At 42.7% G+C, this 59,045-nt stretch overlaps 1 protein-coding gene across 2 annotated transcripts; it reads right to left on the reverse strand.

The window, feature by feature from the left end:
* Nucleotides 1-1,811: 1,811 nt before the first annotated feature.
* Nucleotides 1,812-34,751, reverse strand: shisa6a (shisa family member 6a). Of its 2 annotated transcripts, XM_089018568.1 has the most exons (9): nt 34,669-34,751; nt 31,397-32,131; nt 26,315-26,475; nt 24,793-24,882; nt 22,340-22,408; nt 6,233-6,298; nt 4,211-4,231; nt 3,730-3,858; nt 1,812-3,647 (listed from the first exon to the last, which is right to left on the reverse strand). In XM_089018568.1, exons 2-9 carry the CDS (start codon nt 31,963-31,965, stop codon nt 3,022-3,024), a joined length of 1,731 nt encoding a protein of 576 aa, XP_088874694.1. In that variant the 5' UTR covers nt 31,966-32,131; nt 34,669-34,751; the 3' UTR covers nt 1,812-3,021. The 2 variants fall into 2 exon arrangements, with proteins under 2 accessions (XP_088874694.1, XP_088874695.1); XM_089018569.1 differs by lacking the exon at nt 4,211-4,231.
* Nucleotides 34,752-59,045: the final 24,294 nt, after the last annotated feature.

The raw sequence follows: 59,045 nt of genomic DNA on the forward strand, positions 1-59,045 counted from the left end.
ATTAGCTAGCTAGCTAGCTTTCTATCTATCTATTTGAGTTATTTCTGGGTTGAGTGAAGGCTGGTGCGTGTGGCTGCTGCTGCTCACCCACTGAAAAACTCCTGTGACTGTGAAGTGACCTTGGGAGTTTTGAAAGGCGCTTGGAAATTAAATGTATTATTATTATTATTATTATGTATGATTGGGGAGTTGATCTGGTTTCCATGGCAACTAGGCTACACAGCCTCGGGCTAATTTGTTAGCACATCACCGCCATCGAATTGACAGAAAAACATCCCCTTGATTAACTTCAAATGCTAATTCCTTGGCTAGCAATCAAAGCTATTGATCACTCGGGTTGCAGTGCACTTACATCACCATGGCAACAAAGGTCACCTTGGCATCTTTGAAAGCTAACTGTACCTTCCGGCTGCTTCGATCACAGTTTGAAAAAAATGAAGTGCTATTGAATTGAATTTGCGGAAATGGGCCAATAAAGGCCTAGCTTGAGCCGCTGCACGTGATTTTTTTTTTCTTCACTTTTTATAACAGGAGCAAAAAAACGTTTTAATGTCGCCATTATGGAACTTGTGCATGCGCGTGTGTGTGTGTTAAATTTTGTGGGGGGGAGGGAAATATTTTTGTTCATTTTGAAATGAGTGTTGACATGTGAGTTCTCACCTCATGCTCGTTTCGCAAAACACTCCAAAGTGAAAACAGGAATTCTAAATATGCAAGATAATTCTCAGATACCTTGTGTCGAGTTATAATAATAATAATAATAATAATAATAATAATAATAATAATAATAATAATAATAATAATAATAATAAACATCATTTAAAAGCGCCTTTCAAAACTCTCAATGACACTTTACAGTCACAGGATATTTTCTTCTGCGGTTGAGCAGCAGCAGCCAGTTTTGGAATAGCCTGAAGAATTTTAGTTGATTTCTGCCAAGTGAAGAATTTCCGATGATGTTAGCATTTTGCGCCGTTGTGGATCATGAACAAGGCTGATTGGATTTGTTCCAAAGCAAAGCAGCTCCTCTCCTCTTTTAAATGTCGCTGGTGGAGGAAGTGCAAGCAGACAGGTCGATGATGTCAAGTTGGCCAGGAAGATACCAGATGTATGAGGAAGGCGTTTGGAGCCTTCTGACTTGATCAGGAGGGTCTGGGTGACAGGTTCCCACCTGGGTCCAAATTAAGCGTCAAATGATTCCGTGAGACATCACACAACAATTCGTCTGAACTGGCGAATGTGAACGTGCACAATATTCATTCTGTATGATTGCTGCGCATGTGCTACATCCCCACGAGGAATATAATTGCTGCAGAGAAGTGTAGTTGGACCTCACTAATAACAGTTGCTCTATAAATTTAGGGAATGATACAAATAAATAGTGAGTAAATCCATATTCAACATCACTTTCAAGTTTGACCACATCATAAAAACCAACAAACGTGGATGTGACAGCTGTCAGTCAATTAACTTAAAACTCATCAAACGTAATAAGTGGAATTTATTTAAGTTTGTTCGAGAAGAATTAAGATCAAGCTAACAGCAACATGGAAACAGAAGACTTTCTGCCTGCTGATTGGCTGGAAACAAAAGGAAGAAACGTAACTTAATAAAAGATTCTTCTCACACTCACACACACGCACACACACACACACACACACACACACACACACACACACACACACACACACACACACACACGCACGCACGCACGCACGCACACACACACACACACACACACACACACACACACACACACACACACACACACACACACACACACACACACACGCACACACACGCACACGCACACACACACACACACACACACACACACACACACACACACACACACACACACGCACTATAAGTATAAAATCAGCAAATGTTCTTAACACACATATGGAGCTCCCATCGAATTAGATGCAGAAAACAGCGGACATTGGGAAGGAGCCTATTTGGCTGCCATTTCTTGGACTTTTTACGCAAACTCTGACGTGAACTGAACCAATCATAGCGAGGTCAATAAACGATGGCTGTGATGCAATCACAAATCCTATTTATGTATTTATTCAAAAGTCCGCGGAAGAGAAAGGAAAAAAAGTTAAAGCCAAAAAACATTGACAAGAGACTTATTTACAATATTGGAGCAGAACTGCGTGTATGCTAATGATGATGTCATCTGCCATGTGGATCTTATCGGCAATGTCAGTACAAGTCTTTTTAGCATGAACATTACTAGCATCATTCTACGAGGCAATGATAATGACATCACTGGGTTCTGGAGTGTTGCTAATGTGATTTATTTATTTATGGTGGCTAACAATAATGTCCCTAAAATTGGATTATTGTATCATTTGGCATTTTACCTAATAATGATATCATTTGCCTAAGAGAGAGAATGCTAATAATCCCCAAAACCTTCCCTTTAGAGAAACATTTTTTTTGCTAATGCTAGTGCTGTCTCTAGCATACGCACGCTGCAGGAATGGTGGGAACAATGTTGTTCACCGTAGATGATTATCAGCAAATAGTGACGTCATGGCTAGCAAATGTGTGCTTTGGAGTAAAAATAACATCAAAATTGTGGCTTAGTAGCTTAGATAATAATGACAATATCACTCGCATTAGCATGAGCGCAAAAGCTTACGATCACTTTGCCAAGTGAGTGGTATTTTAGCATTCTTGTGAATGATGACATCGCTACTATCAAGCGTAGAATTTTAGAATGAGCATTTTTTGCAAACGAGGACATCATCATTAGCATTTTTCTGACCACAGAAATGCGAAGAATGAAGGAGTAAAGGAGACTTTATTCTAGCATTTAGCATTAGCAGTTTAGCTTATGATGACATCATCACTAGCTTTTCGTGGCTGCGTGAACTCTCGGACACGTCGTCTTTGTGCAACGGTGTGAATGTTCCAAAATGGCGGATCGTTTGCCACGGCGAAAGCCCTTGTAGTGCTGTTTGCTGCCAGGAGAGGAGGCGACTGGAAGTGGACGAGCGAGGGTCCCCCGAGTCAAACGGTGACCTCGTTGGTCCCGTGATGATGACCCCCACCGAACTGTAGGTGGTCCACAGTGTGCGTCCGGCGCGAGGCAAAGGCCTGCCTCTTGGCGGCGCTAACATGCGTGTTTACGCCGAGCGTGTTGTAAGCATCGCCGGGCTCGGATAGCATTTTGCCCATCCGGTGGCGCTCGTGGACCGGCGTGACGGGCATCAGCATGTCGGCGTGGGACATGGCGCGGGCCATGGCTTTCTGCCGGAACTTGTCACGGCGCACGGCGGGAGATAGCAAAAGATCCTGGGAGCGCAGGCGCTCGGCCGACAGCAGCAGTTCCTCCGATGGATGGCGACCGCTCCCGTGGGAGGTTGCGGCGGAGCCGTACAAAGGAAGTCCGCGGTCCCCGCGGCGAGGTGTCCTCGGCGGGGAGAGGACGTGGTCCTGTGACATAGCGCGCTGGACGCGGCGAGGTCGCTGACGCTGATGTTGTTGTTGATGATGATGGTGATGATGATGCTGATGATGATGATGATGATGCGATGGCGGTTCGGCGTTCAGTTTGGCCATGTGGGCGTGGCCTCGGCCGCCCAAATCCGCATGGTGGCGCTTCCGGCTGTAAAAGTCGTCCACTTCCTTGTCACCTGACGCACAAAAACAAATAAAACAGGGGGAGCGGGTAGTGTCGGCATTGGGAATCTATGATTTGTGTGTTTCTGTGTTTACTCAAGTCAGAAGAGACGGCGAACTCGTAGGAGGGCGGGAGGTGGCTCAGATTCTGGAAAGATCTGGACAGCGACAGGTCGTATGGTTCAGTCGCCGCTGTCAGGATGTTGTTGCTCCGCGGCGCCCGTTCTGCCGAGCAGACAGAGAATAAACATTTCAAGACAGAAACAATCAGTGTTTTCGGAATGGTTAAAATCCCGTGGCAAAACATTGATCGACAGCAGGGCAGCTTTAAGCACAACCTGCTGTCTCATCACATAGTCGAGTGAAGTACACAAAAATTCATTGCATCCTCATAAATAAATAAAAAAAATGGTCATAGAGGTGACACTTTACTTTGCGTTTCTTTGCTGTGATCTCACAGGACCGGGAAAAACAAAGTAGAAATCAAGCATGCGATTTGTTGACTGACTGTAGGCGGAGTCTGTGAATAAGAAAGACACACATAGACAAAATGGCGGCAGCGGCGAGGAGGACTCACCGTATCGCATGTGTCTGTTTGCTAACAAAAGCCAAAGAAGAAGTGTCAAGGGACACATCACACATCGGAGCAAGCAGATGGTAACAGATAAGTCGAGAGCAGTTTCTTTGGATGCTAAGCTAAGTGCTATGATCATTTGATGATGCCGTGACATCACACTTCTTTTTTTTCATAGCACATTTTAGCAAACAGAAAACACAAGTTGTGCCCCAGAAGTGATGAACTCAAAGCAATTTGATTGGATGCCAATTTTGCCCAAAAAATATATAATCCATCCAAATTGACATCTAAAATCATCCAGCTATACTGTACAATTATTGCCAATATCTATAAAGAAAGACGTTTTGGATGAATTCTCGTCCATTTAACTCATTCACTACCAGACATGCAAAAATGTGTCCACTGCAGTGCCAGGGTTTTTGTCATTGTAACTCGAATTCCAGGACCCACAGAATACTGTGTTTTAGGACTATATAAACATTCAAGACAGCGTTAGAACCTTAGACTCTCTTCTGTCATCAAAAAAAAAAGTTAATTCCTAAATGACATTGGTCTGGAGTTATATGAGCTTGAAATGAGGGCGGCAGTCCAAAATACAATGCAATACAGACATATTGGTTTATATAGCGCTTTAACAACAGCTGAAGCGCGAACAAAACGCTAAAATGGGGAAAAGGGAAATGCTGCCCCTTGTGGAAGGGAAAAACACTGCCAGAGGCCAAGGCCAGCGCTTTATCGGCACCGAAGCATGAAAAGACTGCCTTTGAACTAACAAAGTTGAGTCCAAATTTCACTGTTTTCTAACCACTATCCTCTATTTTCCACTCTCTCTCACTCTGTCGTGTGCCTGTCTCTTTAATTTTTAACCCACCTCCCCTCACTGCTGCGTTCTTGACCAATCACGTGGCTTCAACCGAAGACTGGGGGCGGGGAATAGAGGACAAAAAAAAACATGTCGGCAGCCATTTTCTGTTTTGGAGAATGGCGTCACTCTATATCTGTCTGTAAACCCCCCCGAAAAATAGTTTGTATGCCAAGGTAAAATTTTCATACATTTAACGTTCGAAAAACCAAAAAGTTCGTAAGCTGAGGGGTTCATAAACCGAGGTATCACTGTATCACTTTTCAATCCCCAAATAAATTTGTGAATGACAGTGAATGAGTTCAGCATTCAGAGTGCAGACAAAAAAAGTATCTTCTTCTTTTCCTTTCAGCTTTTCCCCTCAGGGGTCGCCACAGCGAATCAGTGTCCTCCATCTATCCCGGTTTTGTGCATCCTCTTCTCTTACACCAGCTACCTTCATGTCCTCTTTGACAACATCCATAAACCTCCTCTTCGGTCTTCCTCTCGGTCTCCTGCCTGGCATTTCAAGACTCAGCATCCTTCTCCCGATATAGTCACTCTCTCTCCTCTGGACATGTCCAAACCATCTCAGTCTGGCCTCTCTGACTTTCTCTCCAACGCCTCTAGTATGAGTTGTCCCTCTAATGTACTCATTCCTGATCCTATCCAACCTGGTCACTCCCAAAGAAAACCTCAACATCTTCAGCTCTGCTACCTCCAGCTCTGCTTCCTGTCTTTTCTTCAGTGGCACTGTCTCCAGTCCAAACATCATGGCTGGTCTGACCACGGTTTTATACACTTTTCCTTTCATCCTAGCTGAAACCCTTCTATCACACATCACACCTAACATTTTTCTCCAGCCGCTCCAGCCTGCCTGGACACGCTGCTCTTTTCCTCACTCTCCATTGCTCTGGACAGTTGACCCCAAGTACTTAAAATCCTCCACCTTCTTTATCTCTTCTCCCTGTAGCATCACGCTTGCACTTGGATCGCTCTCATTCACACACATATATTCCGTCTTGCTGCGACTGATCTTCATTCCTCTCCTTTCCAGGGCATATCTCCACATCTCTAGTTTCTCCGCAACCTGTTCCCTGTTCTCGCTACAGATCACAATGTCATCTGCAAACATCATGGTGCAGACAAAAAAAGTATAGTATATATGTTTTTGATCATACCCAGCTTTGGCGTGAGAACAGTAAGGTCCACGTGGCTGTGCTGGTAGTCACGGTGATGGTGGTTTCCTGCGGACGCAAAATACACACACCCATAAAATTAAGATGATACAAAAGATAGCATTTTTTTATTGTTATATTTCGTTCTTTGGACAAGAGAAAGAAGTTATCAGTAGCGGCGGAGTGTCCGGCGAGAATAATCACAGATTTATCTGATGTCTTCTTTCTTATGTTAGAAGGAACATCACACAAAGCTGCCACTATCCTCGCCGAGGGTCCTCAAGTCCATCGACGATGCTGATTACAGCGAGTTGGCCAAAAATTGCTGCAAGCAATCGAGTTTGACGATGAAAGGGGGAAAACAACATAATTGCGTAACAATGTCATCGCTGGACAGCTCTGGGGCGATTATGCTTATTTTTGCGCCTGAAATGGGAAGCATTTTCACAGCCCCTCTTTGTTCAGCGGAAAGGTCGGTGCTGTTGGACAGTCTGCGGCTGGATGGATGCATGGCTTGAGGAGCCCGCCATGACAAGAAAGGAGCATCAGCGCAGAGAGCCGATGAGTATGTGGAACTGTCGCGGCTTGGAATTGAAGCGGATTTACGTGGGACAGGAGATGTGAGACAATCTCTTTTTGTCAATGGATGCTACAGCTTTGTGTTTGTTTTCAACATTTTGCTTGTAGCAGACGTGCACATTCCACCATGACGTCCCTGATTAACTGGTAAAAAGGACACTTTGATCCTCTCCTCTTTCATCTCGAACTGCTTCATACAACAAAGGGGGCGAAAGTACTTACGATTGAATGACTGTCTGTGTCTTTTGTGTTGTGTCACATTATTTTGTTTTTGTTGTTGTTTTGACTTCAAGATGGCAACGCGAGAGTAGCTGCCTTGACAGCAGCTCCTGCATTTTGTTTTTCTACTTCTTCTTTCCTTCCCTCTTTCTTTTATCACTTTGCTGCTTTGAAATGTAAATTTCTCTAGTGTGAGACTCTTCTAATCTAATCTAATCTAATCTAATCTAATCTAATCTAATCTCGTCAAAGTAAAAGTCAAAGTCAGCTCTATTGTCAAATATGCTAATATGCATGACATACAGCATTGATGAAATTACTGTCCTCTCGGACCCAGCATGCAAGGCACTTAGAATGACATGTAATCATGTAATCTAATCTGTTGTTTTGCTCGCAATGTAAAGTGGAAAGACGATGCAGGGAGGTGATGTGCATGTGATTTGAATGCAACAGGAAGTGGAAAGGTGCAACAGGAAGTGGAAAGGTTCCTATTTACACGCTACTATCCTTGGCGGCCGCTCGGTTCATTAAAAGATGAACCGAAAAGATGAACCACTATTATTATTACTATTATTAAATAATTACTATTATTAATACTATTATTAGTATTAAGATAATATTTTTTTACAAATGGGCGCAGAGGTCGGATGCATGAACAACTTTGGCCCAAACGATACAGCAAATCGGCCATCTTGGGAAACTTTTCATGAGAATCATGACAGGACAGATAAAGGTCTGCAGGATGCACGCCAGAAAAAGAGAACCTCAAATGACATAATGGGCCAATTGGTTTGATGACGTAACGTGGTACGCCATCCTTTATGAGCCCAATTAATGCCAAGAATCACTTGCTGCACCAGCCTCAACGTACACATTACAATTACAGGACGTGGAGGCACAAAATGTCTGAATGTCATGTTCGAAATGGAAAAAAAAAGGTATGACTTTGATGCTGAGACTCCTGCTGTCATTGAACATCCACTTTGCACTTTCATGTTGTTCCCGTTTGTCCATCTTGCCGCTAATTAGACCATCGCTCACTAGCCAGCTTGCGAGCTCTTCATTTTTTTTTTCATGTAAAATACATCATGGAGCCTGAGAGGGAGGCCAGACACGCACACACAACAGGGAATCTAAGGTGCAACGGAGTTAATGGGCCAAGTGATGAGCTAATGAGCCCTCGGTGCCAAACGGCTTCCACTCATGTTCCAGATCAAACGTTATTATTAACTAAAGTATCAATAAAATGTGCGACACAATCTGACTCGAAACATTCATCATTGTAAATATGTAAAAAGACTTTGTTATTCGCTTCCAACACGCAGGAAGTAGCAACACTGGCTGTAAAATTAGACTATCGGCTTGGAATATTCATCAAAGACATCTTCATAGCGTGGAACAATCCATTACATTCATGACCCGGTGAGTCTGGCTTTTGCATGTGTGACAACAGCAGAGAGTTACAGACACTCCAAAAAGGAAAACAAAAAATGAAAAAAATGACACTGCAAGAACAAGACCAAGAAAAAGTCATATTGACATCAAAGTTCGGTCCGAAAAATGAGCGTGTGTTCAAGTACAGACACTCCCCGACTTCCGAATGATACATTCCTAACGGTCGTTCGTAAGGTGAATTTGTTCGGAAGTTGCTTCATCCTTGTATGGAATTTATGTTTAGGGTTTGTATGTTTGTATGTTTGGGGTTTATATAAATATGTTTAAAGGACAACCGACGTCTCCGGACAAGTTGTGTCTATAATTTGTAAAATGGCTTCAAATGACTTCTACTGAGAATATTTTAATAAGATTCCACCGCATATAGCTATAGTTTACGTTTTAAGACTCGCGCTGAATATTCAGGACATCTTGTTTTTGAGTTGGTGACGAGTCCGTACGTGACATCACGAAAGGAAGGCCCCTGCGCATTGTAGCGGTCCTTCCACCACGTCAATGTATTTTGCTGTACTTATTTGGTCTGGGGACCTCATGTTGCACCCAAAAGCCGCCAGAAGAGGGTGTCCAAGCTCCATATCAGGAATTTATTAGCCTGTGGAAATAGAGGTGGCCACAGGAGGTCGCCATTTTATGCGTCTTTTCTGGTGATTCGTTTCTCCCCAATGTTGCCTCAAAATGGCATGGAATACATTCTTTACTCAATTGCAAACATGTATGCTTTCCTCTTCAGAACTATTTGAATCATATTCATAACTGGGGGTGTAACAAGAAAGTATATTCTACGAATCTGAAGCCATTGTTTTGATCCTCCTGAATAGCAAGACGTCTTGGCATGACGTCACGAACTGGGGGCGGGACTTTCTGAAAATGCCCAATTTGCAGCTCATTTTTTTTCAGATTTTGGACACTTTAAGTCATTTTTATTGGTGTTTTGCATTTGAATAAAAATATCATACTGCGTGTTTTGGGTATTTTAGATGCTATAAAACGTTTTTCTGATGTCAGTTGTCCTTTAAGGCTTGTATAAGTAACCTGTACTGGTTTGTACTGAAAAATAAACTTCTTATCTTTCGGCTTTCCCCTTCAAGGGTTCGCCACAGCGAATCAGTGTCCTCCGTCTTCAGAGGTTTGATTCGCACGTTTGTTTTGGCCAAGCTTTTACGTCAGATGCCCTTCCTGACACAACCCTCTGCATTATTCCGGGCTTGGCGCCGGCACAAGAAGACACTGGCTTGTGTCCCATTGTGGCTACGGAACAAGCAACTCTATGTTGGACTGAAAAATAAACAATTAAAGGTGCGTACATGTACAACTGGAGAGAATACTACATATGTTACTCCAAAAATGTTCGTATGTACCATTGTTCGTAACTCGAATGTTTGTAAGCAGGGGAGCGTCTGTATCCTGCTGAAGCTGGGGAAACACCAGAAAAGGGATTGCGCTCGGGAAAAAAAGATCGAAGAAGAAAAAAAAAGGAAGGAGGCAAAACAGGAAGTGGTTAAGACAATGCAGGAAGTAGACATAAGAAAATAGAAAGGAAATGGAAAACAAGTTAAATTGATGAAGATGAAGTGAAAAAGAGGTCAAAATATCTTGGGACGTCTTCAAATATAAGTGCCGTACACGTGGATGTGCACGTTGCAGCATTTAACGAATTTACTGCCAAACGTGCAAAAATGTGTCCACCACTCTAGTGCCAGGGTTTTTGTCATTTTCACTCACATTGCTGGACCCACAGCATATTGAGTCTTAGGACGACATAAACATTCCATGCAGCATAAGAAACTAGAAACTCTCTTCTTTCATAAGAAAAAAAGTTAATTCCTAAATTATATGGGTCTGGAGTAATATGAGGTGCAAATGGGGGCGGCTCTACAAAAGGCAAATGCTGCCCCCTCGTGGAAGGGAAAAAACATTGCCAGAAGTTTCACCAGCCATTCCCAAATAAATTGGGGGATGGCAGTGAATGATCTAAAAAGAATAAGTCAACTAACATCAGCGCCTACCACTCATCTGCACTACAATCCCCCCGCCCCGTTGGCTGGTTTAAGGCCAACAAACATGAGGTCCTCTTGAGATCGGTGGGCAGATTTGGGAAGTCACAGAATCCAAGTACTTTGTTGCTGGATGAAAGTAGATTTTTCACATATTTGTAAATAAAATGCATGACGAAAAAAAATGGTCGAATTGAGTAGCCATAATTTTTTTCCATGACTCCTACGAGACATGGGGGGCGGGGTGCAAAAAAGATAATTGGGCCCAGTGTGGACCTTTACACTTCGGGGTGTTTTTGCTTTGGATGTCAGCATTTTAGACATTAACGTTTCGTCCAGGGGGGAATGAATATGCGGTTGGACAAGGTCCACTGACTCCATCCTATTGTAGCAAGTCTTTTTTTTCCACTTCGGTACCTGGTGTGAGTGCTGTCGCCACCTGTGTCTGTTTGTAATATCCTCACATTAAGTGTCAGCATCCACCAATGCAAGGGCAAAGTAAGTAAAGCACACGAGGAGCCGCTTAAGTGCTGAAAAGCCCCCCCCAAATGAAAGAGGACCGAGTTCGACAGAAGTGGAGCACATTCACTTTATTCTGCAGTGAGGACGCAACGACCCAAATAGTGTGCACCCAATCACCTTTTTTTTTCTAGCGTGCAACTTGTCTCTGGTGAATCAATGTGGAAGATACTGAGATCGTTGCAGTTTTCAAATTATGTAGACATCTTCCTTTTCTTGATGCTTACAAGCACCTGAACTCAAACAGAACACTAATGCTTACAACTTGATGTCGGCTACTGAGACATCAGGAAATGACGCTGAATATCATGGCTCCCTTAAAGGACAACCGACGTCACTTTTTTGTTTTTTAACTGACACCAGAAAACCGTCTTATAGCATATAAAATACCCAAAACATGCAGTACGATATTTTTATTGAAATGCAAAACACCAATAAAAATGACTTAAAGTGTCCAAAATCTGCAAAAAATTGAGCTGCGAATTGGGCATTTTCAGAAAGTCCCGCCCCCAGTTCGTGACATCACACCAAGAGGTCTTGCATTGATTCGGAGAATATGCTTTCTTGTTACACATCCAGTTATGAATATGATTCAAATAGTTCTGAAGAGGAAAGCATAAATGTTTGCAATCGATTAAAGAATTTTTGAGGCAACATTGGGGAAAAATCTCTCACCCAAAAAAAGAGGCACAAAATGGCGACATCCTGTGGCCACCTCCGTTTACACAGGCTGCTAAATTCCTTATATGCCGCTTGGACGCCCTCTTCTGGCCTTCTGGCGGCTTTTGGGTGCAACACGAGGTCCCCAGACCAAACAAGTACAGCAAAATACATTGACGTGATGGAAGGACCGCTACAATGTGTCTCTTTTACGGTCAAGGGGGGTCCTTTAGTGACGTCACGTACGGACTCGTCACCAACTCAAAAACAAGACTTCCTGAATATTCAGCGCGAGTCTTAAAACGTAAAATATAGCTATATGCGGTGGAATCTTTGTAAAATACGCTCAGTAGAAGTCATTTGAAGCTATTTTACAAATTATGGACACAACTTGTCTGGAGACGTCGGTTGTCCTTTAAAATCACATTTCCGGAACAACTGTTAGCATAACACTAACATTACCGCTTGATGCAGGAACAGTAACATACGTAGCGTAGCGACGGAAAGCTAAAATGTTCAAATAAAGAAATACATATGCCAAACACAGGAAATTGAGCCTCGCAATGGAGGAAGTAGACACATTCAGCACAGGAAGTAATAATGGGAAACACAACAAGTACACAAGGGCAAACCAGGCAGTAGAGATGGGCAGAAGTGGAAGAATAAGTAAAATTTGGTACGGCAAAGTGGGCCAGGAGACGATGAGTGGCAAAGATAGTGTTTTATGGCTGCCAAAGGCACCGCCCCCCTCCAGGAAGGAGGTCAAGTGCTCTTACGGGGAATTTAATTTGCTTCGCTTTCTCCCTGCAGCGTGCCCTCTTCCTCACGTTTCACTTTTTCTTTGTGTGACATTTTTACCGACAGAATAAAGAAGAGAAGAATGACACCATTCAGCGAGTGTCACACTTCCTGTGTCAAAGTCCACTTTTTTTTCTCAACGGAACAAATGCAACAGAAAACAAAGACGTTTATTGAATAGATTTATTACACTCAAATTGGCACCCCACCCAAAACATACACATTTCCAGGTAAATTAAAGGACAACCGACACCATTTTTTTGTTTAATAACTGACATCAGAAAAACGTTTTATAGCATCTAAAATACCCCAAACACGCAGGCTGATATTTTTAGTCAAATGCAAAACACCAATAAAAATGACTTAAAGTGTCTAAAAAGTACTTCAATTTGAAACCGGAAGTGGCCAGTTTTAGAAGGTCCTGCCCCCATGTTCGTGGTGTAGTTCTTAAGAGGAAAGCATAAATGTTTGCAATCGATTAAAGACGTCCTCCCATATCAATTCGAGCCATCAATGACACCAATGTAGCTCCCTGAAAATGCACGAGATGGCACACAGGCTCCGATGGAAATGGGATGATTCGTTTGCTGGAAATTTGTGTCAACTAGTATCAAATAGTAGTCTTGGTGCAACACACAACGATTCACCATCACGTTATTGATGTGTTTTACTTCTAATTTCGCCATCAACACGATGTTTTCAGACCAAACTAAGTACCAAAAATGCATTGTGTGTCGCTTTCTCGGTCAGGGGCATTCCTGACGTGACGTCACGTCTGGAATCGACACCCACTCGAAAACAAGACTTGCTGAATATTCAGCGCGAGTCTTAAAACGTAAAATATAGCTATATGCAGTGGAATCTTTGTAAAATACGCCAATAGAAGTCATTTGAAGTGATTTTAAAAATTATGGACACAATTTGTCAGGAAGCGTCAGTTGTATTTTAAGGTCCATCTATATTGAACATCATAAAATCAAGATTGATGGATTAATGACCCGGATTGTGACGTTTGGAGATATTAAATTTTGTTGTTTAAAAACAAGATAAAATTACTTTGTTTTGATTGAATTATGACCTTCGAGGGGTGGCCCGATCCTACAATTTTGGCACAAATCAGATGTTTCCAAACAGCTCGATGAACAATAATGTAAAAGGTATGCATTTTTGTTTTGCAAAATTAGTTGATGTATGACCCCTCCCCCCAAAAAAAGCCATAAAACTAATTTCCAAGCAGTACGTTACCAACAGCAAGTGAATGTGACCAAGTGTTTGGATTAACTCATTCGCTGCCAGATGTGCAAAATGTGTCCACTCCAGTGCCAGGGTTTTTGCCAGAAAGAAATTCCTAAATTATATGGGTCTGGGGTTATATGAGCTTCAAATCAGGGCTGCTGTCCAAAATACAACACAATACAATACATACACATTAGTTTATATAGCACTTTAACAACAACTAAAACTGGAAAAATGCACTAACATGGGAAAAAGTGAAATGCTGCTCCTCGGGGAAGGGAAAAAACATTGCCTGGGGTCTGGCCAGCGCTTTATCGGCACAAGAGCACGAAAAAACAACAATTCGAACTAATCCGTGGATGGCGCTCTATGTCATATTTTCAATTACCGAATACATTCGTGAATGGCAGTGATTTAGTTAAAGCAGCCCTTAGTATACATTTTGTAGTCACGTGTCGCTTTTCGCACGCTTGTCATGATGCCGGTCGCCTCTTCACAGGGACACCTTTGACAGATTTTGGCACCAAACACAGAAGAAGGGAGAAAAGAGCTTGTTTCAAGGTGTGCCTTTATGTGAGACCGTGTGAGAAGCAAATGTGTTGGCCTTTTAGAAGAAGCAACTTTTCCGTGTGTTCAATAAAGCTCAAACCAAACAAAGTGAAAGCGCCAAACAAATGCAAAAAGAAAAAAGAAAAGAAAAGGAATGCACTGTGCTCAGAGGATGATAGTAACGACTCACAAACTCTAAAACGAGTGACGGGCCATGGATTTCATCGAGAGGCCTTCAGTAGTGCGTTTGAATCAATCCAGACTGAAAAAAGTGTGGTGTGATTTACTACAAGTCCACTAGAGGGTACTATTAGCCAGGAAATAACTTTTGATGTTCATTTTTTTCTTCAAAAGCCCATCTTGAAAATAGCTTTAACAGTAAATCTCCAACCAAATCAATTTCTTGTCTGTCCCCTTTCAGCCATTGGTGTTTGACCAAACTGCTATTAAATCAACACAACATACAGGTAACATCCGATGTACGACCGGTGCGAGTGACGACCACCTGCACTTACGACCGCGACCGCCAGAGCCTTTTTTTTTTATTCTACAGCTGGGACTGCCACGGTGAGATCTGCAAAGGACCATATGTAGTGTTGAGGCTGCGTTGCCAGATGCGCTCAACATTCGTTTATATATATATATACACACAAAAACAAGGCAACTAATAAAATAAAACATAAACACTTGAATTTTTTTGTCTTTTGTAAAAACAAAATATAGCATACATGAGGTGCGCATTCGGTTTCACGAGTGCCTAGTCTAACGCTAATTAGCTTGTTCGCATGCGTCTCACAGACGTGAAGAGCTTAAAAGCCTTTGAATTGAATTGATTCCCAAGGTCACATTAAGCTCACAGCCTGATGGATTGGGTGTTTATTGAATATTACAGTTCGGAATGCATGACGGACGAGTCGACTCGTTTGTTTTACGTGAGCGAGCGCTCACAGCCTTGTGATTAATCCGTTAACATCGCTTGATATTTTCAAATCAGCTTTGGCTTACGTTGCTAAAGAATATCAGTAAACGGCAACTTGAGACTCGAGTTCACGTTTTGATTCTGTCTCAACTTGACACAATTGCAGCCGATTGGCCGAGTGTTGTGACACACGAGAAGCGATGAATCTGATGAGTCTGAATCATGTCGCCCATGTATCCTTTCGAAGAGATTCTAGGGTTATTTATGCTGCACTAAATGTTTATGTAGTCCTAAAACTCAATATTCTGTGGATCCTGGAATTTGTGTAAAAATGACAAAAACCACGGCAATGGAGTGGACACATTTTTGCGTCTGGTAGTGAATAAGTTTAAATAAATAAAAAATGGCCCTTGCCCACAGCCACTCAACCTAGTTCAAGGGCTGAGCCATTTCAAGGGCAGACACTCAACGTGAGCTCACAACAGACAACTAAAGTAACCCTGTGACATAGTCACAGATACTACAGTGTACTAGACACAGTTGCGGACTGTTGCGTTTTTTTTTAATTGCTATTCTGCATAAAAAAATTATAACAAAATAACTGTGTGATGGCTATGTTGCAAAATGTGTATCGTAGGGGGATTTGGGAACATAAGCACCATGATAAATGAGGGACTGCTGCGCCAGTTACAGTAGAATGCTGTACTGTATACAGTACACATTAACACAGGTACGCTTCATAGTGCTGGCCCAAAAAAGTATAGTGCGTGATAGTGCGTGACCCAAAAAAGGTAGCAACAGCGGGAAAGTGAAGAGAAAGAGAAAGGAAAGAAAAGTGTCCTCATGTGGGCCGGCACAGATTGTGTGCTTCAGGGACACCACAGGCTCAAATAAAGCTTCGCTGCATGGGAGACCAACATATCCCGGAAAAAAAAGTTTTTGGGGAAAAGCAGGCTCAGGAATGCATCTTTCCAAGCACCACAAGCTGAATGTCAATAATAACAGCACCAAAATGAATTGGATCAAGCTTGACAATAAAAAACTGGTGAGGACAAAAAAAAAAAAGCAAAATTCAAATTGCTAATCGGCGAGTTTTCTTTGCATTCAGTCAAGCCGCTCTAAATGCAATCAGTGCTGTTTGTTGTTATTCTTGTTGTCGTCGGTTCATCTGGCTCGTCTCCTCGGGCTGACGGGTGATGATGTTGATGATACTCTGCAGCCCCCAGATCACAACTTCAATTAATTTCACAGTCGGCGGCACCAGCACTGATTCATTGTGGATTCTTTGTGTGTGTGTGTGTGTGTTGTTCTTGCGTGCTTCTGGACAGAAACAAGTGACTTGAAGGCCAGCACAAATTTAATTTTGGAAAAAAAATCCGCCCTCAGAGCCAGTTTGACTGAGCGACGTGGATTTGAGGTCAGACTATCAGGATTAGACCCACAAGAAATATACACGCCACTATTCTAGGAAAGACACAGGGCTGTGTGTGCTGAGTTAGTTATTTTGGTTCATTTTGGTCATTGAAAGATATCATTTGATTGTTTTTAAACACACACAATACATGATGTATATAGCTGAAGCTGTAACAAAGTACTTAACATGGACAGCTATCATATAAAGGAAATAAAGCAGTCACAAAGATAGTAGAAAGCACCAGGGAGTAAAACCATGATAAAATCGGAATAATACTGAGCAGAATGCCAAAGAGTACAAGTGAATTTTGAGACGGGTTTTAAGTGTTCAATGGGAGGTCATTCTGTAATGATGCCCAAGGTTATCTTTGTATGGGGGCGGGGTCCCTGAAAATTAAGCACGATGACATTTGGTAAATACGTTTTTCACAAGTATATCCACAAACAAAAAACTAAGAAGGCACGCATGCCAAGAACAGAAAGTGTATACTTTTGCTGCCACTTAGGGCCAGTTTGGTCCTTTCTAGGCGTTACTTCCATTCACTGTAAAATTCAGCTCTTGAGGACATTGAGCACCAGACAACCCACAAAAAATGTGAAAGCCAAGCCTGAAAAGACACAAAGAGTCTACCATTTTCACCAGAAGTGGCAATTCAAAGGACAACTGACGGCTCTGGACAAGTTCTGTCCATAATTTGTAAAAGCACTTCAAATGTCTTCGACTGAGCGTATTTTACAAAGATTCCACCGCATATAGCTATATTTTATGTTTTAAGACTCGCGCTGAATATTAAGGAAGTCTTGCTTTCGAGTTGATGACGATCCCCATGTGACGTCACGTTTGGACGGCCCCTGACCGAGAAAGTGACACACAATGCATTTTGGGTACTTTTGTTTGTTCTGAAAACTTCGTGTTGATCTGTGTTGATGGCAAAATTAGAAGGAAAAAACATAAATAATGCGGTGGCGAATTGTTGTGTGTTGCATCAAGACTATTTTTGATACTAGTTGACACAAATTCCCATCAGACAAATCAGCCCATTTCCAACGGACCTTGGGCGCCATCTTCTGCATTTTCTGGGACACTACATTGCTGTCATTGACAGCTCGAATTGATATGGGAGGACTCCTTTAATCGATTGCTAACATGTATGCTTTCCTCTTCAGAACTATTTGAAACATATTCATAACTGGATGAGTAACAAGAATCAGAATCAGAATCAGAAAACCTTTATTCGTCCCACAATGGGGAAATTTGCAAAGCATCTTCTGCGAATCTGAAGCCATTGTTTTGATTCTCGAGCAAGGCAAGACGTCTTGGCGTCACGTCACGAACTGGGGGCGGGACTTTCTGATAATCCACAATTCACAGCTCAATTTATTGCGGTTTTAGCACACTTTAAGTCATTTTTATTGGTGTTTTGAATTTGACAAAAAATATCAGCCTGTGTGTTTTAGGTATTTTAAATGCTATAAAACGTTTTTCTGATGTCAGTCAATCAAATTCAATCAAATTATTTTGAAAATTCTACTCCTGCAACCAGTTGCACTTGGCGACCTACATTTTTGCAGATATCTCTGTCTACAGTTGAACCCAGAGAAAAGCCGACAAAAGCCAGGAAGTCCACTGTGACTGTTTAACTCATTCGCTGTTATTCTCGAATTTATTCTGAAATTGAAAAGTGTGACATGGAGCGTCATTTTGTTTTTTTTTTTTTTTTTTTTGCGGGGTCTGCCGATAAAGCGCTGGTCAGACCTCTAGCAATGATTTTCCCTTCCAGCATTTGCCTTTTTTCCATGTTAGTGCTTTGTTACAGCTAAAGCTGATAAAGCGCTATATAAATCAATATGTATTGTATTGTATTTTGTCCAGCCAGCCCCATTTCAAGCATAAATAACTCCAGACCCATATAACTAAGGAATTAACTCTTTTTTTCTGATGAAAGAATTGTAAGGTTTCTAACGCTGTAGTGAATGTTTATGTAGTAAAAAAACCTCAATATTCTGTGGGTCCTGCAATTTGAGTGAAGATGCCAAAAACTCTGGCACTGGAGTGGACACATTTGTGCACATCGTCCGGCAGTGAATGAGTTAAAGTAGCCACATGAGGCTAATTTGGACTATTTGCAGGGGACCTTCAAAGACACACCAGATCTTAAAATGTCAGATTGCTACCAAATTCAAAGCAGGCACAAGAGACAGATGAATCACTCACTGAATTGTAAAAATAATGCGGGGTTCGATATAGACAGTCCATTCCACCATCCAAGGCATTCCTCATGTTTTTTTCATTACTCATTAAAAAACATGATTGTGAAAAAAAGGAGCAGAGTATGGAACATGTATACGGTCATGTTCCTTCTCGTTCTGCGGAGATGAAGCGTGTTATGTGTGTGCGTGGTGATGTGGGATTGAAGGGTCACAGGAAGCGAGTGGGCAGCGGCTTCATTCACAGCAAACATGACTAATGACGCCAACCTGCTGGTGACTTTAACTTGGGGCGCAATCATCAGCATCCTTTGTGTGCACATTTCTCGTGCATACAGGTGTGTGTTTATGTGTGTGAGGGGTTTGATTGCAGTCGTAGTACACCCACTGACGATAGCCCCTTTGTGCAAAATTGGAACATCAAAGACAGAAGAGAAAGACATTTATTGGCCTTTGCTTTTCAGCCTCTTCAGATAATAATGTGATAAACCAAACTTCACAGTCCCGTTTGGGCATTTCCTTCCTTTCTGGATCTTTTACGGCAGCAAGTTTGATGCCCGTATGACTCCAAATAGCTTTGTCCAAACTCCAAACGATTGAATCCTACATCTTTTTTCTCTAAACTTGGATTGGATTCGATTAGGCTTTATTCGTCCTGCAGTGGAAAATTTGACATTGCACAGCAGCAAAGTGATGGAAAGAAGAGGAAAGGAAGAAGTAGAAAAACAAAATACAAGAGCTGCTGTAAAGGCAGCCACTCTCATAGCGCCACCTTGAAGTCAAAAGAAAAAAAATGACATCACAAAGACACATCATTCAATCTTAAGCACTTTCTGCACCCTCTTTGTAATATGAAACAGTTCTAGATAAAAGAGGAGAGGATGAAAGCGTCCCTTTCACCAATGGATCAGGGACGTCATGGTGACATATGCACGTCTGCTACAAGATAAATGTCGAAAGCAAACACGAATCTGAAGCGTCCATTGACGAAAGAGATTGTCTTATATCTCCTGTCTCACGTAAATTCGCTTCAATTCCAAGCTGCGACAGTTCCACATACTTACTTACTTTTGCTTGTTCCAAATACCACATTTCCTCAAGATATCCCGAACTTTAGTGACATCCCATCGGTGTGGGAATACTTTTGCCTTTCCGTCTCAAAATGACCAATAGTGGAGCTGACAACATATAAGCATGTGGTTGCACATACATGTCCTTGCATCGCAGTCTCTCATCACATAACTTGACGTGCCGCAGGACTCAAAAGGCGCCAAACGTGACATTGGGGCATCGCTTCGCTTTTGGATCGTAATGGTGACCATTCCATGCCACACTTAAATCCGACCTGAAATATACGAGATGACTGCACATACATGTTTCTGTGTTGCCATGGCAACGTCTTTACACTCTGGCTCCCGGCTCATCACGTGCCGCTTATGATTTTGCTGCTTGACATTCATGTGGTCCATTTGTATGCCACGCAGGCACGCAAACAACATACACACACACACACACACACACGCATGCACACACACACACACACACACACACACACGCACACACGCACACACACGCACACACACGCACGCACACACACAATTTAGAAACTTTTGCATGACAACATCTACGACTGCTTATACTGCATGCCAAACACAAAACACCACCATCATAATAAAATATGATCAAATTCAGTAAAGACCTGATTTTGATGCGATCTAAAAATGATCCCAAGTTATGATCTGGTCACTACGTGGGTGACTTGGCATTTCTTAATTGCATATATTTCGAGAAAAAAAGGATTTGTCAAAAACTTGGCCAAGAAACATGATTCTGAGCAAGAACGTCCGGTGGAAGAGGGCAACCAGCCAGCAACATTGTGCTTACTCCAAACATGGACTTCATTTATTAAAAGTGAGTTAATTGTTTTAAAATGTCACATGAGTTACACTCTCTATGGAGCAGCTTTGACATTTTCAGACATACATGTGTGTGTTGTGTGTGTGTGTGTGTGTGTGTGTGTGTGTGTGTGTGTGTGTGTGTGTGTGTGTGTGTGTGTGTGTGTGTGGCCATTACAAATGCTAATTTCATTTGTTACTTGAGTCAAAGTCATGGCGCAGCACTGCTTATTGATGGCAACTAACTTGTATTGTTTAGAAGGCAGATTGTGTTTTGGGCTATGAGATGATTATTTGTGTGCAAATTAGAAAATACAGTGATACCTCATCTTACGAACGCTTTAGCCAATGAACTTTTCGGCTTACGAACATTAAATTTATGAGATTAAAATCTTGGCATACGAACAATTTATCAGGAAATACACGGAGCGCCACAAAGAGCTGGTTCTTGTAGCTACTAAGAAGGTTCTGGAAACGGCTTTTTTTTCCCCTCCATTCCCGGCCCCCAGTCTTCGGTTAAAGCCACATGTGATTGGTCAAAATCAGTGGTAGAGGAGGGAGGGGAGACACGCAGCAGGAAACACGCAACAGTGAGCAGGGGGAAGTGTTACAGAAACGGAAACACACGCGCACACACACACACACACACACACACACACACACACACACACACACACACACACACACACACACACACACACACACACACACACACACACACACACACACACACACAAGGGAGACGACAGAGCTTGAAACAAAAAAACAAAACAAAAGTGAAAACTTAAACATAAAACAAAAGTGAAATGGTGAGAAAATGGATAGAAAACGCAGTTAAATTTAGACCCGTTTCAACTTTATTGATAGTTCAAAGGCCGAGTGTAGACTGCAAGGTTAAAATATCCCATCAATCAGGCGCCACAAACAACCCGCACGAGCCATCTGTACAATTTGAAAAGAATATACAAGCAAGGGAACCAGCTATTAATGAAGTTTCTAGTGTGTCTGCCTGCATCTGTTGATGGTGCAATATTACAACCCAGAGCTCCTTGAGACACTTTATGCAAAAAGCTATCCATTCCATCATGCCATCAACGACCATCACAAAGGTAAATAAAAAGACTTTATTATACAGTACAGTACATTTGTTTGATTACAATACCATAGCACATTTATTATACATAAAATAAGGTATATTGTGTGTAGTTTTAAGGCTTATTTAGTTGAAAGTTATGTTTTATGGGGACCTGGGAACGGGTTATTCTAATTTTAATGGTTTCCTATGGGAAATTTATGTTTGGAATACACACTTTTCACCGTACACACACATTCAGGGAACCAATTAAGTTCGTAAGCCAAGGTATCACTGTATTCGGATGGAGAGAGTGGACACAATTCAGTAAGATGCTATAATATGAGTTGTTCTTTTGCAGAGGATAGAAAATGACATGCCTGTGAGGCTTGTTCGATGCATCCCTGTTGGTGTTAAAAAATACACAGCTTGAAGAATCTCAATTGTCGCTTGTTTAGCCTGTTTATGGTGCTTTGCATTGTTTGTTAGCATTAAGCTCGGTGGACTTTCCAAAAGAAAAAGAGGGGTTTGGAATACAGGTGTAATTCGGTTTCATGATTCATGATCATTTGCAGAAATAATACTTGTACGTACCGTATGAAACGGGGAGGTCCAGCTCGTTCTGCCAAGACATCTGCGCCGATTCGTCGATGGAGTGCTGCGCTGTAACGACACAAACACAATGAACAAGAAGAAAACGAAACGATGGCGTGTGGATGAGAAGCTGATGAATCAGAGTGGAGAACAATGGCTGCCCGCCGTGACGCATTCACACGCCGCTGAGGGAGTGTCACATTGTCACGCGCAAAATGCCACTTCAAGTTTCCTCGTGAACCAGCTGGCGACAGAAATGCCACCAACGGCAACAGCATTCAAACGGACAAACACCAGAAGGAGGCACCTACGGTGGGTGTCGCCATCACTACTTTTCATATCCTCCGCCTGGCAATACTTGACTGCTCTGATTGCTTTAGTTCGAGCATCTGTTCTGGTCACCAAAATCAAAAATTAAGTATCCTAGACACCTAGACAGTTGCCCAAGCCACACAGCTTGGACCGTGTGGACACAAGTATTGGGACATGGACAATAAGCCATATTTAACTCATTCACTGCCAGACGATATGCAAAAAATGTGTCCACTCCACTGTCAGCGTTTTTGTCATTTTCACTCAAATTCCAGGACCCACAGAATATTGGTAACACCCAATACAGCTAAAATATGACTTACAACTGAGTTCCGTTCCGACCAAACGGTCGTAATTCAAAATGGTCGTAAGTCGAAATCCATTCAAAATGTTGAATAGAGACTCGGAGGCTAAATGACTCGCAAACTCCCCCGTTCTGGTGCCATCATATGGTTGATTGCTGTGCGAGAGTGAGATACTGGCTGGCTGGCCAAAATTGTCATACATGTTGCCGGCCTGCAACCGCGGTGCGGTGCCAGGCGTTGAATTAAATTTTTAAAAATCGAGTCTTCAGGTCGTGGTCGTAAGTACAGGTGCTCGTAAGTCGAGCTGGTCGGATGTTACCTGTACAGCGTTAGAAACCTTATACTTCTTTCATCAGAAAAAAAGTTTTAATTCCTAAGTTATATGGGTCTGAAGTTATCTGATCTCGAAATGGGGACGGCTGTACAAAATACAATACAATACATACAGTGTGTGAAATAACGTGCTGTTGAGCGTTTGTTTTGCAATTTGCATACTCGGTACGGCAGCCAATCAGAAGCCTGTTTTGTGCTTCGGACTATACCGTGACTAAAGTGTACTTGAGAGTCTTGAAAGGCGCTTAGAAAGAGCAGTCCATGTGGCTTTGAGCAGACAACGCAACGCAAAAATTGCATTGTGCACCATGACGAGAAACAACAACTGGAACAAAATCTTCAGCAAGTGATATTTACCATAAATTAAGCAAGGGAGCATTTGTGGTAGGTACTTCCTTAATTTTAAAAAAACCTTTATACTTCGCAACAATGTTTTTTTTGCGATTAGTTGTTTTATTGTGTTTCAAGTTGTGAAAAATGGGGCAGGCAACTTTATGGCCAGGCAGGCAATTTTTCAGAATTGTCTGCCCGGGTGTCCGCTAACTTTTTGTCATGAGTTTCAGACACTGACATACATATTGATTTATATAGCGCTTTAACAATAGATGAAGCTGTAACAAAGCGCTAACATGGACAAAAGGCAAATGCTGCCCCCTCGTGGAAGGGAAAAAACATTGCCAGTGTCACGTTTAAGTTTGTGACCTGTCGGGCCCCACCTTCAGCTGCACCGGTGGTGTTGTTTTTCATCAGTGGCAGTTAAAAGGACTCCCGGCACGACCATTCAGTGTCGGGATATTGTTTGTTTCATCCTGTCATGTTTTACTCATGGTTTTGTTTGCTACTTTGGACTTTTCTGTTCTGATGACTTTTTTGTTTGAGCTTTTGTCCCTGCTGACTTTTTTTAAATACCATTAGTCAAATACATCCTGCTCCTCCGTCCTGCCTGCTTTTTTGTGGTCCACCTTGCAGACCGTCAAAGCCAGAGGTCTGACCAGTGCTTTTTCGCCAACCATTGCAAGAAAAACCAAAAGCGGAACAAATTCGGGAATGGCGCCCCCCATCGCACTTTCACTTCCCGAATAAATTCTGGAATGGCACCGAACGAGTTAATTACACCATTCAATGTTGGCACAACATTGATTGAAGTTTGAGTGTTATATTTCAGATCCTCCTAAAACAATAATTACTAAATATTTTACTGGTTAGCATGTCGGCTTGACAGTGAAGAAGTAGAGAATCCGACTTCAGCCTTCCTGTGTGGAGTTTACATGTTCTCCCCGTGTCTGCGTGGGTTTTCTCCGGAGAGTCCGTTTTTCTCCCACATTCCCGAAACATGCATGGCAGGCTTCTTGAAGATTCCTAAACGTCGTGAGGTGTAAATGTGAGCGCTAATGTTTGTTCGCCTATGCAATTGGCAACCAATTGACGGTATACCCCATCAACTGCCGGACAATGGCTGGGATCGGCGAGATTGGAAAATGGATGGATGATGTAATCGATTACCTTTGAGGTGTCCTCGTCCGAGTGTCACAAAACCTGACGAGATGAGCATGTCATTGCCTGCGCTGTGAATTGTCTCCATCCCATAATGCTCTGTTGACACACATAAAGATCTTATTAATGGGACCTGCCCCGATCCAGATTATTCTTACATGATATATCTTACTTATATTATATAAGTGTTGTTTTCACGTACATAAGCGAAGTCATCAAGCCAATCAGATGGGTTAGCATTTTAGCTGGCACGTGGTTACCCAAGTGTCACGTTCCAGGGAGGTGACACCATCGAATCTGGGACGCGCTTTTAGGGCACTCAGCAAGCGGCCGAGAGAGCTGATCCCCAGAGCGCCGGCGCAAAAAAAGTAGTTTTCGGTGATGAGGAAGAGTGTACGCACCCCAGTTTGAGGGTTCACAACGAGCGCGATACACAGTCGGACGCAAAACTCGTGTTTAAAGGACAACCAACACCATTTTTTTGTTTCCTAACTGACATCAGAAAAATGTTTTATAGCATCGAAAATACCCAAAACACGCAGGCTGATATTTTTAGTCAAATGCAAAACACCAATAAAAATGACTTAAAGTGTCCCAAAACTGCCACAAATGAGCGCGAAACTGGGGAGATTCAGAAAGTCCCGCCTCCTTGTTCGTGATGTCACTAGGGGCCACACACTGCCTTGCTCCAGAATCAAAGCAATGGCTTCAGAGAGTTCAGATTCGGAGAAGATGCTTTCTTTTTACTCATCCAGTTAGGAATATGATTCAAATAGTTCTGAAGAGGAACGCATAAATGTTTGCAATCGATTAAAGAAGTCCTTCTGTATCAATTCGAGTCGTCTGCAAGCGATGAAATCGGTGAAGATCTGGACTCCGATGTAGCGGCCATAAAATCAACAAGATGGCGCACAAGCTGCGTATTGTCCAGTATATGAAATGGGCTGATTTATCCGCTGGGAATTTGTGTACACCTTCTTTATGCATGTCACCGCAATTGGCTGCGACACAACGTTTCACCATCATGTTATTTTTGTAGTATTGCTTCTAATTTCGTGATCAACGCAGTGTTTTCAGGCGAATACAAGTGCCCAAAATGAATTGTGTGTCGCTTTCTCAGTCAGGGGCGTTCCGAATGTGACGTCACGTCGGGCATCGTCATCAATTCCAAAACAAGACTTTCTGAATATTCAGCGCGAGTCTTAAAACGTAAAATATAGCTATATGCGGTGGAATATTTGTCAAATGTGCTCAGTAGAAGTCATTTGAAGTGATTTTACAAATTATGGACGCAACTTGTCCGTAGGTGTCGGTTGTCCTTTAAATCGTCGTATGCCCCCACGGGGCGGAGTTAGTTCATGGATGTCAATCAAACAATGTCATGGAAAGCATATTCTCAAGATACAATTTATTGGCCTGCTCGTTCAACTTGAAGGTTGTTTCTTCCGATTCTTGATATTGATTGATGACAAAAAGTGTACTAGTAGACTAGCACGGACAAACAGATGAGGAAACAAGCAGTTCAAGTTACCGTGGTTAGAGGACTTGGCGTGCACGGGTGTATAGTTGTTCTTGATAGTCCGGACAGGTGTATCGTCTTTGGGTGACCCATCCATCATGGCATCCATGTTGTCGTGCTCATATTGGGAAATGGGAACTGGGCCCTGCTGTCTTAAAATGTCCGCCAGGGCTCTGAAATCAAAGACGGATGGCGATTGAAAAATGATTTCATTTTAAATGGAAACCGGACCTAAAATGATAATTTATGCTCAAAATAAATCCATGCAGTAGTAATACCCTTCATTTGCAGACGATAACGATGTCGCTGTCTGTCTATGTGCGTTGATGTATCGTTTTTGCCTAAGAGGTCCAGATGATGTACTGTGTTTTTCTTTCATTTCACACACTGTTTAAAACATGACAGTACTGGTATAAAGAAGTGGATTAAGTCAGCGAAAACCCTGCTGAAAACACACGGCCTGCCACGCTGCATTATTTTAATGACAAATATGCGTCTTGTCTTAATAACCGAAGTGAAACACTGCACTAATGTGTTGACACGATTCTCCAGGTAGAAAGTCCTGGGAGTTGATGAAGTGTAAGTCATCACCGCCATGTTTTTGCTAAAGTGTGTCAATGAGGACCTAAAGCCAGCGCGTACTCCACTTTCCCATCAGCGTGTGTGACTTTGGGAGCCTCTGTGAGTATTAATAGCGTTTCACTTCCAGGAGGAGAACACTTTAGCTCAGTCGGCCATCGCCAACGCGAGCAGCCTGATTCGCCGCGTCCCATTTGGGGGGCAATATTGAGTGAGGTGGGAAATTGGCAAAAGGTCTTCAGAATCGGATTTTTTGGCCAAGTGCAGCGCTGTAAAAAAGTCTTTGCCGACTTCTAGATTTATGCATTGTTTGCATATTTATCACACACAAAGGTTTCGGTTCATCAAAATAATTTTAATATCACGCGCAGGCAACCCAAGGAAATCCAAAATGCCGTTTCTAAATGCCAATGTAATTTATTTTGACACACACACACACACACACACACACACACACACACACACACACACACACACACACACACACACACACACACACACACACACACACACACACACACACACACACACACACACGCATCTCGCGGTTGCATATAATTGGTGATGAGTTTTTCACCTCACTGAGGAGGAATTTTGGTCCACATTTCTTTGCAGAATTGCTTCAACTCTGCCATATCGGGGTCTTTTCTGGCATTCAATGCCCGTTTAAGGTCACACCGCAGCATCTCAATTAAATTCAAAGTCCCAGACTATTATTTGGGTACTCAAAAATCTCAATTAGTCGTGAGCACTCCTGTGAATGTGTGTCACTGTTCCCAGTTTGACCCATTTGAGGATAACGGCTCTGACAATGACTCGCTCAATCCCCGGAGTTTTGGAAATGGCTTTCTAACCTTTTCCAGGTTTGCTGAACTGAAACCTTTGTATGTGATGAATTGGCAAAGAACGCGGAAATCAGGAAGGGGGGGAGGGAATACAATTTCACAGCGACCTTCGACATTTCTGAGCAAAGAATGATAGGATATATTATTTTTTCCATTGACCGTTGACTACTTTGAGACTCATCATGGGATACATCGCATACATTGAACAATGGATCGAGAAGGAGTCTTTTTTTTTTGATTGAATGTCAATAGATGATGTACCGAATCAAGTGGCCGATAGACACGTGATCACATTTTGTTCCTCTCCTGCTTCTATTTTGGCCAAATTGGGCACATCTAGTCCGTGACGCGAGTGCAACATGAGAAGGCGCACACAGACATACACTCACACCGACACGCACAAACACACACAGCCAGGCAATGTATCCAACCCCCTCTTTCTCTCTCTGTTGGATACAAAAAGCTAATCAATAAGGAGAGAATTCAGCGGTTTAGTTGTGCATTGAAGGTCACACAAAGCAAAAGGTCTGCCAGCACCTCAACATTCTGCTCAGCCGCTCGCCGCTCACACAATCAGTCACTAAGAGGACAGAACACAATTAAAGACATTTGCTTTGGTGGCAGCCGCTAGCAGCAAAGTCACCTTTTTGGGTATGGATTTGAGGAGGGATTTTGGTGAAAACGGTCAAAGTCTCTGAAAGTCAAGCATTGGGAATACTTTATGGAACCACAGTGTATATTTTTTAACAATAGGGATCAATTGTAATTCCTTCATTTAACATTTTTAAAGGAATATGGACACACAAATATCCGTGCCATGTGAGGATGTTGTGTGCAGCATTTCTGTACTGTTGTGCAATTCTGCAAACAACAAAGCAGAATGGCCTTATTTTTTTTCATTAATAATAAAAAAAATGGATTGGATTCTTTTCCCAGAAAACATTTTCACAGAATTTCAATTTCAAACTAAGACATTGCAATAAACACATTTTGTGAAGGATGTTGTAATTAACGCTGTAAAAATTAGAACTGAATATTATTCACAGTAATTTCTTGTTTATTTTAGTTGTATATATTATGCAGTAAATAAATAAACAAGTGATCAAATAAATAAATAAATAAATAAATAAATAAATAAATAAATAAATAAATAAATAAATGCACACACAACAGTCAAGAACTCATTCCCTGCCATTCCCGAATTTATTCGGGAATTGAAAAGTGTGATGTGGAGCGCCATTCCCGAATTTGTTCAGGTTTTGTTTTTTCTGGCGGGGGGGGGGGGGGGGGGGGGGGGGGGGGGGGGGGGGGGGGGGGGGGGGGGGTATGTTGATAAAGCGCTAATCAGATCTCTGGTAATGTTTTTCCCTTCCACGAGGGGGCAGTATTGCCTTTTGTCCATTTTAGTGCTTTGTTACACTTCCCGCTCTTGTTAAAGCGGGAAGTGTATATTTCAAGCTCACATAACTCCCGACCCATGTAACTTAGGAATTACTTCTTTTCCTGATGAAAGAAGAGAGTATAACGTTTCTAATGCGGTATTGAATGTTTATGTAGTCATTAAACTCAATACTCTGCGGGTCCTGGAATTTGAGTGAAAATGACAAAAACCCTGGCACTGGAGTGGACACATTGTCTGGCAGTTAATGAGTTAAATGCGGCTTATTATCCATGTCCCAATACTTGTGTCCAGACCATCCAAGCTGCGTGTGCGCAGCTCTTTTTCAGCGCCTCTGATGTGTGGTCAAAGCGAGTGACTCAGCTGAATTTAAATTAGTGAATCATTTCGCAGGGATGAATGACGAGAGGCCAATCAGGTGTCGATGTATTTGCTGCTCAACTTTGTGACTGCGCTCGAGTCATCATTGACTCGTTTAAGTCCTTTATTACAAAACAGGACGTTCCCCTCCCAACAACAATGACAACAATGAGCGGAAATGAAAGCAAACCCAAGTTGTATTCATGTTTACACGTTAACACTAAATCAGTTCCATAGTTCTCTTTGCAGTAACAATGAAACTAAACTTTTAAAGCACCAATAGGCCACAAATGGAACAGCAGGCAATATTCCGACTGCTGATCGAAAAATGTAACAGGGGCGCTGCAAATGCTTCATTAAATACACTTTATAACTACAAACATGATTATTCTCCTTTTGAGACGCAATAAAGCATATCTGTGGTTATCTTAGAACATTTTTGTCCCTGCACAAACAACAATCAAAACTAAACAAATCATCAATTGGGCCTTTTCTTCCTCAACAACAATGAAACAAATTCTGTCTACAAGAACCATCTTCACTGAAATGAAGCAAGACGAGTCATTTTTTTCACCACGTTTGACTAAAATGATTTGGTTGGCTGATAACACTGAAACAAAGCAAGCAAAGTGTTTGCTATTCTTCCTCAACACAAAACAAATAGTACAAATGCATCTTAGTGTGCAAGTGTGTGAGGCGATGTCATCAATGCTTTTTCGATTGTTGTTGTGTTTGCGCTGGCCTCAGGACTCTAAACGGCGTCGTTCTACAAACATCTTCAGCAGCAAGACTATCACTTTTTTATGGTTTCTCGACACGCACGTTCGCGCGGTCTGTGGTTGTTGGAGACCCGGGCCTCATCGCATTCTGACACACTCGTTTCTGTGATGCGTATGTTAAGTCTTCAGATTGTGGCTGATAGGGAATTTCGAAATCGCGGATTGGTAATCAGAGTAGATATAGGAACCGACGAGGATATGAGGCCGTTTAATATGTTGTCTATCTTCATATTGCATCAAGGTATTATTTTTTGATATTGGATTGGATGAGCCTGTATTAGTCTCACAGTGGAGAAATTTACATTTCACCGAAATGAAAGGAAGAAGTAGAAAAAACAAAATACAGGAGCTGCTTTAAATACAGCCACTTTCACGGCGCCATCCTGAAGTGAAAATGACAACAAAAAAACAAATAATGTGACACAACACAAAAGACACAGTCATTCAATCTTAAGCACTTTCCGCACCCTCTTTGTTGTACGAAGTAGTAGTTCTAGATGAAAGAGGAGAGGAGCCAAGCATCTTTTTCACCATTGGATAATAATAATAACAATAATAATAATCATAATCATACATTTCATTTTAAGCACCTTTCAAAGCTCTCAAGGACACTCAGGACACTCAGGGACATCATGGTGAAATGTCTGCTACGAGCTAAATGTTGAAAGCAAACACAAAGCTGTAGCATCCAAGAGACTGTCTCATATCTCCTGTTCCATATAAATCCGCTTCAATTCCAAGCCGCGACATTTGTACAGATGCTTCGGCGCTCTGCGCTGACGCTTCCTTTGGTAGTTTAATGCTTTCTCATAAGCCGAGCTGTCATCACTTAATGAAAAGCTGTCGAAAACACAACATTCATCTGCCTTGATTTTTTTGTCTGATTTATTTTAGGATCTGAATCTTGACTTGTCATTTTCATGACGTGATTTGATGGGAAATTTGCCCTACAAAGTCACGTCACAGTTGGCCATAACAGTGATTTATTAATGTGCCAATTTGCTTTTTATATGTGATTAACGTGTCTCATGCTCTATAATCGTGTCAAGCTTGACATTTCGGTTATATTCTAGTTAATTCTGATTCCTGCTAGTCCTCGAAAGTTGCTGCGTGCGCATGCGCGTTGGCCCACCTGTGCACGTTCATCTCCTGGGGGGTCTTGGTGGCTTTGTCATAGGCCACCTTGGCAGAGATCCCCACGGCGACCACCAGGGCGACCACGCCACAGCTGATGTAGACGGTGGTGTTGGTCCGATCCAGCTCAGGGTCGTAGGCATCGCCGGTGGGCGCCGGCGAGGGCGGCTGCGTTTTGATCCAATCGGGCGTGTTGTAGTTGGTGCAGACGGTCTGCTCCAGGCGCTTTCCACGGTCGGCGCAGCAGAAGCGCAGGAAGCAACTGCCGCAGCAGAAGCGGTGGTCTGTGTTGTTGCAGCCAAACTCGTAGTCAAACTGCCCGCTCACGTCGTAGTAGCCCAGGCACGTGTCGTGTTGGAGGGTGGGGGCCCGCAGCTGCGTGACCGCACCCCACGCCGGCACGGCCGTGCTCCCGCCGGCCCACTTGGGCCTGACGGAGGTTCGGGCTCCCAACGGGCCGGCGCCGGCTTTGGGGAGCCGCTTGTTGGCTGGGGCGCAGCCAGCGTCCGGAGCGAGCAGTAGCAGGAGCAGAGGCAGGGGTGGCAGGAATGGCAGGAGGGGCTTCATGCTGCTCCAATGCCCCCCTGCGATCTCCCTGGTGTGGACTCACTTCCGGGAGATCCTTGCGGGCATCTTGAACCCGGGTCGGAGCATGAGCACCACACCGGAAAATTCATATGTACGGCGCCACATCCTTTGACATGTACGTGCGCTGGCGTTCGGGCTCCTGACTCTGAGACACAGAAGAACACAAACATTTGAATCAATCATCTCCGTGCCCCAATTGTTTTACCTGTACACCCTACAGACCAGAAACGTCATCCAGTACTTGGAAAAAAAACATCACGAATAAGGCGAAACGGTAGTTGCAAACACCCTCACATGTAAAATATTTGCGCGACTCGTACACCATGGTCTGTCTAAGAGGGCACAAAATTGGAAGACCGTAGGAAATCAACTCTTTCGTCATCATAATTCTATCAGAATCAGCATCCGAAAGCCTTTAACTGATTCACTGTGTCATGATCTGGTTGGCGACCAACGGGTGGCGCTGTCGGCCCCGCCTGCACCTGCACAGGTGCTGGTCGTCCCGATCAGTGGCGGACTGCCACGTTCGGATTGGCGACCAACGGGTAGCGCTGTCAGCCCTGCCTGCTGCCTCGCAGGTGCTGGTCGTTCCCAATCAGTGACACTCAAAAGGACTCCCGACACGACGATTCGCTGTCGGGTCATTGTTGCTTTGTATGCAATCGTCTGCATTGTATGCTGTGCATGTGTTTGTTTAACCGTGGCAGACTTTTACTCTTGATTTTGTTTTGATACTTTGTATTTTTCTGTTCAAATGGTTTAAACGTTTTAGATTTTGTTCCTGTTGACTTTATTTTAATACAATTTGTCAAACACAACCTCTTGCTCCCTCCTGCCTGCTTTTGGGGATCCACATCTGCCATCACCACCCTGCAAACCATGACACATTGCCAGACGTGCAAAAATATGTCCTCTCCAGTGACAGGGTTTTTGTCATTTTCACTCAAATTGCAGGACCCACAGAATATTGAGTTTTCAGACTACATTCATTCATAAACATTCAATCCAGCATAACAAACCTGATACTCTATTATTTCATCTGAAAAAAAATGTTCTTTCCTAATCGATGAAAAGGTTTCTTCAGCCGTCATCTGTACTTCTTTGAAGGTGTCGGACGTTTTGCTTCTTATACAAGAAATAGCCTGTTTAGGCAACATAGGATTAGTATTACTGATGAGATGATACCGGTCAAAGTGGGGGAATCAGGCCAGTTGTTAGTCGGAATGACCGGAACTATCAGTGGAGCAGCTGAAGGGAGTAGTCCTCTGCTCCCCCGAACCTGAGAGCAGGGACCTATCATAGCAGAGTCCGGCACCGCCATGTCTGGACAGTAGGGATATATATAGGGCCTGAACTACCAGTAGACTTTAGTTTGCTGACGAAGTTTCTTGGATAAGAAGCAAAACGTCCGACACCTTCAAAGAAGTACAGATGACGGCTGAAGAATCCTTTTCATCGATGGACCACTCCTGTACGACCGAGAGCTTACACAGACGTAGATCTTTCCTAAGTTACATGGGTCTGGAGTTATCTGAGCTTGAAATGGGGGCGGCTGTACAAAGTACAATACAATACAATAGATACATATTGATTTATATAGCGCTTTAACAACAGCTGAAGCTGTAACAAAGCGCTAACATGGACAACAAGGCCAATCCTGCTCCCTCGTGGAAAGGAAAAACATTGCCAGAGGTCTGACCTGCGCTTTATCGGCACCCATCGCAAGAAAAAACAAAATCCGAACATATTCAGGAATGGCGCTCCACGTCACACTTTTAAAGTCCGGAATAAATTTGTGAATGACAGCAAATGAGTTAATAGTCCCATAATGGGGACATTTTCAATCTATTTGTCAGATTGAAAATGGTTTGGATGGAGCTCGGGGTCGAAAGGAGGATGTATGTACATAAAAAATACTACTACAAAAGAAATATCATAAAGTAGTGGATAAAATGGCAGCCGTTTCATCATTGCATGATACAGTGGTGGGAGGCTGTGGTGTTTACAGTATTAAAAAAAGACACTCATAAGACAATCGTTCTATTTGTGTGCCCCAATTGTTGGACGAGTGTGCAGAAAGGTCGTACAATTGAGGGGAAAACATTTACTACTGATGTCGTTCTACGTGCTGATCATACAGCAGTGGTCAAAATGTCATGAGTATGACGACGTAGCTCTTCTACTATCTGATGTTCTTCTTCAGTGCAGAAATGTGACATAGTAATAAGACACAGCGGTGTAAGAGGCTAAACAAAAATAACCGCTGTAAAATATTTGACTCGTGTGGTAAAATGACACTAGGAAAATAAAATAGTTGTTTTGCACTGCAATGTTGGACAGGTGTAATTATCGTAGAAGCCCAAGGCAGCACGAGTAAGACGATTGTAGTTAGTCTACTAGTGGAGCAGAAATGCCACACGTAGTCATGGAGAAAAGGCGGTGTGGAGGAAAAAAATGACACTTGTAAGAAGCTGGTGTGGTTCTACAAGAGGAGGGCTGAAGTCGAAAATAAGATCGCTCACGCATCTCTCACTCGACGAATGCGTTGGATTGTCTCTCTCGTGCAAACAAGTTGGTGGTAAGAAAATCAGATGTAACTTTTTGCCATCTTTAAACATCTACAAGGAACCTGAAGAGAAGAAGAACGCAAACAGACGACAATGAAGAAGAAGAAGAACTTACCAGCGGCTCCGCTGTTCTGATGAGCAAACTGAAAGAGGAGGGAAGGAGAGACCTGACCCCTCCCTTACTCCCTCCTTCCCTCTTGCGCTCGTTCTCTCTCTCCCCGACGTCATCTTCAGGTGGTGCCTCTTCCCTCTCTCCATCCATTTTACAATCCGTTTATCCTCACGAGGGTCGTGGGCTTGCAGCAGCCTATCCAAGCTGTGCTCGGGTAGTAGGCAGGGTACACCCTGAATTGGTTGACAGCCATCACAGTCTCCCCTCACGCCCTTCTCCTCCCTTGGTAGCGCACCCGCTGCTCATCTTGCCTCCACACTTCCACAAACGGAGATGCTGCCAACGTCCAATCCTGTTTGTGCGCACACACAGACACAGAAACACACAAACACACATCGAGGAATACACAGCTGTGAGTGATGTTAAGATTTGTCGACTTATAGTTTGTGATGTCACGAGTCGGTTCAGGATCGTTCATGATTCCTTTCTTTAGTTGATGAGATATTTGATGATTCATGGAGTCAGTCGGTGATGTCGGGAAGGATTGAGTTAGTTTACTTTGTTTACAATGCTTTGACGAGCGACGTGATGTTTCGTGAGCTTGAGTCATTTGTGAGTTAGTTGGTCGTGTTACCACCCATTGAGTTAGCGAGCTACTGTTATTTTGTGCAGTGGTGGACCGTCAAGGCCTGCAAAGCCTTCTCTGCGGGACTAAAAATATTTGAATCATGGAGTGATGTTAATTATATTTTGTCCGTGAATTCTCAATAAATAATTCTAAATTATCTTTCAATTTACTTTTATTACTTTTCCCCTGTTGCGCTACTTCCAGGTGTGTGTTTTCGTAATTAAGCATTGAACCAATCACATTTCAGCCATCATTTGTTACCAGGGTCAGAAATCGACCTGAACAATCAGTTCTGCGGGCCCTGTCGCATCAAATGTGTCGATCAAACTGTTGGTCTAACCAATCAGATTTCGACTTGGCAACCCAAAAGGGGTACCAATGCTTTCTTGCAGGCGCTGGTCAACGTCAGAGTTGACGCAACCTATGATTTGCTAGCCACTTGCGAAAACTGCTCTGATCACTAGCCGCTAGTGATAAGAGCACACTGGCCAGAGCTAGTACACTGTATCAGTAGCGAGCTGTAGGAGCAGATATATTGGTTTGTTGATTTAATAGCGGTTTTGTCAACCCTTAGTCAATCATTAAGAAAGGTTGGTTAGTTATTTCCTGGCTAATGGTACCCTCTAGTGGACTTGTAGTAAATCACACCACGTTTTCTTTCAGTGTTGATTGATTCAGACATAGCACAACTGAAGGCCTACCGATGAAATCCACGGCCCACCACTGATTTTGTGATGATGGTGATCTTTTGGCGAAGTGATTTGAGGTTATTTGTGGTGTGGTTTGCGGTTCACCGAGTCGGTCTGATCTCGTTCTGCTGTGATTTTGTCTGACATTTTTCGGCTGTTGTTTTGTCTGATCCATGCTGTGATGAATGGAATGGTTGACGTTATACATTGAGTTATTTGGTGGTTTAGTTATTCAATGAGTTAATCTCCATCATGACTATGTGCACCATCTTTTTCTTGCAGGTAACTTGACGCTGTTATTGCACTTTAAAAACCTTGATGGGGTCGCCAGGTAGCCCATGCGCGCTTTTCTCTTCACGCCGAAGGCCATTTATGTTGTTTGTCATCTTGCCGTAATTTGTCGATTTTTGCTGTGTGGTTTTAATTTCTCCACTCACATCAGAGTTTAAGACACACAGGACTGAGTGGATTCGACCAAAAGGCTTTTTTTTCCAGTATTAGCGTACGTGGATTTAAAGTTCGCCTACCTCACCTGTCGGCGTGCTCGACTTCCCGGGCATGAATTATTTAGCCTGGCATTATGCAAATGAGCAAAGACTCCTCGCGCATGCAAAGCGTTTTTACATTTGGATGAGATTCATTTTGTTTGGTTTTTGTTGGTCGACAGAATAAATAAACACATTTACGCAAATCCTTTCACAGAAACACAACAAACAATATCGGAAATTTTTGACACTTAATTCAAAGGCACACGGGCGTTAACACCATCTTGGACTGTTTAGTCGGGATGTTCGATGCCCTTTTTGTGCCATGAGGCTGTCAGTCCGAGTTTGAGCTACAGTGTATCAATACCATGCTTGTTTTTGACATAGAATGTTTAAACTAACCCCACGACAGATAATTATGAACAAAGGCCTTTTCTTTGTGACAAATTGCTCTACTGCAGTGTTATTCTGAGTTTGGTCATCTGACACTCACTACTTGAGCACCGATTGATCAACAGCGAGTGAAATGGCCGCTCCCTTATGTGGAACAAAATGGCTGCTCTGATTGGTTCTTCATTCAGATTCTACAGATGCAAAGCTCATTTTTCAGTCACATTAACAAATAAAATAGGAACACATAAGTTGCATTTGTGTATGGTAAAACTGAACAATGTTGCACGTGTAATATCTCATTGTAAATAATGGAGAAGTTATTATATTTAAAAGTCCCATGCTTAGCTGGCCAACCAAACAATAGACCCGCAGTCAAGGCGCAGATGGCCACAGTAATTCTGAGTGAAACAGACAGAGCAAGGTAAACTGTCAGCTTCATCTAGGAGATCCGGCCTTGCACAGAATTTAGGGCTTGGGATACTCCTTTATCACCAAAGTTATTTACGGTTTTAACATCCTGCACAAGAGCTGCAATTAGCCAGGTCACAAACTTAATCAGTTCATGGAAAAGACAACCAATTAAAACATCTATGTTTGATTGCTTACAGCTGTTGGTGCTCAGAACATCCAGACGCGTTGTATTATAATCAAGAAAACTATGTTTTACTAATGTATCACTTTAATTTGCATGTACTCTCAATAAGTAGCTTGGCAGAGGGCCGCAGAATTCAGACGTATGTCATGGGTGACTGCGTTTCCTGCTGGCAGTAGGGACAATCTTTCTGGTTCCAAGTCTCTGTCCACAGTGTCTGACTGTCATATCTCTGACAGTAAACCACAGCAAACAGGCAAACCTAAGAAAGTTCAAAAGTGAGTTTGAAAGTATACCGGTAATTGTGGAATGTAACCGAGGTCTGTCAACACAGAAAAAAAACACTTTGTCTCAATTTAATTCAAAGAGACACTTTTGGCAGTGCGAAAGCCTCTCACAATGTTTTTATTTATTTATCTCCCACTTTTTAGAGCTACAAGGAGACTGTTAAAGTCTTCATGAGTTCCCCAAGTGTGTGAGTGGAGCACAAACGAATAAAAGTGTGCAATAATCAATTGTTACGCATGCAAAGTGCGGCCGGTGGAAATTAAACCTTGATGAAACGCCGCACACAAAAGTGCAGGAGGACCCACTCTGATGACGACGCAATGAAAACCTTCTGGGATGCCATTCACGGTCAACACAACAATGATGACGATGATGACACGCATGTGTATGTGTTGATAGTGATGCAGGATGAAAAAAAATCATGCGGAAAGCGTTTTGTGCATGTTGTTTAATGTCTTTTTTGACACATGCATGACAGTTTTGCCAAATCCCCGTTGTGTAGTGTAGTGCCACAATGTGCCGTCTTATGTAAGATAAAATAGATTCAGAAGAATAATGTTGTAGCTTTTTATATGTCACTGCCACATTGGTTTCAATGTAGCAGTTTACAATTAGCGCAACATTGATGCTAATTGCTGTGAGACAAATCCAAGGCATGTCACATGCAACGTTAGCATTAAGCTAGCCAACTTTGGTGAGGCTCTTCGAAGTCAAGTCAAAGTCGGCTTTATTGTCTTATATGCATGACATACAGCACAGATGAAATTACTGTCCTCTCGGACCCAGCGTGCAAGGTACCTATGTGGTTAAAAAGACAAACAATAGACAACAGACAATACATATAGATTGTGAATGTAAAATGAGGTAGTGTCGTGTGTAAAGTGATGTAGTGTAGTAATGCAAAAACGGTTAAGAGGTCATAGAGAAAAAAGAAAAAATAGAGTTCAGAATGATAGTACAACGTGTAGCGTGTACTCAGAGTTCGGTGAGTGTGGCAGTGGGAAGGAGCAAGGGGGGCGGGGCTCGAAGGGAGTTGAGTCTCCTGACTGCCTCGTGGCAGAAACAGTCTTTGAGCCTACTGGCTCTTGTTACTTGGGCGAGAGTTATGGCAAATGGTTGTTTGAGGTACAGTATTCTAAATACCATTGGTTATATTTCATGATTTATCAGGTTGCATGTTAGCAATAAACTTGTCCATGTTCTTGTCAGGGGAAAACATTCAACTTGTGACTGTGTTGTCAAACTTCATATTGCAGATATTTGCTCTTGATAAAGTTATATCTCCCTTTATTCCTTTTAGTCCAAGTGTGTTTTTCCATCCTTTTGTTTTATTTTTCATTTTTAAAGAAGACACGTTCCAGTGTTTCCATTAGCATTGTTTTAACCAGTTCTGTTTCTATTTTAAATATAATAGTTTTCTATTAAAAAAAAAATTTTTTTCATCGATCAATGGGATGAGAGCATTTGTTTCTTTTAGCCTGATGAAGGGGCGTTTGTTTTTTTGTTTGTTTGTTTTTTTTTTGGGGGGGGGGGAACAACACCGGGCTAATGACGGCTTTCAAGGCGACCAATTACATGCTAGCGTGTTAGCAGCTGTGCTGGCCTGGAGGACACATCACTCACGCCGCTCCGTTTGTCCTCATTAAGTGCGTTTAGTCATTATTTGTTGTTTGGCCCGGGGCGTCCTGGGAGGATGGGGACCGTTCAACACTGGCTCTTGTTGTGCTTGTTGTTCCAACTCACACCGGGAAAGGTAGCCCGAGGCAAGTCGCCATTGACATAGTCGGTCCCTCTGCCCCTGACGACCAATCAATAAAGGCCGAGGTGGCATCTTGCTGAGTCGGAGAGCAAAAATTAAAAAAATAAAAAGGAAAACAAGCCACTGGTGTCTTGTACGACAAAATGTGTAGAGCTGAATGGGAAGGATGATCATGATACAATAGCAGTGTTTTTTCAAAATGATTGGACCCCGGGAGGAAGTGTTCCAAAAAGCTAAGGCCACGATAATGCGTGTAATCGTCCCAAATCCAGACGATTATTATTACTTTGAGAAGGGCGATCAAATATCCATTTGAAGAAGCTGAAAAAGGACACTGTTCAGGTGTTTTCATTTCAAGTGTGATTGTGATGCCTTCCTTCCTTCAAAAAAATCCCCCAGCTTCAGTTGGGCATCAGCGGAATAAAATAAATGTTCTCACCTCTCGTGATGTTTGATGATATATTTCATGTTTTGGCGTGTTCAAAGTCAATTGCGAAGGAGCCGGAAGCAGAGAAGAGGAGGAACGTCGGCAGACTGGAAGGCAATAAAAAGAACGTAAGAAGTTGATTTTGCTGCAAACACGAAACCGATCAGTGATCATGTGAAGTCGCTGTTGTCTTTTCATGACTTTGATTGCGCACAGCCCGCACAGGTCCCTGTTTTACTTTTATTGTTTTGAAATTGAATTATGACTCATTGGCTCACCTCCAAGATGAAATGGAATCAAACTTAAGAATTAAAATCTATACTAAGTGCACACACAACACAATACAGGAGCAAGGCAGCGAACTGGCGGCAATACACAAATCACGTTGAACTTCCTCAACCTGTTTGGGGGCTTCTATCGCTTCCTTCTGACAGGACAAAAACGGCCCACACTTTGATTTCTTTGGATCTTAAATGGGTTGAATGCGTTGGTGACAAGGAGAAGTGAAACAAAAATGCAGACTGATATGCAAGTAGCAACTGGTTATCTGACAATAGCCTGTCACTCATGTGACTGCGGTAAATGGTGATTGTTAAAACAATTATGTTGTTGCTGTGTCCATTTCAATCATCCATATTTATTTACCATTGTTTTCTGTGTGTTAAATTATAGTTAGTCTCGCAATTTTTTTGTTGAGAATATTGAAATGGATTTGCTTTTATTCGTGTCGCAGTGGAGAAATTTACATTTCACAGAAGCAAAGTGATGAAAGTAAGAGGAAAGAAAAGGAAGTTGTTGAAAAACAAAATACCGGACCTGCTGTAAAGGCCATCTTTAAAACTGCTTTAAAGGCCATCTTGAAGTCAACAACAACAACACAAAAACTAAATGGCAAATAATGTGAAATGACACAAAAGATCGTAAGAACTTTTCTGCACCCTCTTTGTTGTATGAAGCAGTTCTCGAAAGAGAGAGAGGATCAAAGCCTCCTTCTCACCAGTGGATCAGGGACATCATGGTGGAATGTGCACGTCTGCTACAAGCTAAATGTTGAAAGCAAACACAAAGCTGTAGCATCCATTGACGAAAAGAGATTGTCTCACATCTCCTGTCCCACGTAAATCTACTTCAATTCCAAGCCGCAACAGGTCCACATACGCATCGGCACTCTGCGCTGACGTTACTTTCTTCTCATCGCAGGCTCCGCAAGCCATGCATTCATCCAGCCGCAGACTGTCCAGATTAATTACGAGAGCCTAGGTAGGTATAGTGAATGCTAATTGAGCTGCTTCAGGCTATTTGGACATCAGCCGTAGAGCAGTTATTCAACAAGAACATCCATCCAAAGTTATTGAAACGCTGCATTTTTAATGAGAGTTAAACAAATATATTTCAATTCCCATGTAAAGAGTTGATTTAGAGCTTGCTGAGACAAATCTCAAAAGTCTCGTAATTTACTCTGCTCAGTGTGTGTGTGTGTGCGTGTGTGTGTGTGTGTGTGTGTGTGTGTGTGTGTGTGTGTGTGTGTGTGTGTGTGTTATCAGGTGATGAACAACATACCTGGCTGTGTTGTTGGTGTAAATATATCAGAGAGCTCTGCGGTAGCTCAGGAAGCACACCAAACAATTGATAACTACACACCTCATCGACTCAAACTCAACAACATCAACCCGAGCGCTTATCATATCGGTACAGACATTTTCTATACCCTGCTTTTACTTATTCACTTCGTCTTCAAACAATTGATGCGCGGAGCTATGCAAATGATGGAAATGGTGCAGGGTAGTGAAATTTAGGACTTGGGACTGGCTTGCTGAAAACTTCAATTGACTTTGACAAGTCTTGATGGTCTTCCGGTGGAAATCCGTAATCTTTCAAACATTGTGTACAATTGGTTTTATTTGTGAAATATGTTTTTTGTGAATGTAGTCCAAGTAAACATGTCAATGGGAGACACCTGACTTAAACACCTGATTTAGACAAATGACTTAAGACAACTGAACGAAAACAGCCAACTTAAATGACTAAGACAACTGACCTTAAAGTCATTTAAAAAAATGACTGAACAAAGACAACTAACTTGAGCACCTGATTTGAAAAACATTCAATAAACTAACTTAAATAACCAACTCTGACACCAATTCAGAGAAAGCACCAGGCCTGAGTTACTCCCATATCCCTGGTGCTGCAAAATGTTTTTCAGTTAAGGCAAAGCCTGAGGCGAATCGCTCAATAATTAGCACACTCGCACAGACATAATCAACACACAAACCTTCCTACTTAATTTTAAATGATGCCTTTTGTGTGTATTTGGTGCGCTATCAGCTTCTACAACACCTGACAACAATGACAAGAGTTTAGCGTCTTAATCCTCAAATCAATGAGCAATCAATCCTGACCACTTCATTGTGTCCGCACTTCAACAATACTTATTGGTTTCTTAGCACCCTTCAGCAACTGACTTTCCACATCAAAACATGTCCGGTTTACTCCATACCGTGCATGCTCTCAGTATTACAACCCTTTATTGAGTCATTAGGTTTTTTAGCATTTTTTTTGTTAGTCTTACATCAAGAAAAAAGACCATTGACCAATGAACACACAAATGCTAAGCTAACCTGGTCTGTTAATGATACTCAAGACTATTAAACTAAAAAGCAAAAAGAGCCTCCACCGCTGCTGGCTGACTGACTAGCGCACAATTGAAAGTGAAGGTTGCTGTATTAGCTGATTAGCACAATGCTAACAATGTGTACAATCTGACAAACTGTGCTAATTAAGTCTACTTCGAAGCATTAACTTGCGACGACAGTGGTGAAATAGGCTCTTGGTCATGCTATCAAACGAGTGCAATGATAGAGTGTAGGTTTGATGCGAAACGCGAACAAAGGCACACACGGCAACAGATTAGCGATAGTGATCAGATGGAACGCAAACATCATCAACAACGTTGATCACGATCAATATTATAATCCTACACAAAAGGTTATAACGAGACAGTAAATTGTGTGTGTGTGTGTGTGTGTGTGTGTGTGTTAGGACAGAGTGCAAGTACTTTTACCCCCCTTCTTGAATCAATCAATTTACATTTTTTTAAAACTTGAGATGTCATTTTAATGTCATCTCATTTTTTTTGTATTTATTCAAAATCTGATCTTTAGTACAAAGTAAGAAGTGACCTGTAATCATGAATATTCACCTGGTCCTTGAAAGTGAGGACCCGGATCAAATCTCATCCAGGCGGAGTGTGTCCAATGGGAAGATGAAATCTTTTTGAAGCGTGTTAATGACTGACTTATTCATGAGAGTCCTTCTCAGAGGACTCTTTGCTCATTTTAATTCCACATCGGATGACAAACTCAGAAATTGTAGTGATGCGAGACATGCGCGTATTGCAAGTGTGCGCAGGATCGGAACGACGCTTCTTGTTGTTTTCTTTTGTTGAATCTTGGGATTGGAATGCAGAGGTGTTCCTAATGAAGTGTCTGTCACGGTTTGCGAGGTGGTGATGGCGGGTGCGGATCCCAAAAAGCAGGCAGGAGGGAGCAGGAGGTTGTTTGACAAATTGTATTAAAATAAAAGTCAGCAGGAACAAAATGTAAAACATCAAAATCATCTGAATGGAAAAAATACAAAGTAGCAAAAGAAGACCAAAAGTAAAAGGCCGCCAAGGTTAAACAAACACATACACAATGCATGCAGCGAACAAGCAGCAAACAATGAACCGACAACGAATGGTCGTGCCGGGTGTCCTTTTAAGTGACAGTGATTATAACGACCAGCACCTGCGAGGCTGCCAGCAGGGCTGACGTCGCTACCCGTTGGTCGCCAATCTGATCGGGACGACCAGCACCTGTGCAGGTGCAGGCGGGGCCGACAGCGCCCCCCGTTGGTCGCCAACCAGATCATGACAGTGTCGAATGCCATGATTAAAAGCAAGACTTGACAATCAATAGATTCTATTGGCTGATTATATTTATTTACATTATTCACTTTAAATGTTTATATTGTGAGGTGATATGTTTTTGAGCAGCTCTCTTCCGTCAAATCGTGCTCCCTCTGAGGTGCGCTGTTTATGCAAAAAAAATGGCTGCCAACAAAAACACTACTTTAAATAAACAGTCACTGTTGAGAATGAGCGTTTTCCCCTCCCAGAAGCGCTTGCAACTGTTTATTTAAAAAGTAACTCATGTTTTTAATTCCCCTTCAGAAATAGAAAGCCTGGGTAACATTGTACTTACTCTCCTTTTTGAGTTGATATAAGTATGTCCATAAACACCCACAGAAAAATGGTATTACAATAAAATCTTTGAGTTTGAGACGTTTCTGGGTTTTCAACCGTTTCTTCATCAGCCGAATGTAAATCAAGTTTTGGACCTTATCCACACTTCTTAACTGATGTAAGGCAATCTAAATCCAGACTATTCGGCTTCTTCAGGGCACCTTAAACTGCATGCACTGACATTTACATTCTCAAAATTTTCCACATTTTCCATGACAACATTCCCAACTCCTTGCCGAGATTTCCCATTGTGATTTCTTCGACATTTTACAACCATTTCAAGATAATGATAAAAGCAATGTGTGTTTGCTCATCCCAGTCACTATGGCAACCATTTAGGCCCACTCTTTGCCGCAATTACCTTTGGTGTCATTTCAGCTGTTTTGTTTGCTTGCGGATTCCATAGACCACTTCATACCTTCTTGAGTCACAAAACATCTCTCTCTCACACAAACACACTCCCAACGTAAATATATATATATATATATATATATATTTTTTTTAATGAATTAAAATGACGACAGACCTCGACGAGAGACTTGACTTTTCCTTTGTCTATTTACGTCTTCCGAAGAACAGATTAAAACAGTAAATACAGTGATACCTTAGTTTACGAATGTTTTAGCTTCCAAACATTTTGCCTTATGAACATTAAATTCACAAGAATATAATCTTGGCATACGAACTAGTTTTCGGGAAACACACGGAAACAGCGCCACCATGGCTGGCGGACTAGTTTTCCACACCCACTGTCTTTGAGTGCACTCAGTGCAGACAAGGTTTGTTATCAAGTGGATACTTTTGCTTTTTTTTGGGACCGAAAAAAACCCCCACCACCGGCTAGTGTTAAGCCGAAGAGGTCACAAATGAAAATTATGGTCGAGCAGAAGAAGGAGATCATCGAAAAACACGAACGAGGTGTGCGTTTGTGTGACTTAGCGTCCCAGTACCAGTATGCTATGTGTGGCTAAGGGTGATTCTGTGTTGTCTAAGCCAGTGTTTTTCCAACCTTTTTTGAACCAGGGCACGCTTTTTAACATTTTTGCGGCACACCAAGAACCATCTCAGAGGAAAGAGGCAATCAGTGACGTTTTGCCACACGGACGAATATTGAATTACCCTCCCAGTCTTTTCAGCACGGACACAGGACAATGACATAATATTGGCAGAAAATGATTAATAAATGTTTGTAAAATTTGACATTTGAAAACGGGGGATGGGATAGTTTCTCACGGCACGCCTGACGATCTTTCACGGCACAGTGGTTGAAAATCACTGGTCTAAGCAATGGTCTCAGGCAATAGAAGAGGTTGAAAAACCTATGTTGATTTGGATTAACTAAAAGCAGCTCGTAGGGAAGGTGTGTGAGAGTATTATCGCAGAGAAAGCACAGCAACGGGGCAAACATCATCAAGAGGCAACTACATCAATGACCATCACAAAGGTCAATAAAACAACTTTATTATATAGTACAGTTTATTTCTTTAATTACAATACAATAGCACATTTATTATACACAAAATACGGTATATTTTGTGTAGTTTTAAGGCTTATTTAGTAGACAATTACGTTTTAATGTCGTCCTGGAAACGGATTATTCTCATCATTAATGGTTTGTTATGGCAAATAAATGTTTGGCAGACGAACTTTTCACCTTACACACACTTTCTGGGAACCAATTAAGTTCGTAAGCTGAAATATCACTGGACTTGAATATCTAAATAAAGTATTTGAGCTTGCACCAGTGAATTTAAAAATAAATACATTTAAATGAAATAAATTTCAACTTTCAACCAACCACAAGTCTGCTTCATGTAATTGGGACTTTTATGATGGAGTTTTGAATTGTAATTCGCCAAATGATCTGGGCTCTCACTGGGTGTACACTACAGCTATGAACCAATGTTTTATGCAGCAAATTTATGACGCTTGGATTTTCTTCACCCTCTTGAAGATTTCAAATTATCAAATGGCAAGTATGCTCCACGATAGGTGTGGGAAAACATTTTGGTGACTCCCAGCCGTGCTACTGATATTCCAGCATAATTATGTGCACACACACACAAAAACGCTCGAGACTGATTGGCTCTTCGGTGTGTGATCAATAATTCCTGCAGGCCAGATTTCACAGTGATGATGTGGACTGCTGCTCCATCCCGGGAGAGAAAATGGCAGCAAAAAGTGGTTTCATGGTTTCATTATGTCTGCCGGCTCGCATTGGATGAGCTCTAATAACCCGTTTGTTTTGTGCACTCAGGAGGCAAAAACAAGAAAATGCGCTGAAAACCACATTCAGGGTAAAAAAAAATAATAAAAAAATCGAGGAGGAATTAGGGAATGTAACCCAATGTTACTGGGTTGGAAAAGCAGGTTATGATGACTCCATACAGCAGAGAACAGATGTGAAGCATATGCCAAAAGCAACGTTTCAATGACTAAATAGTTGCTCAATGAATAACAGAAAAGCATGTAAGTCTTTGTACACTGAGAATCCAAATTTCATCATTCATTTAATATTTTGTCCTGGAAACGCAATGATGAGGTGATGATAGTCAAGTCAGTGTTGTTCTTGTTCAGTCTCAAAAAACAAAGTTGCACGCTCACTTCTTCTTATTTGCACGAATCCACGATCTAAATGCAGCAAGGCACCTGTGTTGTTACAAAAACCCATGATTCAGCGTGTCATGATCTGATTGGCGACCAACGGGTGGCGCTGTCGGCCCCGCCTGCACCTGCAAAGGTGCTGGTCGTCCCGATCCTTGGCGGACTGCCACATTCAGATTGGCGACCAATGGGTAGCGCTGTCAGCCCTGCCTGCTGCCTCGCAGGTGCTGGTCGTCTGTTGTTCCTGTTGACTTTATTTTAATACAATTTGTCAAACACAACCTCCTGCTCCCTCCTGCCTGCTTTTTGGGATCCGAAACCGCCATCACCACCTTGCAAAACGTGATACGTTTAATCGATCTCTAGCTTTGAACGCCATTGCAGACTGTCCATGTCAATTTGTCAGTTCCACTCTGCGTTGGTATGAAGTACCTACCTAGCTAGCTCACAATTTAGCTGGACAACTACTGATGCCTACGAAACTGCTCACATTCTGATTTGGTGAGTGATTTTTCTGCAATTTCTGACAATCCAATCAATTTTGTCTCGTTCTTGCTGAATTGCGACTCCTCAGAACAGTGATACAATCTATTGGACTGATTCTCACCTTCACGTTTCAATTATTTTCGGCAAATACAATCTAAAATTCTAAAACTAATACATTTGATGTGTGTCTTTGAGTTGAGCAATGCTTCATTTGTCTTTGAATTCCTCCTCTTGAACTCCATGAATAAGATATATTGAGATCAATTCTTACTCACCTCTATAAGCATGTTTTACTGTTTGCAACACAACAATGTGTAACGCTACTGAAGGAGGGAGAAAGCTGAAAATATAGATGGATTAATAATTAAGGAAGTGGGACAAGTGACCTGAGAAGCACCGCAATCGCAACTCAGACAAGAACAATCAAATGAAGGATGCTAAAGGACCAAAGAAATACTGGGAATGTTGTGTGGCGAGTCAGCAAGCAGGTGGAAAGATGATTAAAGTTCACTCAGCCAGATGCAGGAAGGGTATTGTGAGTTTTCTTTATTTGAAGTTCCAATGGATGTCAGTTTTCGGCAGACCGCAGGTAACACTGCTCTCCAGGCTGTCCTTTCACCCTCTTCTTCCTCCCCGAAGTGACTGGCTCAGTCTTGTTTTATAGGTGCTTCACCTGAGCTTCTGGCCAATCAGGTCCCAGCAGCAATTGGCCATTCCCAGATGGTTGCAATCACCTTCTCAGAGTCAATTAGTGGTCGCCCAACTCTACTGTTTTGGATGGGGAGAAATGCGCACCTTTCTCCCATACAAAATGCAGAAAACACACAATTATTTAACATTTCTTTTGGCATCATGGCAGGGAAAAAGGAGGAATAGAAGTAATAAATTCAGAGACTAAATAACACAGCGGCGGGATGCAGTCAGTGACTGTTAAGGAGATGACAGACTGGGGCTGAAAATGCCACATGTAATAGGAAATATACTGGATTATTTACTACATACCCAAGACTGTTTTGTCTATTGTTTGATATTGTATAAAAAGTAAACATGTCATTGACATGGCACCCACTGACAATATGGATGTATTTTATCAAGTGCCTGCGGGCAGCAAAGGTCTATCCCACCACCTTTGATGAAATGGTCCACAAGTCTTGTCCTGAGAAACAGGTACGAAGTGACGCCCGTTTAGAACTGGAATATTGGTACAATTCACTTGTTGAATAAAGCTGAAGAGTCTGTGAGCTCGAGATGATTCATCAACTCAAGAAATTCCAACTTTCCCAACGGCAGACAGAATAAATCTATCAAATGGATGGAAAGGATATATAGGATGATGGAATGGATGAAAAGAAATTGGAGAGTGTTGCATCATGCCACTAAGCAAATTTTTTTCTTTGAATCTCGATGTAACCTATATTCATGACAAGACGCACGGATTTCATCAAAGTTCCATTTGTCTGATCCAAAATGGCGTCATGAGGTGTTGTAACTCGCGAGGAGACCCCAAAGGGAGGTTCTTAGGAGTCACAGGGAATCATTGGGAGTTATCATGACACATCAGGGCACAACAAGAGACACAAAGGAGGCCATAGATTTTTAAAAGGGCTGAGATGATGTTTGGATCTAATATTTTCAACTTGTGTTTGCACTCCAGTGATTAGATGCAAGCACGCATACACATGCACACACTCAAATACCATTTGGCCATAGAGGATGTGATCCTCGGTGGAGGGAACCCAGATTCACGCACTGAACTCTCAATCTGCCAGGCGTCCGAGAGTGGAAATAAATAGTCTCGACGGCGGCAAAGCGCTAAATGACGCGGGACGTGAAAGTGGGACATGGCGGCGCGCCGAGGGACAGCGGCCGATGACAAGGTCACAGGAGCAACGAGCGGGAGGGGAAGGAGGTGGCAGAGTTTCGGAGAGCTCTCCTACAGTCTAAACTCACTTGTCAGCGCCACATGGACGACCTTCCACGCTTCGCCGCACACAGCCAGCAGCATGTATCACACAACACTGCTGGAGTTAGAGGCCTAGCATTTGTAGTGATCTCCCCAAAATAAATACATGAATACGATCTGACTTGTATCCAAGGTTACTGTAGTTTATGAAAATGCTGAATAAAATTAAATAGATATTTTGGATTAGCGAGATAGGTACACAGTCACATCGCTTGATAGATAGCTCAATAAATACAGAAAAAATAAATAAATACTGGTTCATTTGTGCTGCTAGGGGTCGTGGAGAGCTGTGAGTTTCTTTAGCCAGAAGGTGTGGACCATATCCGGGCCTGGTGCCATCCAGTTTTTCATACCTGAGACTCTTTCTTGTATATCTGCCGCTGTGATGGTAACTGCATTCTGTTCAGGGAGGTTGCTGTGCTCCTCTTTCAGAGTCACCAGCCATTGTGCACTGCTGTTATGTGCGACCTCCTTCTCCCATGTGCCTTTCCAGTATCTTTCAGTGTCCAGCCTTGGAGGTTCTGCTCTGCTGTTAGAACCCTGCCACTGAGCGTACACTTTCGCAAGTTGTGTTGCGAACAGCCTTTTTATTCTTCTGGCCTCATTCTCTTTCGTGTACCTCTTTAGGCGACTGGACAAGGCCTGGAGCCTTTGTTTGGCAGTTTCGAGTGCTTCAGGTATGGTTATCTGCATGTACCTCTTGGGTATTGGCCTTTTATTCACACCTCTCTGGGTCTCCCTCAATTGACTCACATCTTTCCGAGCCGCCTTGATCTTGGCCTCCAACCGTCTTTTCCATGGTGGGTAATGAATCTTGTGGTTCTCATGGTTGCTCTTGCAGCCAAGCATCTCTAGGATCACTGATGCTGAAGCGTATATCAGCTCATTGGTTTCCGTGATCGTTCTGGTCGGGATCGTTCTCAGTGCTGCATTCACAGTTTCCATGAGACTTTCAGGTGGTACTTCACATAGCCGTTGTAATCGGTTTCTTAGTTGCCCAGTTTTCATTCTTGCCATGATCTTATCTCTCAGGTCAGTTGCTGCTTCGCTCAGCATTTCATTCATCGGGGCTGGCTTCCCAATCTCATCGTTCATTGGGGCTTGCCTCCCAATCTCTGGTTGAACCTCTTCCTCTGATGTGGCAGCCTGGAGCCCTTCACCTCGGAATTTGTGTTGTACCTCATCAATCTCAAGTTGTGATAGCAATTGCCGTTTGTGGATATTGGAACACTGAGCTACTAGTTGTTTCGTGGTCAACCGTGACTGTGGGTTTCAAAGTAACCATTCAGCCCCCATTCTCCGCATGTAACCCCTCTGACTAGGGTTGCTTGAGTAGTAGCATTCCAACAGAGCCATGTTATCGCATCTCGTCCATCTCCGCTTTGTTCCAGTAGCCCATTTTTCATCAAGGTGCTCTGGTTCCCCAGCACCTGACGCAGACCTTGTTTGACAAAATTTGGCTTTGACTGGCTGTGTAAAAGGGCCAAATGAATGTGTAGATGGCGTGATCCAGGTTTTAACAGGCCACCGTCACGCCAATTGAGGAATGTGTGACAATTACGGACGCGTCGCTTTGGATTTGCATCAACAAGCGCTGGCATGATGATCCCGAGGGACCTTTAACGAGTCTTCATTTGGGAGCTAATCAACTGCAAGCATACCCCCACAACCCTCACACACACACTCCAATGTGCCAGTGCTGGGAAGTAACACAGTACAAACATTTGGTTACTGCACTGCAGGAGATTTCTCAGGCATCTACACACTGCCTGAGCATCTGTTTTTCCTCACACATTTTGATGTTTGCTCACAAAAACAAAAGAGAAAATGTCACGGAATTGAATCAATACTTTCAGCAGACTGTGCTTATACAAGTAACTGTACCTGTTGAGCAAAATGAACAACATTGCTCTCAAATCTGAATGTCACTTTACCAAACCCTGAAAATAGTTTTGAGGATTTCTCGGGTGTGTTCCCGCGCTAACAAGGATAAAACCGGGTTGATGACATGTCGATGTGAACTGAAATGTCACACCATTATGACATCACCCCACTTCAGTTGCATTTTAAGTTAAGCTAATGAGTACTTGATGGCTACACTTGCACTGCCATCCCATTTCAGTTGTCCAACATTGCGACGCGGCATAAAAGCAAAGTGCCTGCCGTGCACAAAGCCTTTACGATGTTGTCCGATTTTCCGTTCAGGACACCCGCACTTAATTGGGAGCGCTATTTCTTGTGGAGACGACAGGCCTCCCCTAGGGTGGCACGCTAAAGACATTCTATAGCTGACGAGTGACTGTGTCAGCTCCTTCTACAAATTTCCACTTTGTCCTGACGCTCACCACCTCCCTCTCATTTAAAACCACGCGAAGTCAAAATGGCATCTCATCGGCGAATTGTTTCATTTGTATTGTAGCATTAGCATTCATGCTAATTCGGGGAACAGAAAGGAGAATTCTTCATCGGTGGATGCTACTTTGTCACCTCTGCTGCCATACCAAACAATAAATACCATACAATACAATATATATGATTTATGTAGTGAATTAACAATAGCAGAAGCCGTAACAAAGCGCTAAACATGGACAACTGTCCTATACAGGAAATAAAGCAGTCACAAAGAAGGAAGAAAGCACCAGGGAGTAAGATCAAGTCTGAGTCAAATGCCAAAGACTACAAGTGAGTTTTGAGGTGGGTTTTAAAGATGGCCAGTGAAATAAAAACAAATAAGTTGCAATACATGCAAGCATAGTGTAACTTCTCTCTCGAGTACAAGACAACCAACCAATCAGCACACTGCACTGTCTAGCTCTGTCTCCTTGGTGCCTTCACCGAATGTGATCCTCTTTCATTATCACACAACACGAACGGGCGCTCAAACATATTGCCGTCGAGTTCAAGTGCAGCTCTCTGAGTCAACGCCTTAACTGTGCCAGTTCATCTGAAGCGACTGGAGTGCACAAATGCGCGTGCACACGGGCGCAAGTGCACCCTCATGGCAGCATTCAAAGTAGGCCAGCAGGCTTGCAAAAGTCAAAGTGAATCACCCTTCAGTTTGTCCGTCACCTCAGTCCCTCCGCTGAGTCCGCTCGCACGGCCCGGTTCGGCTTTCACCTGTTGCGTGCACAGACATTTGCAAGAAGCATTTCTATTCGACGGCAGCTTGCGTACTGGCAACGCGACTGTGTGTTCTGCTGCAAAGAAAGGTGATTTGAAAAAGGGTGTGAAGGAGGTGCAACCTTGTGAAGGAGGCTCAGCAGATGCGCTGGCCCCCGGGGGAGTTTCAGTCAAGGGTAAAAGATGCCACGAGGAGGCCCCCTCATATGTCTCAACGCTATTTTTTTCCCCGGAACTCTGCACTGCTGCTATGTTAAGATGGAGGGTTGGGAAAGGTTTAGAAGGGAAATTATAGGATTCACGGGAAAAAAGATTCAAGTTTTAAGAGCAACAAAGTATTCCCGGAAGCCTTAATATGTTCCGACAGTAATTAACGCTCTCACTGAAAGACGATGTGCAAAAATGTGTCCACTCCGCAGTGTCAGAGTTTTTGTCATATTCACTCAAATTGCAGGACCCACAAAATATTGAGTTTTAGGACGACATAAACATTCAATATACCGTTAGAAACCTTAGACTTCTTTCATCAGAAAAAAAAGAGTTTATTCCCAAGTTATATGGGTCTGGAGTTAGCTGGGCTTGAAATGGGGGGGGGGGGGGTGTACAGAATGCAATACAACACATACATCTTGATTGATATAGCGCTTTAACAACAGCTGAAGCTGGAACAAAGCGTTAACATGGACAAAAGGCAAATGCTGCCCCCTCGTGGAAGGGAAAAACATTGCCAGAGGTCTGACCAGCGCTTTATCGTCACCACCCCGCAATAAGAAACTAAATTCGAACCAATGCAGGAATGGCGCTCCATGTCACATTTTCAATTCCTGAATAAATTCGGGACTGGCAGCGAATGAGTTAATGCAAATAGCGAAAAGAAAATTAAAGTGGGCGGAGGACAACCAAAATCAATGACTTCACGCACAATTTGCAAGCAAATGTATATGTTAATGTCGATTTTGTATTCATATTTATAGTATGTTCACATTGAATTTGTATCTTATGTCCGGTGTGGTGTGTCTTTCTTTGAAAGTGTATTTTCTGATGAATAAAGCGCATCCAAAAGCCTTGATTTTCTTCAAAAGATGACCCACGGGTCATCTTTTGATCATTATTATACGCCGGTGAGCCTTATATGTGATGTAATATTGAGCCACAACAGGTCTTGCAACAACTGTCAGCAGCCACTGACTCCATTTCCCCTGTAGAGAAAGTAGTGCGGAACCCCAGCCTCTCCTGTAGCACCCTATAATGGGGTGTGCCTTATATTTGAAGAACTTTTATATATTTATAAATTAAATTTGTAATTTGGAAAAAATATATACAGTATTTATATACAGTAAAGTCTCGTTATATCGATATTCTCGGGAGTCGGAAAAAATATCGATACAACCGGACTATCGATATATCCGATCCTGCGGGCATGTAATTTTCTCCTTGAGTTCATAGAAATAGTATCGTAATAAGCAGTACTATCGATATAACCGATATAACGAGACTTTACTGTATTCTATTGAGAAAACTTTTTTTCAATCATTTAAATTTTACCTTAGAGTCCGGTGTGCCTTACGTATGGAACAAGCTTGAAAATATACCATTGGGGGTGCGCCTTATACTACGGAAAATACAATAATTCCTTCAATTATTTATCAATTGTAATTTGAGTCATGAGAAGCCCCGCTTTGCCATCAAGCGAAAGAGACGTTTTTGGTCGAGGTGATCTGCGGCGTGGGTCGGGGTGTTCTTGTCGCAGCGGGCGGCATGCGGGCAACAAAGCCGCCAAATGAGCTCTCGCGCCGCGTGTTGTGTCGGCGCTGCGGTGAGAGAACATTAAAGGAGGCAATCAGCAAATGGAGGAGAAGCAAATGCACCTGATTGGCTATTGATCGCTTTGCCTGCGTAATAAACGATAAGCCGAGTCCGGGGCTGCTCACAAAACGAGGATGGTGTGTAGGGGAAAAGGTAGCTTGCTTTGTTGGTTTTTAGATGAAAAAGGGAAACAAGTGCATTTTAGATGCTCGGTTGGTTCTTCAATAGATGGGAAATACGTAATCACATTTGATTTGGCAGTGTTATGGGTGTAATTTGAAACACAAACCCTTGATTTAAACACCTTTCGTTTCAAGATAAAGTTGGGCGATAAACTGCTGGTGCGGGTAATTCATGTCATTCACTCTCGTTACTTTTTTGAGGTGGTATTTAATGGAAAAAGTTTGACGACATATTCCTTCTTAAATGCTTGTGAAGAACATTAACTGCATTCTTGATCTGCCGTCGTTTGGTGGCAAAGTGACCCAATTCTGCTGCGTGTGATGCTTACAAGCCATTAAATTTTTATGCGAGGGGTCTCTAATTTAAGCGGGACACTTATGACCAGTATGAAAATCACCTTTGAACAGCTTGCTGGCCGGCGGACGCCGAAAATAACGACGCGACGGCCCGGAAGCCATTGGCCACTGCGTCGTACGGCCAGCCTTCAGCGGATCAGGCTGAGTGCAGAAGACAAAAACGAAGGCAGGAGGCGGCGAGTTTGGCACGGTGACGCCTTTTACATTTGCACAACGGCTGTGAAAGTGACATGCCGGGTGATGTGCTCATTTAGTTCCTGTCACACTTTCTAAACCAGGCAACCGGAGAATGAATACATCACACTTTGTCCATACAAAGATAAACTGCAATCATTTTCGCTGGCTTGAAACCCTAAATACAGCTCTGTCAACACTACATAAAAAAATCCTTTATTTGTACCCCCTTTTTCTTTTTAAACCCTGACCTAAATTTGAAATCCTCATTTCAAACCCTAATTTATTGTGAAATGGTAACTCTAGTTGGAAATGCTCATTTTAAACCCGACCATTTGTTGACTCTCAACTTGAAATGTATGTTAAGTCTTGAAACCCTAATTTCCAAACCCTCAGACTCTAAGACCCCTACCTTGGAAATGAGATTCTACTTTGAAACCCAGTCTCAAAACCTGAATTTGGAATGATAATCCTGTCCGGATTATAGCCCAAAAATTTGCTTATTTAGGTTTATAACCCAGACCCTTGTTTTGAAATCCTAACCCTGACCTGATAGACTCATTTCAAACCCTTACCCATATTTGAGACCCGATCACTAACTTAAAACGTCAGTTACTGTACATATCGAACTACGGTTCTATGAATCCCATTCTAAAGGCAGTATCTAACGGCACAGAACGAGCATGCACAGTTTTGAGTATGCATACCACCGACATCATTCGTGACCTTTTCATGACCTGGGGCGGCTATAAGAGCGAGCCAGTGCCAATCTTCTTGTGTGAACATGAGAATTCCGAGTGACAGGACATCCTGGCAGTCATTTGGGATTCCAAGAACCATAGTTCCATCCGTAACTGTCGTTCCGTGTCATCTCCTGTTGACCGCCAGAGGCAGCGCCTAACATCAGGGAATGACTAATACCCGCGGATCACCAAAGGGTCATGACCTTGACTTGAAATAGTACTTTGATACCAAAACTGGTGTGTAACTTCCAATTAACCCTTATTTGAAACCCTAACTCATTCTTGAAACCCTGCTTAAACCTGAACATTTCTTACTACTCAACCGTACCCAAATTTAAAACACAAGAAGCCAGACAACGGCGCGCAGCAGAGCTGATAAATTAATCATTTAGCCTGGAGTTGAGCAGAGTTTGTATGATTTATTTCAGAACATGGGATTTCCGCACGTTCCCGCTGCCCCACCGCATGGTTGGCGAGAGGAAGATCGATTATGAAGACGTGAGCCAGCAAGGTAGCGGCAAACATGTTGTGCCCTCGAATAAAGCGTTTCTTCCGGGCTCGGCTAACAATCGGCAATATGAGCACATGGGAATGCAACGCATCAGTGAAGTGGAGAGCGCCCTATCGTTTCAGCCCATTTGGTCTAAAATTATCTCGCCGAATCTCTACCGAGGGCCAATCGGTGTCATTTAGATCGAGCGGCAAGGTCACGATGACCGCGTCGGCGTACTTACAGGAACAGAACAAGCGTCGGGCGGCTGCTTTTTTACATAGTCGCCGGGGAAACGACATCGAATCACACCTTGACTTGAAGGCTATGGTGTACAATTCAATGTTGAGAGGAAAGAAAATGAACAAAACATGAACCGGAGGTCTGACTGGAGCATTGTGTGGACTGCGGTAGACTTCCCAAAAGCGGAAACGGGAGGTCAACCAAGACAATTTGGGATGCTTCATGGTATTGCTCTTTGCTCCAACACTTTGATGATCTGCGGTTACTTGGTATTTGGTACTTTGGTACAAGTCATATTTTGGGACTTGTTTTTATGGTCCATGTCCTTAGTCTGTGTCTTTCTGTGTTCTGTTTGGTCTGTGTTTTTGGTGTGTTCTTTGGTCCATGTCCTTAGTACATACTTTTGGGTCCATATCTCCGGTCTATGAGTGCGGTACTTGGTTTTTGGTACCTCCTCTTTGATCAGTGTCTCTGGTCTGTCTTTCATACTTTTGTTTGGTCCGTGTCCTTGGTTCAAGTCTTTGGTCTTGAACTTTTTGAATTTTATAATTGTCTTTGGATTGACACTTTTTTTGTTTTTGAGTCTGTGTTCAGTTCAAGTGAATCAAACTGCATAGAAGCAGACACAGAGGAAGGCACTTTTCTGTACAGCGTCTTCACTCTGGTATTTTAAATCCTCACAGCCAACGGGGACCACTTAGATGAGATTAGCCGCGAAAAAAGAATGAGGTGGAGAGCATCCCCTACTGGTCACTCCGGCGCTACTCTGCGAAATGAAAGGTGGAGCGCAAGACACATGGGGCCTGCGAGAGGTTTGACGAGGTCAAACTAAACCAAATCAGATGAATATTCATGAAAGGCTGCACAAACGAGAGATTTAATGTGCCAATTTACGGAGGAGGTCGGTGCAATGGAGGGCTTTGGTCTAGATTCCGTCTCCCCGGAGATGAGGCATTCATCCCTGACTCCCGCCAGGAGGAATCGGCGTCGACAGCCATTTGACCAGCGTGAAGCGCGGACGTGGCATGGCACGCGGTAGCAAAGAATAATGAGATGAGAAAGGATGCAACTATGCAGCAATGCGGCCATTATTTGTCCGCGTGGCCTATTACACCATGAAAACAAGCAATCCCCCCCAAACACGGCAAATTAGGACACAGGAGAAAGAGGCCGTTATTGGAGATAGAAAATGATACGCAGGCGGTAATGGACTTCTTCTGCAAAGCTCTTGCTCGCCTTCCTAATCCGCACTCTTGTGAGGCGTGAGGCTAATAAAAGCTGTCGGATTTGAAAAGAGGTGAAAAATAATGTTGTGATCTTTTCACTGGTTGGGCTATTTGGCAAAACAATTCCACCTTGAGGGAGAAGGATACCACTTTACAAATTAAAGCCATATTACAAAGTTTGATTTTGTTTTCGAACGAATGTCGATGGTAATATCCTTCAAGCATATTACGACGTTTCACATTATATTGTATGTTAGCATGAAGCTACATGCTTTTGTTAGACAAAACGGTGGCGGGAATTCACAATAGGGTAGAAAAATGAAACACCTCAACTTAACTTCAACAGTGTTCCTCCGCAAGACGCTTCAAGATGACGGCGGGGAACTGTTTTTGTCTAAATAAAATACTCAAAAATAATTAGCAATTAAACTGAGGATTATTTTGTTGTTGAATCGATTCATTGTTTGTCTCTACGTCTTTGATTGCAGAAAAATGTTTCGTTTTCTCTCGCCAATCAGAATTTGTTGATCCTGATTCTTGTGAACTTTCCTCATTTCTTTGGAAGTCGTGACAACAAAGGGACCTATTGACAACTACAATAGATTTAGGCATCTGGAGAGTCTCGACGGCTGAATCAAAAGGTTTTGGCACAGTTGAAAGTCTCAATTTTCTAGCGTTTCCTTTCATGTGAGCAGCGGTGATTGCTGCTGGTGTCAAAAGTTCCTCCAACAGCCTCTTATTACGTGGGGTTAGGAGGGGTAGCGGGATATTATTGCGAGGAGACGCGCTTGGCGGCGACCGAGCTCCGCTGCAGATGAACTGTAATCACACAAGTAATGTTTCTGCCGCTGGGTCAGCGTATAGAAGACACAAATGTCATAATTGGCGCTTACCTGGACCTCCGGGAGAGCCTGCGCCACCCGTCATCCAATTAGCGACGGATCAAGCAAACAATGTGCAAACTTGGAAATGATGACTTAGCGCCCCTTTAGGCCCGCCGTTAAATAAACATCAGTGAGTGTCCGAGGCGGCACTAAAAGTTTTAGCTGTGTGTAATAAATTTAAAAGAAGCGAGGCAGCTGGCAGCTTTATGGAGGCGGGGTGGCTGAGATTATATCACCACACCGTAATAAATCGCCGACAATTCATCATGGCAAACAGAATCCCAAGCTCAGCTAAAGTCCGCTTTGTTTCTTTCCTTTTCTTTCTCCTTTGCGTTATATCCTCGGGATGAAGTAACTTAACAACATAAACGCATGGCTTTCTTCGAGCATGTGGAGCAGACTTGCTGCTGCTATCGGGGGGAAAGGTAGCCAGTGGACCCTTTGGATTGACCGGAAAGAATGCAATCGGGTGAAGATGAACATAAAGTGATACCTCAGTTTACGAACTTAATCGGTTCCCAGAAAGTGTGTGCAAGGCGAAAGGTTCGTCTGCCAAACA

This window comes from Hippocampus bargibanti, linkage group LG17, assembly GCF_051943395.1.
Source record: "Hippocampus bargibanti isolate YZ-2025 linkage group LG17, ASM5194339v1, whole genome shotgun sequence".
NCBI classification, from domain to species: domain Eukaryota; kingdom Metazoa; phylum Chordata; class Actinopteri; order Syngnathiformes; family Syngnathidae; genus Hippocampus; species Hippocampus bargibanti.

Coding starts and splice junctions, on each gene's coding strand:
- shisa6a (XM_089018568.1), bottom strand. CDS start 31,965: ATGAAGCCCCTCCTGCCATTCCTGCCACCCCTGCCTCTGCTCCTGCTA. Junction 26,476..31,396: donor CAGGAGATGAACGTGCACAG/GTGGGCCAACGC, acceptor CTTTGATTTCAG/AGCCCTGGCGGACATTTTAA. Junction 4,232..6,232: donor TGTTCTCACGCCAAAGCTGG/GTATGATCAAAA, acceptor GGCTTTTGTTAG/CAAACAGACACATGCGATAC.